Source organism: Helianthus annuus, chromosome 11, assembly GCF_002127325.2.
Source record: "Helianthus annuus cultivar XRQ/B chromosome 11, HanXRQr2.0-SUNRISE, whole genome shotgun sequence".
Lineage (NCBI taxonomy): Eukaryota > Viridiplantae > Streptophyta > Magnoliopsida > Asterales > Asteraceae > Helianthus > Helianthus annuus.
The window spans coordinates 132,180,292-132,252,380 of NC_035443.2; the positions used below are offsets into that span (position 1 = coordinate 132,180,292).

Below are 72,089 nucleotides of genomic sequence, written 5' to 3' on the forward strand. Positions count from 1 at the left end.
TGTGACGAACTTGTTAAACGGGAAATAAATAGACGACGTAAATACACTGAACCACACAGGTACGTTGCACCATGTTAACTCGCAAAATTTAGAACGAAGCGTATAACAAAACGTAAAATCGTTGAACCACACACACATTGTGCCGTGCTAACTCGCAAAATTTAGAACTAAACGTAAAACAAATAATTTTACAAAATTATAAAAAATATAGGGGATCAAAGTTGAAAGTAAAAAAGTTGTTAGGTTAAATTGAAAAAACTAAAAACTTTTGGGTTAAAACTACAAAATCAAGTAGTTTTGGATTTAAAGTGAAATATCAAAAAAGAAAAAAAAATTGAAAACCCCCCAAAACATAGGATACAACACCTCAAAGTATCAACTTGTTGCTAATTTATATTATGTAAATATATATTGCAGGAGTTTGATATTAATTCGTTGAAAAAGAATTCTAGTAGGAAGGACTAGAAACACACTTATTTAAATTTACATTTTGTTGTTTGTTTGTATTGTTCTAAATGTTGTACTTTTCTTTGAAACGATGTATTACCTTTAGTATGAAAAATGAAAAATCGTTAATTTTAAATACTTGTCATAATTAGTCGTTATGAAGTCTCTTGAATCTCGTTTTCGTCTCACTCCGATGTTTTCACCATCGGTTGGGGTGTGATAATTTAAACTGCTGTTGACTTGTATCAAACATATGTTTGGCCAAAACTGATGTTTGGTCTTCATGATCAGTGTTTGTCTTTAACAAGGCTTTGACCATCAAACATAAGTTTCTTCTTCAACAGATGTTGCATGCTTTAAACAGATCTTTGCAATCTCCAATATATGTTCTGATTAGTGTTCAAGATTCACTATCTTTGGGAGGAGTGTGTATCATCTGCTGCTTATTTCTTGACCTTCTTAGCATGTTTTGGATTTCAGAAATTATCTATTCTTTGGTAGATCCAACATATTGGGTTATGAATTTCACTATTGGTGCAACCTATCAACATTTAACTCATTATTAACCAAGGAAGCCAAACCGATATATACTCATCTTGTTGAAATTTGTTTTTTTTTAATTTCGTTTTGACCATTTTGAATTCGGTTTGGTTTCTTTTGACCCAAACAATAATCAAACCCGAAGAAACTGAACCAAAGAACACAAGAAACCGAAATCAATTCCCAAACCAATATACACCGCCACTCGTTTTTGTTAGAAGTTAAAAAATTAGGCGTATTTACAACACATACAATCACAAGATGGATGACGTCAGCGGGGAACGGTGAAATCACATGGCTGGCTAAAAGTGGCGGCGAGGTTTACTTTTTTTTTTTTTGCATAAAATAGTTATTTATAAGTCCCGTTAAATTACGATTTTATCTCTTGTTTAAAATTACGATATTACCCCAGCTCCAAATTAAATTTATACTTTGCCTCCCGGCTTAAATCTACGATTTTGCCCTCTGTTAAAAAATACGCTTTTGCTCGCCCTCGGTAAAAAAATTACGCTTTTATCCTCAGCGAAAATAACGTTTTCGCCCTAGTTCAAAATAAAATTTTGTTTTTCCACCGATTAAAAATTACGATTTTACACTAGTTTATTATTTTATACATACTTTAAAATTACGGCTTTGTCCACTGTTTAAATTTGTGTCCCCAGTTCAAAATAAATTTATGCTTTTGCCCACAGCTAAAACTTATAAACTTTCGCTCGGTTCAAAATTACGATATCACCCTCAATTCAAAATTACGTTTTTGCCCCCATTGCAAAATAAAAAATTGGTTTTCCCCAAGCTAAAAATTATGATTTTCCCCTCGGGAAAAAATTGATTTTTCCCCCAAGTAAAAATAAAAATATGACTTTGCCCCCAGCTAAAAATCGTGTTAAAAAGCTGTCTAACACTCTTTTTACTATTTCTTTCTAGCAAAACTATAGTACTGTTTTTTTAATTGGTTAAGAATTATTCGGCCATCGCCCCGCAACGCGGGCGGGGCATCACCTAGTTTGATACATAGGTGTACATCGTTTTTAGCCAAACCGGTTCAGTTATGAACCAGATCATTTTTTTCATTGTGGGCTCCAACTGGTTGGCCCAAACCAGATCAGTTTAGGAATCAATTAATGGGTTGAATATCCGAACCCACTCAAATTGGTTTCGTCTACTTTCCAAACCAGTTCACCAAAAGAAAAGGAACTAGATTACAAACTCATAGGTTGGGTTATAAACCGGTTTGACGGGTCAACTTAAGAGGATATACAAACAAACAAAGCTCTAGTAAACAAGAAGAGATCGATCAAACGAGAGATCCGATCAATCAAGAATGGCAGAAGAACTAGTATTGGACACAGCGATCAGAGACTGGGTACTAATCCCCCTATCAATCGTCATGGTTCTCATCGGAATCCTCCGTTACTTCGTTTCCAAGCTCATGCGCACCACTCAATCACCAGATGCCAAAATCATCAAAGAAGGGTCAGTAAGTCAGTTAGTTATTTGTTCTATTTTCATTAATTTCTATTCGTATATGACTGAATTTGGTTCAAATTTTGTAGGCAGGTTGTAATTAGGGCTCGAAACCTTCGAGCGGCTGCTGGATTTATTCCGCTTAAGGCGTTTCGTGCTCGGAAAGTTTATTATACCAATGAGGTAGGGTTTTTGGTTGAATTTAAGGGGTTTGTGATTTTGAAGTTGAATTTTTGTTGATGAAGAGGGTTAAGTTAGTTAGTTCTAACAGTTGATGTTTTCAAAGGCTTTTTTCCTTTTTTTTTTTTTTTATAAGTTGTATCAGTCCATGTTTGTTAAGTGGTGAAGAGAATTAATGTGATTTTAAAGAAAGATTTTACTTTACCTTCAAACTATGTAGTCGAACCTACCAATGGCGTGCGTCTTGGTCGGCCTCGTGCCGATTTTCTGTGCGCTTTTTGTAGTTTGAAGTGCAAGTCTATGCACATTAAGTCGCCTTGCGCCTAGGCGCGCTTTTTTAAACCAAGGCTTATGAACCGGTCTGAAACAACTAAAATTGGCCTGGAATTGGTTTAAAACAGCCTAAACAAATCTAAAGCAGCTAAAAATGGCTGGGAATACATGTGCTCCTTGCTTTTCTCTGGTGATTGTTTTTTAAGCGGCTTGTGTCTAGGCGACACGCTCACCCTTTGCACCTCGAGCATTTAACTACCTAGCCTTTGATACGTCATACGTCTGTCCATTGAGATCTCTCAGTTTGTTTTAGATTAGCTTCATTAGAGCATTTTATATCTTAATGCATGTGAATTTATATGATAATCAGGTGTCATTGCTCTTCGCTTTGCAGGAAAACGGTTTACTTCATGTTCCCAAGGGCCAGGCTCAGAATCCACAGGCACAAATGTTCTCTGATCCGAACATGGCTATGGATATGATGAAGAAGAATCTTTCGATGATCATACCGCAGGTATGCTGTTCCACATTGTTAACAAGTTTCTTTCAACAAAAGTACTGTTTCCCCGTATACGAGATCTGATCCTATCTTCCCTCCTTCGTGCGCAGACCCTCACTTTTGCATGGGTTAACTTCTTCTTTTCCGGATTTGTAGCAGGTATGCTTCCATTTTGCTTCTGTTGTACCTTTAACATGCAACTTTTTCGGTTTACCTTTTCCCAACATATAGTTTGATCTTTTGTTCTTTAAAGTATCTCTTCTGATATACTTGGTTTTCCCGTTTAGCTAAACGGGTTGGGTTTGTGTCAACCCGACGTGCTCGTGGGTGACCCGTTTAACCTTTTTTTTTCTTAATATGTGTTTTGTGTCACAAATTAACTTGGTTGGATATTTTATGGCAATATCTTAAATCTTAAAAAATGAATTGATAGATTTATAATTGATATATCGTTGTTTTATATACATGTATATTTTTTTTTTGTTGTAAAAATGTAAATTTAGAGTTATAATATGCAAAAAAAAAAAGGTAAAAATTCGGGTCAAACGGGTCGTGTTCGGGTCAACCTGCGAATATACATGTCATGTTCGGGTTCATATGTCTAACACAGTTTTCGGGTTGGACCTGCCAACCTGTGAACACAACCCGTTTAGCACCCGTAGTTTTAAAAGGCACGCCTGATGCGCAAACGCTGGAAGCGAGCTGGCCGCGGTGCCTTTTGCACCTTTTAGTAAAAAATTGGTCAAAGTTAGGGTCTGTAGGAGGCCGATATGTAAAAACAACGTTAGGGATGAAAAATTATGAAAGATTTTCTTGATAAAAAGGTCGTACGGATGAGATAGGCTCAGATTTTGGTAAAAACAACGTTAGGGATGAAAGATTTTCTTGATAAAAAGGTCGTACGGATGAGATAGACTCAGCTTTTGGTTGTACATAGTGCAACGCCTCACACATTTTTGAACCAAGCTGATATATTGTTATAATCGTCTGAGGATTTTTTTTAATTCATGTGTTTGTTTATCCAGCAAAGATACCGTTTCCACTGACTCAGAGGTTTAGATCCATGTTACAAAACGGGATTGATTTGAGTACCGTTGATGTCAGCTATGTCAGCAGTCGTTCTTGGTATGCCGTTATGCATGTATAAAGTTGGCCTCTTCGGTTCTTTTTCTCTTCATAATCCGGAATTCTAACTGATACGGTATATGTTTTGTATTTATCAGGTACTTCCTTAATTTGTTTGGACTGAGAGGTCTGTTTAGTCTTATTCTCGGAGAGGAAAATGGTTAGTGTGTGCCTTGAACTTCTAATTTTTAATTAGTTAATAAAGTCGTTTCAGTTATTAATTACATCTTTAACTTTAGTGAGCATCTATTGGGAGTTTACTTACGCCTATTCTTGTCGTTATTTAACAATGCAGCTACAGACGATACACAACGTATGATGCAAATGAGTGGATTTGGCTTTGATCCATCCAAGGTACACACATTCCTTGAAGGCAATAGATATTATTTTTTATATATATTTATAATTTTTAGATATAACATAATATGTATTTTTTTTATATATTTTTATCATAATATTATGCTTGTTGTTTATTACGTAAATATATGTTTAATATATTAAATAAATATTATGTAAAAAAATAAATAATAGGCTTGTTAGGCTCGTTTAGGCTCAATAAGCTCGGCTTGATTTGAGCTTTTAGTGAGCCTGTTTCGAGTGGCTCACGAGCGTCTGTACTTGTTTACACCTCTATTATATGGTTCATGAATTCAGTCATTTTGCATCATGAACAAATGAATGTTGATATTTATTATTTTTCTTTGAATTTGAATTGGCAGAGTTTGGGTGCTGAAAAAGATGGTCTGGACATAGTTCAGCATGATTGGGTCCTTCCAAAATTCGAGCAGCGGGCTCAAGCCGTGCTTAGAAAACGCCTTAGCAGCTAAATTACTATACACGTGTTGATGCTGACTAGCGGTAAGTTATGGCTTTAAATCTTTTCTTATTGAAGTTATTCGGGTTGTAATACAGTTAATTCTCCAAGACAAATGTGTTCATTTTTGTCAACAATCTTGCATCAATCAAAACCATACAAAATCCAAATCTCACCTGGAAATAGACCTATGCAAGCAAATGGGTATATGCACATTAAGCTGCACGTTTGGACCCGAACCTGTTTCTATCCGTTAAACAAACCGACCCACAGGACACCGGTTTTGCAACTCAATAGTTTGCAGCATTGGTCAGCCTGTGTGTCGGGTATAATTTATAAATCAACGTGTCTTAAAATGAGGTTTCAAGATACAATATTTATATGTATGGTGATCTAAATGGAGTCGGAAAACATGTAGCCACCGTCCACGTCCACCCACCATTATCGTCTGTACACCACTACTAGTTTATTTTAGAAATCTACATACGTTAAAAAACAAACAACCTTCTTCTTGCAGGCTGCAAAGTTTTGGTCCACCTCTTCTTCTACAGATGATTGCAGATGTGGTCCGCAGACTGCGGACATTTTACCTCTTAAAAACAAGTTGCACCTAAATAAGCTATATATTAACATTTGATGTCCATTTATGAATATTAGTAATACATGATTTATTGGTAACAATTCAAGGTTTATATGATTTCCAAAGATAATATATTCAAGACTTACAGTTTACACTCTGTTCTTCGAGTCTCATTTAATAGGGGTAGAAGAAAGAAAAGAGATGAAAATAGGAAAATTGGTTTTTAATAAACCAACCTTTGCCCCATTGGTAAATAATAATCCAACCTACAGAATTGGTATATTATAATACTACCTATCAACATGTTGGTACTCAATGAACTTCCGTTAGTTTTTTTTAACTGAAGTTAGTTTTTAAGTTTTATTTATTACACAAACAGTCCCTGTAGTTGTAATTTACTAGTTTTAACTATGAGTTAATAGCCAAAATGGTCCCTGAGGTTTGCTCTCTCTCCAAACACCCTTCTTTCTCTTCTCTCTCTCTCATCTCTGTCGAACACCACCACCACCGCACCGCCACCACCGCACCGCCACCACCACCACCGCCACAACAATTGTTACCTGCAATAGTCTGACTATAGCAGAGAATGTACAACTAAATCAAACTTTAACATGTAAAATTTGCCCTAATATTAAAATTTTGATATAGAAAATTACAGCATGAAGTTAGATATTATGTTCCTCGATTCATTACAAATTAGGTTAATAGTATCATTAAAATCAGTCTAAACCTAAAGGATTTCATGAAATAAAACACAAAAACTCGAAGATTAGGTTAACTATTTACCTGATGAGCGATGATTTGATCGATTTCAAACTGTTGTTACTGAATCTGCATCGAAATATCTTAACTGAGAAACGTACGTTCCGTTTCCGGTTACCGTTTCGCATTGTTATATGATTTAAGCACCGGATTACCAGAATTAAGAGACAAACGTTGAACCGGTGAATCAATGACAACCGTGAACTAACAATTTACAGAGAATCGCCGATTTCGGTTCCTTATTCAGTTGCTTGGAAATCGAAAATCATTTACAATGTATCGCCGATTTCTGTTCGTGAAGAAGAATCCACCGGCGCCGGCGGTGCTGCGGCGGTGGTGGCGGTGCGGTGGTGGTGGTGGTGGCGGTGCGGTGGTGGTGGTGGCGGTGCTGTGGTGGTGGTGGTGGTGGCGGTGCGGTGGTGGTGGTGGTGTTCGACAGAGATGAGAAAGAGAAGAGAAAGAAGGGTGTTTGGAGAGAGAGCAAACCTCAGGGACCATTTTGGCTATTAACTCATAGTTAAAACTAGTAAATTACAACTACAGGGACTGTTTGTGTAATAAATAAAACTTAAAAACTAACTTCAGTTAAAAAAAAACTAACGGAAGTTCATTGAGTACCAACATGTTGATAGGTAGGATTATTATATACCAATTCTGTAGGTTGGATTATTATTTACCAATAGGGCAAAAGTTGGTTTATTAAAAACCAATTTTCCATGAAAATATGAAAAAACCATGTTTCTGAGATTTTTTAAGGATAGAAGGGGAGGGGAAAGGAGGGAAAAGGGAATAAAATTTGTTAATATATTTATCCTCCCAAATCGGAGAGAAAATCTTATTAATTACTAAATACCCTCATATCTAATTAAAATATTTTTTGTTTAAAGGGTATAATGGTAAAATTGTTCATTTCTTTTATTTTCCTCCTAACTCGGGAACACATAAAATGCTTGATTTCTTCTGGGGGGGGGGGGGGGATATTCCACGGTCCTCCCAACCGCCGAGGTGATCCCACCTCGCAGACCGCCACCCAGCAAGCCTGAGTCTGGGGGTAAATCCGCTACCGTAGGGGCATTGGGAACGAGCAAGACTCGAACCCGCCACCTCCGGGTTAGAATGCGGGCTGGTGGCCATTGGGCTGACGCCCAATGGTTGCTTGATTTCTTCTATTTTCCTTTACTTTTCATTAAACTCGGGAACACGAAAAAAATCAAATCTTTCCCTTCCTTTTCTCTCTTAATTCATTTTCCTTCCCCTCCCCCTCTTAAATGAGACTCGAGAACACAGTGTAAGGGTTGAACGAATATGAGTTGGTTTGAGACCAAACTTATTACCAATATTTTGGGTTTTAGAGTTTTGTAACTGATGGTTTTGGTTATTTCTTTTTAGTAGAAAGGTGCTTCGGTTAATTTTGTCAATCGTCGATGGATGATGTATATTACGAAACGTGACAACTCGTGTTGAGTATCATTAAACATTGCCCACGTACGGCATATGGATAGGATTGTGCCGGGTCCACCCATCACCTCTTACCTTCACGTTGGTAGAGTGCATGTTTATGTGGCCACCAATAAATGAAAAAGGGATCGTCATCCAAAAACGGTTATGCCCAAGAGGCTCCCACTCTATATTCGATAGTGACAAGCAACATGGAATATATATAGGTGAAGTATAGAAAGAAAACTCACTTGAGTTGAAAAAACTTTAAAATACCCTAAGTAATATTTTTATTTTTTTTTCTAAAAAAAACAGGGAATGTAACATACATATATTTGAACATTTTTATAAAAAAATGTAAAAGGCGCCGACTAGTTTTTATTTTTTTAAATGTTCAAAATCTGTATGTTACATTTTTTTGGACATATGTATTATGTAACATGTAATTTTTAACATTTAAAAAAACAAACTATTCGGCGTTTTTTTTTTTTTTACAAAAATGTTCAAATATATGTATGGTACATTCCCTTTTTTTAGAAAAAAAATAAAAATATTACATTGTGTTTTTACAAGGGTTATATATATCTATATACACACACTCATGAACTCACACAAATCCGGTTATGCAATCTCCACATCTCTCTTACATAATAGTTTTCCAATTAAGTACGGTCACTTATTCTCAAGCTAGAGGGTGGTCACAAAAAGAATTCCTTTCTTGTGGCGAGGCTAACGACGGTCGGTTTTTACAGATTCAATAGGTCCGATCCGACCCTAAATGCTCAAAGAAATCCTCAGTTAAAGGTAGTATCCAAATTCAACCGTCTTAAGGTGCTTGCTTCTCCATTAACGTCATTCGTATGAATAACCTGTTAGAGAATGGTTAATCAGAAAACAAACGAGAACACCCACTTTTGTGGAGGACTTCCACTACGTCCTTTTTCTTTTGAGTTAAATGCCATTTTAGTCCCTGTGATTTGGGTCATTTTACCAGTTTAGTCTAAAGGTTTCATTTTTCGCATGTGGGTCCAAAAAGGTTTCACCGTTGCCATTTTAGTCCACAGGGTTAACTTCATCAGTCTTTTCTATTAACGAGAAGGGCAATTCGGTCTTCTTATATGTAATTCTGTTAACTAAAAGGGCAATTCGGCTATATAAAATGACCGAATAACCTTTCTTGTTAATAGAAAAAATGGATGAAGTTAACTCAGTTGACTAAAATGGCAATGGTGAAACCCCCTTTTGGACCCACATACGAAAAATAAAACATTTGAACTAAACTAGCAAAATGGCCAAAACCACAGAGACTAAAATGACATTTAACTCTTTTCTTTTATTAAACTTGAATAAAATTGCCTCTGTAAAATTTGACTCTATATAGACTAAAATTATTATACCAAATTCAGACTTTTAAATTAAAAACAAGAGTAAACTGCCATTTTGGTCCCTATGGTTTGGGCACTTTTGCCATTTTAGTCCAAATCTCAAACTTTTTAAATCTGGGTCCCTGTGGTTTCACTTTTATTGCCATTTTAGTCCAAAAGTGAAATTTGACCAGAATCCCCAAATTAAACCCCCTGTTTTGTCTTTTTGCTCAGGGGTATTTTTGTCATTTTAAACACTAATAAATATATAAATAAAATAGAAAATCCTACAAAACAACCCAGAGCCCCAAATTCAACTTCTCTTACAAACCCTCCCAAGAGCCCCAAATTCAACTTCTTCTCTTACAAACCCTCAATTCACACACCACAAAAACTTTCCGATCATCCTCCACACCACCATGTGCTACGGCTCCCAACGCCTACCACCGTTCCACGACGACAACAACACCAGGTCTTCGCTGCTGACCGACGTCAACACAGAGGCCGTCGAAAACCTCCGATTACGGCTAGCGGAAACGGAAGCACGGCTTCAGCGAGCTGGGGCACGAGAAGCGGAACTCAGCAAAAAGCTTGTTGAGATGAAACGGTCCGTATCGGTTATGGAGATTCTTGAAAGTTATCTTAAACGAAGGTTTGTTGATCAACAACAACAGCTTGCTCATCTTGTTGTTCAATCTTGGGTACCGAAATGATGTTTTTTTGGTTTGAATAAGATGCAGGTGTTTGTGGTTTTTAAGTTTTTGAAGGTTAGTGAATGAATTTTTCTTTAAAGAAGGTCAAAGATGCTCATACTTCAAGTCAAAGATGCTATTTTCATGGGTATGGGTATGGGTAAGCACTAATCGAAACTAAACTGAAAATCAATAAAATCATACAAGAGAAAAAGAGAAAAAAAGTGGTGGTTGTGGTGGCATATGGTGATGTGTGGGGTGAGAAAGAAAGAAGAAGAGGGGTGGTGTTGCTGGGTGAGAAAGATGCAGATGTTGGGATGGTGATGATGATGACTATATATAATTAAATTGAGTTTTGAGTATTTTCTATTTTATTTATATATATTAGTGTTTAAAATGACAAAAATACCCCTGAGTAAAAGGACAAAACAGGGGGTTTAATTTGGGGATTCTGGTCAAATTTCACTTTTGGACTAAAATGGCAATAAAAGTGAAACCACAGGGACCCAGATTTAAAAAGTTTGAGATTTGGACTAAAATGGCAAAAGGTCCCAAACCACAGGGACCAAAATGGCAGTTTACTCTAAAAACAATAAACAACAAGCAAAAAAAATTGCATGCATGCTTATCGACTGGTAACTTCTGAATGGTTAAGTGCTGAACCAGTAGGAGGTCTGAATCATTAATTGCTGAACCGGTAAGATGCATGAACCATTAAGAGTCAGTATAATGCTTAACCATTCAAAGATAAATGTCTGACCAATTCAGATTATAGGTCTTAATCATTCAGACTCAGTATAATGCTAAATGCTTAACCATTCAGAGACAAATTTCTGAACTATTCAGACATCTCTTCGCGAAACAAACAGTCTGAATCATTAAGGGTTCAACCAATAAGATGTCTAAACCATTAGGAGTCCATTTAAGAGCTAAACAAACCGCCCCTAAGTCATGCACATGTACTGATCCAACTCAACTAGGATTAATCCTTTCATAGTTTCATAACCGTGCTGTTGGTTAATTGAAGCTCATTTCAGTCGGATCCAGTAAGCTTTTGGAGAAGTTACAAAACATAAGTCTGTGAATTTAATAAGGGAGAATGACTTGTAACAAAACTTATCCAACATATATAATGTACATAAAAAAATAAAAATTATACATATTGGCTTTAATGAGGGTTCGGTATAATTATTTTTATTATCCTAACATATAAACTTTGTCATAAAAAACTTTGACCGAACCTCCAATTTTTCAAAGAGTCAGTAATTTTGGTTTGTTTTTGTAGTTATTTTGATTATGGTTCGGTATTTTAATTTTTTTTGTCACCCTAGTTTGCAGCACAAATCCGGTTATGGCTCTGTTATCAAGTGTGTAAAAGGGTATGTCAAATTTGGTAAGACGCTTACTTTAATAATGTGAAAAAAAAAAAAAAACAACTTTCATAAAATGTGAACAAGACCAATATTCATGGGTGACGTCTCAGACCGACCATGCATCCACCATATCAAATAGAACTTTGTCTTTTTTTTAGAACTTGGTTGTGTTTTTTAGTTTTTCAATTGTTTTTTAAATCCGTTTAAGGAATACTATATGAGAAAGGATCAAAAGACTAATTCTTGTGAAAGATTGAACAAACCATTTTCTTGTGTTTTATAACATATATCCTCTTTTATAAGGCCATGTGTAGTCATAAAGTTGTTTAGGGGTGTTATGCGACAACTGACGAAAATTGCAAGAAAGGGATTTTATGGGGCTTTATATCACAAGAGGGTGTAGTGATAAGGGGGCTGGTTATATAACTATTTCAATTATACATACATACATATGTGTGTGTGTGTGTGTGTGGGAGTAACATTATGCAGCATTATAATTTTCGCAAACGATGGATTTTTAATCCCCGTAACGCCGGCCGTATCGATGTTGCTGGACGCTATGGGGCGCCATAGATGGCTTCGCGTGATATGCAGCCCCGTAACGGAGTACCTAAGCTTTAAAAAGTTTCCTAGAAAAATGAACATATTAAATTTGTTTTCCAGAAAAGTGTATTTTACATGTTAACTGGATTGTCGAATTCTTCTTCGAAATGGTAAATTAATTAACTAAGAGAGAGAACATTTGATGATATAAAAAGAAGGTGAGTTTGACTAGAATAATTTAATTTTTAAGATAAATAAAAAAAATATAATATAACAGTAATGTGAAAAGATTTCAACAAGCGGGGATAGCTCAGTTGGGAGAGCGTCAGACTGAAGATCTGAAGGTCACGTGTTCGATCCACGTTCACCGCATTTCGTTTTGATTGTTTTTCATAATTTTAGTTTTACATTAAAAAAAAAAAAAGAAACCTCAGCATCATGAATTATCACTACAAATACATGATGATTACATCGTTCAATCTATGAATCTCCTTTCCACAAATCACACTAGTGAGTATACAATCTGGCCAAAAAAAAAGAATTTTCATTTATAACATCCCCGAACGAGCGGATAATGAGAGAATTCTGGCCAAAAATTGTCCTCCAAAGTCGTGGGGCGCATCATACAAATATCAACCATAATCCACATTTTCAACCCTTTTACTTATAACTAGTAAACCTGTGTTTTTAGCGAGCACTAACTGTTCAAATAAGGATAATAAAACTAAAAATCAATCTCGCTCATTTTCCAACCTCTATCCCTCACCAACAGGATATTATTATCATTACAAATTCTGTTTTGGAAGTATTTGTTCCCAATGGTTTATATAACGTAATTCGATGATTGATTGGGTGCAAAGGAGCATATGATCGGGCCATATGAAATAGTCAAGTGATGATCAAATATAGTGTTTTGAAGGTATTTAGCATAAAGAAAGGACTAGAAAGTTGTTTTTATATCAACATGAAGATGATAATGTTATATTTGAATAGAGACTGTGTTTGGATGCCAACTTAACTCATATTAAAGTTAAAAGCAGCGATAGAACCAGTGCTTCGATCGCCTGATCGCCTCGCAAGCGCTTAGGCGCTTTTTTTTTTTATATAAAAAGCCCCAAGTCCCATAGCAAATCTAAGCAACTGAATTATCAAAGTATCATCACTTAGTCAAGTTTGAGTAGGTAAATTATGTTCCCAATATTACAAGTTAAGAATCATAATTCATAAATATGGTAAACCAAAGTTGTTCAGCATTGACTTAGTGATAAAATTCAGAAGGGTTAAAGGGTGTGATGTCATTTGGGTGATCAATTTCACAAAGAATGTCTACCTTTTGTGGTTAAGAATGTCACAACATGAGGTACCATTTTCAATTATGTAACAAACCGTGAAACAACTTTGATTACATTTATTTTTGTGCTTCGATGACTTGATGATATTACTATTTACAATTTGGATTTTTATAGGTAAAAATAGGCATATCGCAACTCAATACTCAGAATTTTAAAAATAAACTAAGCACGACACAATAATATATTTGCAATTAGAACAATGAAATGGTTAAACGATATCAATTTATATAAAATAAATGTGAGGTAGCTTTAATTTCATGGACGTTTGTGTTTCAGTTACTACTCACAACTCGATTTCATAAGAAATGTATATCACAACGTAGATAAAAATACTCACGTCGCAACGGAATACTCAGAATATTATAAGACATCATGTCTTAAAAGTTACATGGAAAAAACAAAAATATGATAAAAAGTAATTAAAATAACATAATATTTGTACTAAATGCTATTAATCTTTTTTTAACAACAATTGTTACTCCTACCCTACTTTACATTGACAATTTTAAACTACCCAATTTGTCCATATTTAAATTTAGGACATCCCTTTTAAAAATACGTGTCTCTATCAAGTGAACTATCCCTACATTAACAAATGCTATCGTTCTAGAATATAACAATAGTGTTATTATTCGAATCAGACTTATAGAATCTAAAACTCGAGTTAAAACGATTCCGAATAACGAATTCGGGTTTTGAATATTCAAAACTGGACCTTATTCAAACCGAATTCCAAATTTGATCCTCGAGTTGAATTCAAATCTATAAATTCTTTGATAAAAGCCTAAAGAGTTTAGGTATATTGAAATTTCATAAAATCAACTCTACAACAAAATTTTATAACACTATAACATTCAATTTAACTCAATAGTACGTACCTAAGAATGATCAATGTGAACTCTAAATCAAAAAAGAAAAATCACTGATCATTTTTTAAATTATTATATACTATGTAGATATAAATATAAATTGCACGTGACATCATGATAGAGGAATGGAAATTTCAACTTTGTAAATTAAAAAGGTGGCCGACCAGAAGAAAATATATACCCCAAACAACATTAAACTATGATGAAGACTTCTTCGTGTTTTCTCTATTTATGTAGTATATATCTGTATATGTATTAATAATTTTGATTCTTTTTTTTATTTTATAACAATTAAGCACTTGTGTTTCATCTGCAATTTGCCTTAGAATAATATGTCGATTCTTAATAAACAAATATTGTAAAATTCAGCTGTAATACTTTTATGTATACTGCTATATTATATTCTTTAGCATCCGGCTGCGCCTACATGTTCACCTTCCATGCTTGTTTCATCTACAAACGTTACAATAATCATTAATTAATCCTTACTTTGTCGACAATAAAAAATAATGACCTTCTATAAGAAACGCGCCTCTTTAGACAACCGATAACCTGCCAGGATCACCAGTCATGCATATTGGACCCAAAACCGAGGAGGCGACAAACTTTCTTCTTGCATATAACTCTCCGTTCACACAATCGTGGGTCAATTCAGGTCTAGCTTAGGCTCGACCTGAACATATGTCTATAGTTTTTAGTGGTGAGGTGGTAACGACGTTTCTTCTACATTTAACACTCTATTCCTATAACAACTTTAAATTAAACATTTACCTTACATGTTTCAAATAGTTATCATCCAAGATTAGCAATACACACTAATATCATCATAACAATCAATTGAAACTTATTGTCACCGCAGCCACCTTTGGAGTAACGTACTTTGAATGACTAATAGGTTTTCCCTTATCCTTAGGGTGGACGATATGCTTCATGCTTGCCTCCCATGCTACACTTACCACAACTGCTCTCTCATTCACGTCAGCACCGCATCAATTTTCACCACAACTTGCTAAATCACTAAATATGTTACACGCTTTGTACGCTTCCCATGCCACAACCCAATTGTAATTGTAAATTAAATTGAAAAAAGCCATGAACAAATATGTGATTAATTAATGTTAGAAAGGGGCCTACTCTCTTTCTCTCCCACCTTCAGCAGAACCCAATTGTAATTTGTAAATTAAATTGAAAAAAGCCATGAACAAATATGTGCTTGGCATCTACTTGCCCACTATTGTCGAACGCCACTTGCCAAAAGCCACATGCCGCACTTCATGGTATGGTGTTTGCGGTGTTGCCACATGCTGCCGCTACTTGCCAAACCATGTCCCCCCCACCCAATACTGTGTACTCATGGGCGGAGGATTATAGTGGCCCGATGGTGTCCTGGCCTCCACTGATTTGGAATTTTAGAGTCTGGTCCCATTAGATGTGCCATTCACCTCAAATCACAGACCATGCACACTAAGGCCATGCTAAGTGAAAACTAGAAGTTCAAATGTAGTATAAAAGTTTATAGATCTTAAACTTTTATTAATTTTATTATAATCGCATAGTTATTTAGAATCATTCACTTCTGTGTACTAATATTAGGTTTCCCTAGTTTGACATAAAACGACTATGTAAATTACAACAAATTTGTGTCCCGGAGTTTTTTAAATTCATTTGTACATAACACACGACTATGTTGAAATTTTCATATAACCATGTACTTTCAAATACAAATTACTTTACAAAAATATACACGTATGTATAAGAATTCACATAGTTGTGTCTTAGGATTTATAAACATTCCCATAACTTTATACAACCAGGTAAATTAATACAATCACACTGTCATGTGATCTGATTAAAAATAAATATATCGACTTTCCAACAAATATGTGGCACAACTAGGCTGCAAACAAATTGAACAATGTTTGTGTTCGTTTGTTAATAAATATACGTGTTCGTGAATTGTTCATGAATTCTTACTGAACGAGATTTTATGTTCGTGTTCGTTTGTTAAGGAAATGAACTTGTTCGTTTACGTTTGTTAATTTTAGGCAACGAACGAAAACAAACGTTGTTGAACATAAATGAGCACAAACGAATGTTCATAAACACAAATGGAAACAAACGAGCACAAACAAGCATTCATGAACAAAATATACACACGGACACTTATTAAATATTAAATATTTTATTTGTCAAAATTTTGAAGTATTTAAAAAAAATATATAAACTAAAAACACTAATGAGCTACCGAACACAACGAATACATTACCGAATGTTCACGAACATAAATAAACGAATACGGACTTTGTTCATGTTCGTCTATTTAACTAAACGAACGAAATTTCTTGTTTGTGTTCGATTGTTTAATAAACGAAAGAACACAGACAAACTTCCCGCCGAACACTTTACATTGTCGAACGTTGGTTCGTTTACAGCCCTATGCACAACTATGAAAACATATAACCGTGATAAATTTTTTTAAGCAAATCTCAATTTTTAACCGACCTAAACACAACTACACTCAACTTACATAGTCATGGTTATGTAAGTTGAAGTGTTGGACTTGGTCAAAATCTTCTTTAAAAAAACTCCCATATTTTGTCATAATGATCCCCATGTTTATCTCAGCTTTAGTTTAACTTTATCACATTAGCCATTTGAACCTAATGTGTGAATTTTTACATTTTTGACCAATTTGACCATTTGGTAAAAAAGTTATGACTAATAATGCGTACGGCTCTAATCAATTACGTGAAGTCACACCAACTTTATAGAGTAATTTTAAGATAAATCTAATCGGATCATTATCAAAACTATTAAATTAGCACCCCCTAGCTATGTGCATTTCATTACATGTAGCATTCATGTTACACACGACAGATGAGATGAATCTGCTACTTTCAATCAGATTGAAAACCCGAAGTGATGGATCCAGAAATTTTTTTCAGTGGGTTCCTTTTGATATATTTTTACTATTTTTTTTTTTCAAATCATTCAAGGTTTTCACTATTTTTTTTTCCATTTTTTTCTAAATTGAGTGTGTTCATATGAACCCATAAAATAAGATTGGATCCGCCACTGAAAACCCGTACTTGCATGCCAATATTGATCAAACAATGTTTAATCAAACCACTTGATAATATTGTATATAGAGATGTGATTAGAACACCTAAATGCATTTTATGCATTTATTACTTACAACAATGCATATAATTTCACCAATAGCATTTACAACATATGACTACTTTAACATTCCAAATCTGACTCAATATTCAAACCTACCTAAACATTATTTAACTATTCATTATACACATATATATAAAATCACAATTTGATGTGTTATCTCATTAGATATTTAGATAAACACTTGGGGTTCTCACCTTAACCGTTCACTTCCAAATGTCTTGCCTTCACTTGTAGATATTTCTAGGATTAAATTATCACCATGATTGCGCACATTAACGTAAACACCAACCTTTTTTTGAACGACAAGAAACGACGTACCAACCACCGTGACACTGGGCGTTGTGGCCAAGGTCGACTACTCGACCGCCGTTAGCCCATTGGCTCTCCCAGATGCGCGGAAACCCGACCTCCAGCCGCCCGAAGGCACGACAGTGGAATAATCGGTAAATCTCGCCTTCCATCCAAGACGAGCCGACGCCACCCGTATTCGCCCTTCACCTGAATGCCGTAGAAAATAATGAGGAGAGCGAGAGTCAAACCTAGAGCACAAAGAACACCAAGTTTTTCCCCAACCACTCCACCACTACCTCATTGACAACGTAAACACCAACTACTTTGAGTTTTCAACCGGCTGGTTGGTTTCTACAAAAGTCCAGCAAAAAACTCATTGTATATCATTTTTAGCTATTTTAAGCCTTCAACACACGATTTCGCTTAACTAGAACTATAATTAGTCAAACTGACCTCCTGATTACTCAAATCATGTTTAAGTTATAAATAACTTTTTTCTATCAAGCGTCTCAATTTTCAATTTTTCTTTCCAATACAGGATTCAACCCTTCCAAACGTTTATAGTGGTGTTAGCAAACATACTATTATTAGTTGGTTTTTACACACTTTAAGTAATTTTGACTACATACGTATCCTAATCTTGTTATCTTTCTAAGATTATTAAACCCAACAAGATTTAAAAATCACTTGTAGCATTTCTAATATATAGATAGTAACGGAATGAGTCACATCAAAATAAATATATAGTCAAAATTCCAGATTCTAGTTAAAGGGTTAGGGGAGACAGTGTGGTTGGGGTACCCACTCAGCTACAACGCCCCGTGTAGCTCGGGTACCCCTTTCTAGGTAGGTGGAGCGGTTTTGGAAGCCGAATGAATGTGACTGTTGGGAGGAGAGATGACAGTTGCAGAATTTAAAAAAAGAAAATATATATTTTAACCCAATATAAACCTATTTATCTATCTATATATCTATATACTATATATAAGCATTTCTCATGTACAAATTTGTAATTTCCTACACAAATTTTAAGACGTCATATCAAAGGTCAAGCTTATTTCCCCAATTTTCATACCCTGCTCCCAAATTTGCCCTTCTTCAAAGAGGATTTAATGGTTTATTCGGTTTATTTGATCATAGAGTGTGTAACCGATGGCCTGATTGAATGTTCATTCAATTTATAGCATTGAATATAATTGAAGATGTGGATTGAAAATTGAATCCCATTTAACCCTTACAAGAAACTGAAGAGGTTAAGACGCCCCTTATATTTACTCATCACCGTTTACATCATCAGAAGCAGCAATAGTTACAATCACCAAATCCACAAGCATTTCTCTGTGTCTCCCCAAATTCCCAATTTCTCATACCTGAAGATAAAATCTGGCATGTAAGTTTTATCATTGTAACAATTTATTACGACTGGGTTTGTTGAAACTCGTAAAATTAGGGCTTGCAATTGAAATTAGGTTGTTTTTCTTGTGTTGAAATTTGGTGATTGGCTGGTTCCAATGGCTGAAGTGGCGTCTTCGTCAACCACCACCGGTACACCGATCGATTGGATAAGGAGATCAAGACAATTGGTCATCCAAAACAAGCGAAACTGGTTAATGGCATGGGAGGTTGCAGCGAAAGCATATCAAGAGCTTTTAATGGATATGTGTTGGCAGAAACTTGCCCCTAACTTGCCTTATGTGAAGTCATTGTTTTAGGTTGGTTTGAGCCGTTGAGGCTTCGCCGGAGACTCACGGAAACGAAGGCGTCTCCGTCAATTGTTGAAGAAATTGAAGCTAAGCTTCGTGTGATGCAGTTTGTCGACAGGTTGTTGTAATAATACTTGATTAATCTGAATGATTATTGGTTGATTGTCAGAATTTATTATTGTTTTTGTTTGTGATTTATTTGAAATAATTTGTTGAAATTGTAAGGTTTCGTTGATTAGATGTTAAAGTAATTTTGTTTGTTTTGTTAGTTCTTATTATTCTTAGGTAAGATTAATTTTACTAAAGAGTAGGGCTGCTTTTGTTAAAGAATTGAGGTTGGTCTACATTGGTTCACCAAGAAAAAGAGGTGTGTATTATGTTCAAACAATGAAATAAAATCTATTTAGTCGTGTGTATCCAAGATCTTAATTAATTACTCTCAAAGCAGCAACCAAGAATCAGATTTAGGGTTTCGTTCGTCTGCACCCTTAATCGAATTAGAGTGGAGATAATTGCAACATCCCAACCTGTTACTGTATTTCTCATTTGATTTGATATGTAGTATTTGGTTGTGAAAAATACAACTTGATCACTTTATCATCTTCCTGCCCAAATAATTTGTAGATAATCAACCAATTTGCTGTCAAACTTACAATTGGTTATTTATTGATGGTTTAGTACTTATTTTTATTTCCTTTGTTTCATGTGAATATCATTTATCTGCTGGTCTTGGAACTAATAAAGTTGTTGCGGAGCGCTGGGCGCTGGACATGTAGCTGGCTGAAGTATTTGGGTTGTGATCAGATCTTGTTGTGGGCTGTAACATATAGGGTTGGTCTTCTGGTGGGCTACTTCTTCATCAGCTACTTGATGAGGTAAGTGCATATAAGTTCCTGATTTACATTCGATTGTATGTGTCTTGTGTCTACATCGGTTCATTATGAACTTGTAGAAGAGTTTCTGGTCAAGTGTGTATTATTTATTTTCTTGTGTTGTATTAAAACCTTTTGAAGAGTTTTTGTTATGTTTTCATCAAGCACCTACAACAATTACCAATGGCCATGTAAAGTTGGAAAGTGGAACTACTCGGGGCAGTCTTCAAGAATATGTTTTGAACTCAAGCAGTGAGTGAAAGACTTGAGCTTATTTGGAGTGTACAATATTGCGGGGCATTCTTTAAAAATATTCATTTATTTTTATGAAATTTATTAGGAATCAATCTTAGAAGAAAAAAATAATACTAGATTTTGTGGGAGCTCATTATTTAGCTTTTAAATTTCAAATGACATACCTGTAATAAAAGTGTGTACATCATGCAGTTTCAGTTGCAGTTTCAATTGTCATGCTTCAGTTCATTATGGATAGCAACATTCTTTTTCATATATTAATACATATTTGATGTATCTTTTTGCTTTGACAGTATTTGTTTTTTATTTTCATATAAGTTGGTTCTTTAATATATACTCTTTTCTATCATTCACATGGTATATGTATTTGATCATGTAGCAGCAACCCGTTCAGTGTCCAAAGAAAGAGCCAAGATGATGTAGAATAAAAGGTCAAAGCTCAATTGAGCCTGGTCTCTCAAGTTGAGAGTCAAAATTGTTGGCCGGGGTGGCTTTGAAAAACTTGATGTCCAAATTCTGGTATGTCATTCGTCTTAAAAATATAGTAATTAGTTGTTGCTGAGCGCCCAAATTTTTACCCGATCACCCAATGTTCCTGTAGTATTATTTGCCCTTTTTATATTGTACTCATAGACGTAGAAATTTCAATTTTATTTATGAATGGGTTGATTATGGTTGTATTTTATCTCTTTGTTAAATATTTTATCTATATATACAACTTATATAAAATTTATGTTCCCACCCCGTCTTGTCGACTCCGCCACAACGCGCGGGTTTCCCACTAGTATATTTACAATCTTTCACGCTAAAAAAAACTCATATTTTACAACCTCACTTCTACAATCTCAAATATTTTTAATCTCTACAATACTTTACCAATGGAACCACAAATATTTTCTCTCTACAATATTTTGGCCTTACGATTTTTAGGTGTTTTATTTTTTATATCTTGAACGTTTATTTTTTTGTTTCCGTAACTTTTTTGTCTTTTTTTTTCTTATTTAATGTAATATTTTTTTATTTAATATAATTTTTATTTTATTTTATGAAGCTTAATATTTGGTTATTTGAATTAAATTTTTTAATAAAAAAAGATCGATGATGTGGCTAGGGTACTACCCTAAACCACACCCTCTATTTTCATGTTTTTAGGATAGTGGAAGCTTAATGTGACATGATGGATTTTAATTGGAGAGGGCTAGTGTACTACCCTAAACCACACCCCCTCTTTTAAAAACGAGAGTTGTAACTAAAAAGTCTCGAGAAAAAGAAAAAAATTGATGTTTTTGTTATAATATAATAAGAATTAAACACAAGATTAGTACTAAAACTTTAAGAACTTTAGAAATGTTATAAGAGTAAGAAATAGAGAAATGTATAACTTATAAAAGTGTATACATGAGGTGTATTTTCTCTTCTATCTTGAGTTAGTATTTATACAATGAAAAGATTAACTATTTGGTAGACAAGTTTAACTATTTGATGGACAAGTAGTATGGTACATTATATATAAGTTTGACAAAGGGTTCATTTACTTGCTTGATAGAACTAGAGGTAAATCTTGATATTCATGATAAATGTGATATAATATCTATGACATATAATATTCATAACAGTTTTGACTTGGTTCAAAATTTGAAAGAAAAGTGACTCTTCTTGAACTTTCAAGTGTTCCTTTAACATATTGTCACACCCCAACCGATAGCGAAAACATCGGAGTGAGATGAAATAGATTGCTCGGGACATCATAACACTAATAATTGTGACAAGTATTTAAATAGTAAATTTCATTTCACTTCTAAGAATCAATTACAAGAATTTGAAGTAAATACAACATCATGAATAATGAAATACAATGCAATAAGAATATAAATTAAAGTGTGTATCTAAGCATCCTACTAGATTCCATGCATCACCAACATCATCGCTAAACCTGCAACATGTTTTAAAAAGCATAGTTCAATACAAAGGTATTGGCGAGTACACTAGTTTTAGACACGTGGCATATGTATAAAAAAGTATTTTCAATCCAACATAGCATTTGGTATACAAGGTCAAACTATCATGTATAACAATATGTCAACTCTAGTGTCCACTAGTATTTAGCATCCCTCGTCACAAAAGCAACGAGCCCGTTAAAGAATAAAGACTTAACAAAACCCCGTCGGGTGGTGTGCTACTCCTATAGCGCTACAATTGTTTAAGCCGAGTTAACAAGTAGTATGTATTCTAGCATGAACCTAAGCATAACAAGGCATGTATACGGATCGAATGAATAAAAGCATGTTTGTGAATTGTGCGGTTTAACAAGTAAAACATGTTGCACCCAAAGTGTATTTAAAAGGGAAATTGGTCAAGTGTACTCACAAAATTGCATATGCTTTCCGATTATCCAATGTGACGGAGTTGTTGAGATTAGAGTGTTGAGTATGTTCGAGTTGGGATTTTAAGAGGTGGATACATTTGGTCTAAGGATGTGGAGTTTAAGGTGCATGAAAAGTAAGTATATGAAAAGTAATCATCTTGTACACATAGCACATGTTCTTAACACTATTAAAACTCAAAAGGGTTTGTAAGATTTCATGGATTAAAGGTCCATTAGAGACCTAACAAGTGTTTGGTCATAGATGATGTAACATGTTCTTGATAAATAGCTACTAAGTTATCATCAAGCTTAGTTACTTAGATATATATATGGAATACATATATAATACAACGATTACAAAGTCCTAAAGGTCAAGTATGAGGTAGGACATTAGAATCTCCATTTAAGCACCTCTTTGTGTCATAGTAGTCATGTAGGAGGTAGGAAGAACAAGTTCTTCCGTTTAGGCATCTCTAAGTGTTCACTACTACATTTGATGTAAAAACATTTAAGACGGGTCATGAACTTACAAGTAATACAAGGATACTAAACACTAATCTATAAGAAATCATCAAGCAATGTGTGGATTTTATGTAGGACAACCCAAGTTAATCCTAAATCACACCTACATCAAGTCTTGAACTTGAACATCACTTGTGGGTTAAACCCTTGAATAAAACAGAAAGTTTGTGAGGATTAGTCCTCTGATTTTGAATGTCCCAACCTTGTTTTTAATCCTAATTAACCATTGAAGTGGTTATAAGCATAAGGACATAGGTTTGAGATGAGATAAACTCAAGTTACACAAAGATTTACAAAGTTTAAGTAAAAACAGAAACTTCAGTCCACTTTGGAGCCTATTTGGGGACATTCCAGATATTGGTTTTCCATAGAAGACCTGTGGAATTGTTCCTTAGGTCAATCCAAACAAGTAGCAAGAAGAATCGACGAAAACGGACAAGAAATGAAGAAGTTATGCATGTTTGAAGAACTTGTGTTGAATCTGTCCAAGACTCCGAATTTGCAGCTGATTGAGGTGTTTGAGAGTGATTTTGAGGTGTTTGTAAAGTGTTTAGAGCTTGGATTAGCTTGGTATTTATAGGGGAAGGTTTGGGTAGCTTGTTGTTGGGGTTTAAATGTAAGAAACACAAGTTAAACCAACCAAAACTCACCAAAATCGCGACCAATCAGCGGCTATAAAGAGCTGGCTCCGGATCAGACATCCTCGAGGCCAACGTAAGGTTTTGGGGGGTCCTTCGTGGCCAGCAACACTCCTCCAGACAACTTTTGGTTTTTGACACTTTAGGCCCCTCTAGTTTGTATTTTAGGGTTTTTAAGTGTTTTAAGGGCCTTTTTCGTCATATAAGCATCGTTTAAGGGTACAATAAGTATGGAGAACATAAACCAAGTATAATTAAGCGTAGGAATGTCATATTTAAGTATCGTATACGATCAAACGATGTTTTAAGCATAAGTTTCACGTATTTGCAAGATTGGCACATAGTTTCCAAGAATTACGAATATGAATCAATTGTTTCACGAAATCAAACGTAAGAATATGTATGAAGTGTGTGTAACAAAAATTTAAAGAAATACGAGTTTCATTTATGATCCAAGTCTCGGATTTTACAATGACTACAACAAGAGAACGATTTCAAGAACACAAGGTTACCAAAAATAGAATTTCAAGCAAGAGTTTCTAAATATAGAAAGTATGAAAACGCAGGACGTTACACATATGACCCCTCAATGTGCTTCTTTTCAACTTCTACACGATTTTCCTCAAAAGTCTATTTTGTTTTTTCAAAATATATTGAAACATTCAACATTAACAATTTAACCTTTTATTAAGACCATGTGTAGTGGTAAATCAAAATAATGCCCCCACCATGGGGCATTATTCGACACGTGTCATCCCAGTCAGCATGGGGCATTATAGCATAAAGTGGTGTAGTGGGGCATTATTCCAATAACGCCCATGCAATCATTTCCCAATTATTATTTTTTTAATTTAAAACATAAAAAACTTCATTAATTTAAAATAAAAATTACACTACTTGAAATAAAAAAAACCGAAAAAAAAACAGAAAATAAAAAAACCGAAAAAATAAAGTTAAAAAAAAAGAAGATGATCTAGAGTCCATATTTTTCTCGAATTTTTTGGTGACGCATTTGCGCAAGGATCAACGCATCGCCTTGGAGGTGGTCGATAGGTTTGGACAAAAACTCAATGTCCTTTTTCCATTTGCCTCGCCTCTTGCATCTAGTTAAACTTTTTGGTTTCGGCCACTCGTTCTTTCATAATCTCATAAAGTTGGTGGCCGAGGTTGCGAATGTCTTGAAGACGACGGTTCATCTCCTCGAAATCTTCCTTTAACTCGAGATCGGAAGACGACTCGACCATTTTTTTCCCGGTTCGCTTATCCTTTCTTCTACCGGGCGGTTGGGTCAACTCTTCTTGAAGTTCCTCGTCAACGTCCACCACCTCATTTAAATCGACATTGCGGGCATCCGATGTCGGAGTTGAAGGGTCAACGGAGGATGATGTTTTTGACCTTTTAGCTCGACGTCTACTACTAGACGTCATTGGATTAACTAGCGCCCACTTTGGACTTTTTCGTAGTAGATCCCAACACTTATAGTACGTGAAAGGGCATTTCGTCCTCTCGAACTCCTCCAAAGTCCTCGTTAAAACCCCGACGTCACTTTCACCGCTCGGGCGAGTATTGTAGTTACGTTGGTAAACTTCTTGGAATGCGTGAGACTTGTTGATGTCGGTCCATTTGCTAGAAATGGAATCTTTGTCCCGATGTTCGCCTTGACCCCACGTGCTAAAAAAGAGTGCACGAACCCTATCCCAAAAAGGGGCCCGTTTGAAAGTTTGCTACAAATTAAAAAAAAAGTAAAAATATAAGTTGTATGTTAAAAATAAAAGCAAAAAATAAGTAAAAAAAAATATAAGAGTTACCAGTTTCTGTCACACCCTGGCTTTGCGGAAGCGTGGGTTTATTTGGTGTGACTTCTAAATACCATAGCTTAACCACAACAAAGCTATATGAAAATAAAACCATGATGTTCATCCATTAATTCAAGTTTTAAAAGTAAAATACGACAACATTGTTTAAAGTTGACACATGCAACGAGAATACTACACAACAAAATAAAAACATTGTTCATAAGACACAACCACAAACATAGAATAAACACCGTTTAAGACTTGTGACTCGTCCAGCCGAAAGTCACAACCCCTAAACGTGGATGACATCATTTCTCCTACGCAGCATGAAGGCATAGCATACCTCGCCAGATCCCTAATTCCCTGAAATACAAGTAAGTTGAAAAATCAACAAAAATGTTGAGCGAGTTCATGTGAAAGTGAGTATGTAAAACCTTTGTAATACATTTGTAAGTATAAAAATCCCTGGTATGTAGCAAATAAGGAAAAATAAGATCACCATTGGTTTGCAAGGCCAATGATATGTGTGAAGTGCAGTAGGAAGACTCAAACCTAGCAGATTTTTGCGTCGAGCTCAAAGTCACCCCGAGGTCCTTTCTGTTGGGCCTGGAGTTGGGCTCGCTACACCCAGATAGATCTACCGCTAATGACCCTCGGTCCTACAATGAGGATTAATGGCCTCTAGTTTCCGCCTACCCACTCACATGATCTAAGTAGTAACCCTCCTTACGCTAACCATACCATGTAAAAAGTATTCGTAATCATAGTAACATGTATTTCACCCCCGAAGTATAAAAACTGAAAACAGTTAAGAGAAAAGGGGGACATGAACTCACAGAAGTGCGCCTCGAAATAGTAAATCCCAATCAATCTGCTGCGTGACGATCTACACGTACTAATTTCTATTAGACGGACGGCCGTGCCTTGGCTTAAGGTTTAACGTTTTTGGGAAATAGTTAGACAACTATTTCGTATTTACACTTCTTAATTATTTACAAATATATTCCTTCCCAAGGATGGGGGTTTTAATACATGTGCGTTTTTATAACTTCAAAAATATATTTTTAAGTTTCACTTAATAAAATATATTTTAATTCATTTGTCTAAAATATTCTATCTCCAAAACATACATGTTTTTCCCAAAAATATTATATTTTATTCCATACAATTCCCCAAAATAATACTTTTATCAAAATACACATCTAAGGGTATTTTTCCGAAAATACATAAGTTACATTTTAAAGTTCGTGTGGTAATAACAATACGGGTGTAACTTAAATATTTATTTGTAAGGGCGTTGGTATTATTTTGGAAGTCGTAACTTCATGATATTTTTCAAGTTATATTATTTTTATTCTAAAAATAATATATATAGTTCACAAAATAATCATAAAATCACACAAGTGTTTTACTATGAAATATATATTCTAAATATATATATTTAACAAGAGTTATTTACGAAAATCCACCTCCGAATACTTGGTTATTTTATAATAAAAATCATGACGAAGTTTGTTCGGAAAAACAAGTCAAAAACATATTTATAAACACTTGTCACAAAAATATATCTAAGTGTTATTTTCTGGAAAAATTTCGCCAGAGTTTCCTCTGTAACTGGAGGTGGTCACGCTTACTAGCATATCATTTTCTTTTAAAAATTCAATCAATTAATTTACCAATCATCAACATTCAACAATTTAAGTATCGAACTTATCAAAATAAGCATAAGTCGCAAACTCATGAACTTGTAAGTTTTGTAAAAATATGTAGCAACTTCCCAACATATTTAGTAGATCTCATCATCTTTAAAAATAAAATTAGTTTCTTGAAAACTTTATTTTTAAAGAATATGTAATTTTACAACTTCTAGTCAAAAAAATTACGAAAATGTTTCTTTGTTAAATCTTTTGTTACACAAGTGTTTACATACTTGCTTTTTCACTAAAAATGCTTTTAGTTTATGAAAAGTCCGGGTTTTAAACAAGTCTTGCATCTTACACTTGGTTCTTCCGAGAAACCACTTGTAGATCTTTAGATCTACTAGTTTAGAACTCTATTTTACAAGAAAAATCACTTTTACAAGTTCATGTTTATGTGTGGAAGGGTTCATTATCTTGCAACTTTTATACTTAACATATTACTAGTTCATGTTCCATGAACATGATCTAGCATGGTTAGATGACGATCCGTTTCACTACTAGCAACTAACAACATAAATTAATCATATCTAGACAAGATTCACAAGATTTACACCACTAGTTACTCTTTAACCAACTAGTTCATCATTCTTTCAAGACTTTTAGTTTTGATCTTTTGTGTTCTTGAGTTTTAACCGTTCAATTTCTTATTAACCCCTTTAAACAAGAACAAGAGGGTGTCTAGAAGCACTTACTACTAGCTCGTGGCTAGGGAAGAATCAAAGCGTAAACAAGGTGGATAAAAGCAAAGTAGAGAGGTTCTTGAGATTCCGAAAGCACCGGGTCTCCTCGTATGATCTCTAGCACCTTAGGGTATGTATGGATGGCTTGAAAGTGAACAAGTGATGATGATGGTGGGTGTTGTTGGGTTCGGCCGATCACAAGGCAAGAGTGAGAGAGAGAGAGAGCAATTTTGGTGTTAAGTTTGAAGTGAATGATGGTTCTTATCTCACATGCTTATTTATAATCCCTTTTCACTAAGGTCCATTGTGCAAAGTGTAGGTTAGATATTAGATAAGTCTTAATATAATAATCAAAAATTTGTGGGGAGTGTCCCCACTCCACAACCGATTCGGATTAAGGGGGGGGGGTTATGGTTGGATTTCAACCAAATAGTTAAGTGTCTAGTTTGTTTAGTTAGGAATTTAAATTGGTTATTAGTGTGTTATGTAATATAAAGGGTGTTATGTAACGCCCCAAAATTATGCAAATTGATTATGTTACTTAAGATGTCTAGTCATGTATTATTTTACCTAGTTAAGTATGTATATGTTAGTAACTTGATTAGAAGGAAGGTTATATGACAAATAAAATATCTAAGTAAATAGGAGGACTAAACTTGTTAAAAAGTTGAAAGTTTAATAAATAAAAGAAAAAAAAAATAAAAAAACACACACCCTGGTGTGATGGCGTGGATCGATCAGAGCAAAGGGGGGAGAAGACAAACCCTAACTTCATGAAATTCTCAAGAATTGAAAGAGATTAGGAGCCCAAACTAATGCATGAACTCGAAACCTCAATCATCTAAGCTTGTACAACAAGCGGTAAGTCGAATTTTCTGTTTTGAATGAATTGTAGGAAGTGGGTTTACACCCAATCATGAAATTATGTGGAAATTATATGTAATAGAGGGTTAGGGTTTCATAATGGTTCGAAATCTTTGCTTGATTTCTGATTGATTGAATGATTTAAGTATATTACCCAATTGTTGTGAAGAAATCATAAACCCAATGTTTTGCATGTATGCTATGATCTTGAATAGAGAGAGAAAAATTAGTTAAGATGGTGTAGGATGGAAGAAAGCTATGAACTTGATTGATTCTTGTTAGATTAGAAGGTGAATAAGAAGAGTTATGCTATAAATACTTGTACACTATGCTTAATTAACGGTACGCCCACCAAGTGTATGATGAAATGCCTAAGTGACGATTTTAGATGAATTATGTATAATGATGGATGGGAAAAAAGTATAGAATGTAATAATGAAGAATTATAGTGAAACCCATTTGTGCTAGTTGTATGGTGGAATCTAATAATTTTATGTTAGTGAAATTTATGTGAAGTTGAAGTATGAATGTATGTTGGTTGAAGATGATTATGTGAATTGGTTGAATTCATGTATTAAGAGCTTGTACAATGTGTTTATAATGTTGTATGCACACCAAGCGTTTGATGAAATGCTTGAATCATTAGCTAATGCACACATACATTCACGCATGTGTAGTTTCAATGTGGTTCATGTTCTATGTAAGAATTTGTGAGAATTATTGTATCATATGGTCTTTAACAAGTTTATGATGCTTAGCATAAATTGTGAACATGAATTGATGATTTAAAGTCGAGATTTAGTTCATAATTCCAAAGATTTACAAAGCTGATTGGAAGTAATTATTGTTGCGCACCTGTTTTGAAAAATTCGTATAAAATCAACCGTAGCTCGGTTTAAGGCATATGATATATCGTTGAAAAGGTTGTTTCGCATATTACATTTCATATTTGGTCATAAGAGGCTGGTTATGAGATTTAGTGGGTCAAAACAGCATGAAAAGTTAGTAAATTCGTTTTGACAGCAAGCTGTTTGGAAGCATTTCAACTTCTGTGCTGATTTTGTAAAAATCATATAAAATCATAGGAATGTCCGATTGTTACGATCTTTATATGCTTAGAAAGATCTCTGAGTGTAGATCATATCATATTTGAACATGAAGAACTGAATCAGAAGATAAATGGGTTAAAATGTGCCGTGAACAGCTGCTGCGCAGAAAGTTGCTGCACAAATTTTAGTATAAACATTTAGTAAAAATAGTTGTATTGTTATGCACACTTGTATGAATCATGAACTACTGATTTTAATAAATTATTAGTAAGTTATTTGATTGTTTTAAGTGTCTAAAACACTTACCAACTAGTTTATGCATATAATTGCACCAACGGGTCGAAACGGGTTGTTGATAGAAAATAGTAGAATGGTATGAAATGTTTAACATATGAAGCAAGTTGCCTAACTTAGAAAAGGTTATCATTCTAAGTATGGAATTTTGAAAGAATAACGAACATGATGTAAATACATAATTATGCATGCTAGAAGCTCATGTATGACTGTTGTGATGATGGAATGATAAATTGTTAGATTGATTAGCATTGTAGTATTATGATACATGTTGAACTCGTTAAGCGATTGACACGTGAATAGAAGTGTGATTAGTGATGCGTATGATTATGTATACTAACTATTGAATGGATGTAATGGAATGAGATAATAGGAACGTGTCAAGGAGAGGTCAAGCATAGGAGGATAACGGGTCAAGATAAGGCAAGATGACAAATACACTTATTGGAGTACTCGAGGTAAGTGAATTTCGATTCACTTTTTAGTAGGTTTAATAGATTTTAATACTTATGTTTACGAAACATCATGAAAGAACATGTAATAATCAGAAGTACAAAGCCAATAATGCCTCATTATTGAAGAAGGTTGTATTTAAGCCGAAAGTAAATTGGTGGGTTTAAACGGGTCGAATTTTATGTGCATATGTTGCGTAATGAAATGAAATTCGTTATGGTTAAGACCTTGGGTAAGAATTTTAGTCATTATGTAAGGGGAACATTTCCCGGACCATTAGGTACAAGTTTTATATGATTCGGTTGTCGGTCAATGAATGAACGGATTGTTTCGTTTTAGTGTAGGAAATTTTATAAGTATATGTGTATAGGAATCCAAAGGCCACGTGGGTTGAATCGTAGATTGTCTATACTATGTAAAGTATTGAATGTGACATTCCGGCATAAACCTACATGTAAAAGAAGCTTGTGTATATATTCGTGATTAATTGATTGTGCGAAGGAAGGAACATTGGCATGAATGAAGGTACGCACATATATATATAAGTATATATATATATATGTATGTATGTATGTATGATAATAAGTACGTAGGTGTGAATGTATGTGTGAATGAATGTTCAATGCTTAAGACATATGCATGAACGTATCAAAGGGTTCGAGTATTTATGGATACTAATGATGTGCGTTGAGTTGGAATGTAATGTAGGTATGGGGTCGTTGGCTTCATGAAGAAATGGAGCTGGATTTGGATAAGAGTATTTAAGAAAGCGCTTGGACAATTCCACGACTACTTTATAGAATGTTCTACGAAATTTTATTATATAGTTTAATGTTGAATGGTATGTTGATAACTAATGGTTTGGTTGTACGTGGTGTCCACAGGTATCGCTTGGGTTTTCTCTACTTTTATTGAAGTGAAGCGGACTTAGTTCGAGTTGAGAGCAAGGATTGTACGGGGTAGAATGGTCACATAGTGTAACTCATATAGGTTTTGAAGTATTAATGTTATAAAACGTTATAAATCCGTTTTAATGAATATATGGCATTTCGCATTTGAACTTTCATGTGTTTGATATGTCTATTAAAGAACGAAATTTTTGGGCTCTTGTTTTCCGCTGCGTCGTATTTTAAGTTATTACGCGTTAGTCTTACAGGGAATTGTTCTTATTACGAACGGGTCATGCCCGAATTTTGTTAAATAATAGTATGATAATATTACATTTTGGAATGTGTAATTTGGGCGTAACAAGTTGGTATCAGAGCCCTGGTTTGAGAGAATTAAGTACGAGAGTATAAGTACTTGAACTCAAACCTGTGTGCTCTTGTGATAAGGAACCCGTACAATCCATGACTCGATCAAGATCTAAAGGTAGAAATGGAACGAAAATGTGTAAGTATGTATTAGATTATGTATTTGAAAGAAACTAATAGTGTGTTATGTGCAAGGTAAGCTTAAGATCTTGAAGAGGATGATCCGTGAATACAGAATGGGATGAACGCTAAGGCGGGCAAAGGTGCAAATAGGCAAATTAACCCCAGGTACACATTACTAATATGTATGAGTACCGATGTCAAAAGAAAAAGGAAGGGGTCTCCTTGGGAGGGAAATTATTAAACGAAAGACAATGATGTGGTCTTGGGGAAGTTTTAGAAATGTGCACGAAACTGAAACCCATTTCTCGGGCATAAGGCGATGATTACACGAAGGCACGAAACTAGTGTGTGAATTGCGCACCTGGCCAGTACGCAAGAAGCATATGACGTTCGTGAGACCGTGGCAATTATTGCAGGTATGTCCGGTAGAACTGGGTAGCAGGTGGGCGCTATGTTGTAGCGAATCCGAAATAGCAAATCCATTGCGGATTTGGTTATGCTAACGAAGGTTATGAAAAGTTATGCGAGTCGACCGGTTCTAGCGAACAAGTCGAATAAGAATAAGCTACCATCCGTTTTGAACGGGTGATTTTGAATGCTCTAATGAATGCTAGAAGCTTAATCCGTTATACGGATTGAAAGAAGAAGTTATGATTAAATGTGAAAAACCCAATTATTTGGGTAGTGGAAAATGTGTATGCTTAACTCTCGTTGAGAGTGTTTATGCCAAACCCAATTATTTGGGTAGTGGAATGTGTATGCTTAACTCTCGTTGAGAGTGTTTATGCCAAACCCAATTATTTGGGTAGTGGAATGTGTATGCTTAACTCTCCTTGAGAGTGTTTATGCCGAAACCCAATTATTTGGGTAGTCGAATGTGTATGCTTAACTCTCTTTGAGAGTGTTTATGCCAAACCCAATTACTTGGGTAGTCGAATGTGTAAGAAAGAAGAAAGCTCATATGTGGATGGAACTAAAATGAAGTGATTATGATTCGACAACTGAGATGACTAACTTTAAAATATTGTTGCCGAAGGTAGGTAAAACTTTAAGTTTTTGCTAGAGCACATGTAAGAAAGAAAAGGTACGAATGATATGTTTGAAGCCGATAGTGTGTAAGTTAAGATTTTTCCTTAAGGCGGATGTGGGATTTTAAGTTCATATGATAGAATGTGAATTTACAAGCGTGTAGGAAGAAACGGGAGGTTAAACGGGTAAACGGTTCAAAAGACACGCGCGTTTTAGTGCGTTCGGACGACGAAACGGATCTGCAGTAAAGGGACTTTTCTAGAGGCCGTCGCCGACGGGTTCCCACCCCGTCGCCGACGGGCTCCCAAAAGTGTGAAAGAGGCCGACGGCCTAACCGACTGGTTACGGGTTAAATTGGACGACGGGCATTTTAAGAGGCCGTCGCCGACGGGTGCCCACCCCGTCGCCGACGGGCTGTCTAGCCCACTTCTCCGTTTTGCTTAATTTTGCATTTCCAAATGATCCGTAACGCATTCCGATGATTCGTAAAGTTTCTTATGAGCATATAGGGATGTACATAAGTAGATAAGCGTGTAAGTATGTTTATATGTAACCGTATATGTACGTAGAACTTATGCAAGTAGGTATGCGCGAAAGTATGTAAGTTTATAGTGTGGGAACAAGTACTAGTTATGTATGTATAAATGTGTATGTATAGATATCGGTTTATGTAGGTACGCAAGTATTTATATAAGAGCACAAGCATCATGCGAATGAATATGAAAATGTGTACGTATGTATGCATGATGATATGTATGAGCGTATGCATGTATGCGAAAAATATAGGAAATGTGTGTACGTATGTAGATGTATAAATATATGAGTATGTAAGTACATATATGATGTATGAGTAGAATGAAATAAATCGATTTATTTCGATTAGTAAATGTATGAATGTAATATGCTTAAATAGGAAATTAGAAACAAGCCGTAGACTTAAGTTTGTATGAATAATAATTGTATACAATTGGAATAGATTCAATGAATGAAATGCAAGGGATGATATGTGCTAGAAACTAGCAATATGAAATGAAGGACACTAATAAGAGCTCTGGAGCAGAATCTAACATAAGTATAGTTATGAAAGTAACTTACTTATTATAAGGGCATAGGAACGATGTGTACGATTACGTACATACATGAATTAAACATTTGCCAAGATCCCAAATGCGTTTAGGTTGTAGTAAGTATAGTGGATGAACAACTTGAAAGAGGTAAGAGTAGAATGGTCTAGTTTGAATGAGAAAGGTTTCGGGGACGAAACCTCTTTTAAGGGGGGTAGACTTGTAACGCCCCAAAATTATGCAAATTGATTATGTTACTTAAGATGTCTAGTCATGTATTATTTTACCTAGTTAAGTATGTATATGTTAGTAACTTGATTAGAAGGAAGGTTATATGACAAATAAAATATCTAAGTAAATAGGAGGACTAAACTTGTTAAAAAGTTGAAAGTTTAATAAATAAAAGAAAAAAAAATAAAAAAACACACACCCTGGTGTGATGGCGTGGATCGATCAGAGCAAAGGGGGGAGAAGACAAACCCTAACTTCATGAAATTCTCAAGAATTGAAAGAGATTAGGAGCCCAAACTAATGCATGAACTCGAAACCTCAATCATCTAAGCTTGTACAACAAGCGGTAAGTCGAATTTTCTGTTTTGAATGAATTGTAGGAAGTGGGTTTACACCCAATCATGAAATTATGTGGAAATTATATGTAATAGAGGGTTAGGGTTTCATAATGGTTCGAAATCTTTGCTTGATTTCTGATTGATTGAATGATTTAAGTATATTACCCAATTGTTGTGAAGAAATCATAAACCCAATGTTTTGCATGTATGCTATGATCTTGAATAGAGAGAGAAAAATTAGTTAAGATGGTGTAGGATGGAAGAAAGCTATGAACTTGATTGATTCTTGTTAGATTAGAAGGTGAATAAGAAGAGTTATGCTATAAATACTTGTACACTATGCTTAATTAACGGTACGCCCACCAAGTGTATGATGAAATGCCTAAGTGACGATTTTAGATGAATTATGTATAATGATGGATGGGAAAAAAGTATAGAATGTAATAATGAAGAATTATAGTGAAACCCATTTGTGCTAGTTGTATGGTGGAATCTAATAATTTTATGTTAGTGAAATTTATGTGAAGTTGAAGTATGAATGTATGTTGGTTGAAGATGATTATGTGAATTGGTTGAATTCATGTATTAAGAGCTTGTACAATGTGTTTATAATGTTGTATGCACACCAAGCGTTTGATGAAATGCTTGAATCATTAGCTAATGCACACATACATTCACGCATGTGTAGTTTCAATGTGGTTCATGTTCTATGTAAGAATTTGTGAGAATTATTGTATCATATGGTCTTTAACAAGTTTATGATGCTTAGCATAAATTGTGAACATGAATTGATGATTTAAAGTCGAGATTTAGTTCATAATTCCAAAGATTTACAAAGCTGATTGGAAGTAATTATTGTTGCGCACCTGTTTTGAAAAATTCGTATAAAATCAACCGTAGCTCGGTTTAAGGCATATGATATATCGTTGAAAAGGTTGTTTCGCATATTACATTTCATATTTGGTCATAAGAGGCTGGTTATGAGATTTAGTGGGTCAAAACAGCATGAAAAGTTAGTAAATTCGTTTTGACAGCAAGCTGTTTGGAAGCATTTCAACTTCTGTGCTGATTTTGTAAAAATCATATAAAATCATAGGAATGTCCGATTGTTACGATCTTTATATGCTTAGAAAGATCTCTGAGTGTAGATCATATCATATTTGAACATGAAGAACTGAATCAGAAGATAAATGGGTTAAAATGTGCCGTGAACAGCTGCTGCGCAGAAAGTTGCTGCACAAATTTTAGTATAAACATTTAGTAAAAATAGTTGTATTGTTATGCACACTTGTATGAATCATGAACTACTGATTTTAATAAATTATTAGTAAGTTATTTGATTGTTTTAAGTGTCTAAAACACTTACCAACTAGTTTATGCATATAATTGCACCAACGGGTCGAAACGGGTTGTTGATAGAAAATAGTAGAATGGTATGAAATGTTTAACATATGAAGCAAGTTGCCTAACTTAGAAAAGGTTATCATTCTAAGTATGGAATTTTGAAAGAATAACGAACATGATGTAAATACATAATTATGCATGCTAGAAGCTCATGTATGACTGTTGTGATGATGGAATGATAAATTGTTAGATTGATTAGCATTGTAGTATTATGATACATGTTGAACTCGTTAAGCGATTGACACGTGAATAGAAGTGTGATTAGTGATGCGTATGATTATGTATACTAACTATTGAATGGATGTAATGGAATGAGATAATAGGAACGTGTCAAGGAGAGGTCAAGCATAGGAGGATAACGGGTCAAGATAAGGCAAGATGACAAATACACTTATTGGAGTACTCGAGGTAAGTGAATTTCGATTCACTTTTTAGTAGGTTTAATAGATTTTAATACTTATGTTTACGAAACATCATGAAAGAACATGTAATAATCAGAAGTACAAAGCCAATAATGCCTCATTATTGAAGAAGGTTGTATTTAAGCCGAAAGTAAATTGGTGGGTTTAAACGGGTCGAATTTTATGTGCATATGTTGCGTAATGAAATGAAATTCGTTATGGTTAAGACCTTGGGTAAGAATTTTAGTCATTATGTAAGGGGAACATTTCCCGGACCATTAGGTACAAGTTTTATATGATTCGGTTGTCGGTCAATGAATGAACGGATTGTTTCGTTTTAGTGTAGGAAATTTTATAAGTATATGTGTATAGGAATCCAAAGGCCACGTGGGTTGAATCGTAGATTGTCTATACTATGTAAAGTATTGAATGTGACATTCCGGCATAAACCTACATGTAAAAGAAGCTTGTGTATATATTCGTGATTAATTGATTGTGCGAAGGAAGGAACATTGGCATGAATGAAGGTACGCACATATATATATAAGTATATATATATATATATGTATGTATGTATGTATGATAATAAGTACGTAGGTGTGAATGTATGTGTGAATGAATGTTCAATGCTTAAGACATATGCATGAACGTATCAAAGGGTTCGAGTATTTATGGATACTAATGATGTGCGTTGAGTTGGAATGTAATGTAGGTATGGGGTCGTTGGCTTCATGAAGAAATGGAGCTGGATTTGGATAAGAGTATTTAAGAAAGCGCTTGGACAATTCCACGACTACTTTATAGAATGCTCTACGAAATTTTATTATATAGTTTAATGTTGAATGGTATGTTGATAACTAATGGTTTGGTTGTACGTGGTGTCCACAGGTATCGCTTGGGTTTTCTCTACTTTTATTGAAGTGAAGCGGACTTAGTTCGAGTTGAGAGCAAGGATTGTACGGGGTAGAATGGTCACATAGTGTAACTCATATAGGTTTTGAAGTATTAATGTTATAAAACGTTATAAATCCGTTTTAATGAATATATGGCATTTCGCATTTGAACTTTCATGTGTTTGATATGTCTATTAAAGAACGAAATTTTTGGGCTCTTGTTTTCCGCTGCGTCGTATTTTAAGTTATTACGCGTTAGTCTTACAGGGAATTGTTCTTATTACGAACGGGTCATGCCCGAATTTTGTTAAATAATAGTATGATAATATTACATTTTGGAATGTGTAATTTGGGCGTAACATGTTAGGGTGTTCGGGGACCCTAATTAGCTCAGAAAAGTGTAAACAATGTCATTGACAATATTTTTATGTTTCGGGTAAAGTCCGGTTGTTCGGTTGGATATTGATCCGTTAAAGTGTCAAGTAAAGCTTTAAAGTGCTTTTTATAGTGTTTTTAGTGACACAATAAATTCCCGACACTTTGGAAAGTGTCTAATATTATTTTTCCATGTTTTTGCACTTTACTAGTTAAGTTAAATGCTGAATTTTTGTATAAAGTGCAGGATTTTGTATTTATAGCATGTTTTAGGCACATCCGGTCACTGTAACTATCACCAAGTGACGCATTTCTACAATCCTCACCTCCCTACACTCTCTACTAGTGTAGTAATCTATTCCCGGCTCATACTGGCCTCAGAGACAATGTCTGTCTAGTGCTGGCTATGTCAGCATGTTTACTGGGTTATCCGTTCATTGTGCTAACTGTGCTTTTGTGCATCAAGTTTGTCACTATAGTTTTGTGTGTAATAAATGGAGTGACAGCAATAAAGTATGATGCATGAATATGTATGTATCAGAAATCAAGAAGCAGTTTAACCACATTTGTAAGCAAGCACAGTAATTATGCATTAATTAAATATTAATTAATTCGTACGGATACCTGTTTTGGTGAGGGTTGTCACAGTTTCTTCGTCAACTAGTTCTTCAACAAAATGGGTCGTCAATATGAATCTCGTCTGTGGGAATGACAACAGTTTCTTGCGTTGGACTCTTTTTTAGATTTGATACATGAAATGTATCGTGGACACCATTCAGCTCGGCAGGTAAGTCCAACTTGTATGCTACTAAACCAATTCTTTCCAGAATCTTGAATGGACCAATATATCGCGGATTCAACTTTCCACGCTTCCCGAAGCGTGCCACACCCTTCCAGGGTGATACTTTTAACAATACCATGTCTCCTACCTCAAACTCCAGAGGTTTCCTTCTTCTATCCGCGTAACACTTTTGACGATCGCGAGCCGCCTTGATGCGATCTCGGATCTGTGCCATCTTATCTGTGGTTTCCTGGACCACATCAGGACCAACCAATTGTCTATCACCTGCATCAGACCAACAAAGCGGTGATCTGCACTTGCGTCCGTATAGAGCTTCAAATGGCGCGGCTCCAATACTGGTGTGGTAGCTGTTGTTATACGAAAATTCGACCAACGGTAAATGTTTATCTCAGCTACCACCCAGATCCATAACACATGCTCTCAGCATATCTTCCAATGTCTGTATCGTCCGTTCGCTCTGTCCATCGGTCTATGGGTGAAATGCTGTACTCAGATTCAACTGAGATCCAAATGCTTCTTGGAAAGACTGCCAAATCCTTGACACAAACCTTCCGTCCCTATCAGAGATGATCGAGAGAGGCACTCCATGACGTGCAAAGATCTCTCTCATGTAAATTTCAGCTAATTTGCTCGTGTTGTCTTTCTCTATGATGGGTAAGAAGTGCGCGGATTTTGTTAACCGGTCTACTATTACCCAAATAGTGTCATGACCTCTTGGCGTTCTTGGTAACTTTGTTATGAAATCCATTGAAATTTGTTCCCATTTCCACGTGGGAATCTCAGGTTGTTGCAGAAGTCCGGAAGGCTTCTGGTATTCAGCTTTTACCTTGGCGCACGTCAAACACTTGCTAACATAAACAGCAACATCGCCTTTCATCCTAGGCCACCAATAGTAATTCTTAAGGTCTTGGTACATCTTATCCGCTCCTGGGTGGATAGAGTACCGTGATCTGTGAGCTTCATCAAAGATAACCTTTCTCAAGCCACCAAACAGAGGAACCCAAATCCTTTTCATTAAACATAGCGTTCCTTCCTCGTTTGGCACTAATTGCTTCTCCATTCCACGGAGATACTCTTCTTCAATGTTTCTTTCTTAAGAGCTTCTTTCAGCGCGGCACGAATGCGCAGGGAAAGATCTGTCTGAATAATCATCTCTAAAGCCCTAACCCTTATGGGCTTGATTCTTTCTTTTCGACTTAGGGCATCGGCGACCACATTCGCCTTCCCTGGATGATACTTGATCTCGCAGTCGTAATCGTTCAGTAATTCGACCCAACGTCTTTGTCTCATATTTAGCTCCTTCTGGTCGAATATGTGTTGTAGGCTCTTATGATCCGTGAAGATTGTACACTTTGTACCATATAAACAATGTCTCCAAATCTTCAACGCAAATACCACTGCGCCTAGCTCCAAATCATGCGTGGTATAGTTCTTTTCATGTACCTTCAATTGGCACGAAGCGTAAGCTATAACTTTTTGGCGTTGCATCAACACGCAACCTAATCCTTGACATGAAGCGTCACAATATACCACGAAATCATCTGTTCCTTCTGGTAGCGATAAGATCGGCGCATTGCAAAGCTTGTCTTTCAACAGCTGAAACGATTCTTCCTGTTTGATTCCCCAATCAAACTTCTTATCCTCCTGCGTAAGGTAAGTCAATGGTTGAGCGATTTTTGAGAAATCCTCAATAAATCTCCGATAGTAGCCAACCAAACCCAAGAATTGTCGAATCTTGGTTGGCGTCTTTGGTGTCTCCCAATTCTTGATTGCTTCGATCTTTGTGGGGTCCACATGAATCCCATCTCCATTTACCACATGTCCAAGAAATTGGACTTCGCATAGCCAAAACTCGCACTTCGAGAACTTGGCATACAACTTTTCCTTTTTCAGCAACTCCAAAATAGCTCTTAAATGTTGTTTGTGTTCATTCTTTGTCTTTGAATAAATCAAGATGTCGTCAATAAACACAATCACGAACTTGTCCAAGTATGGCTTGCAGACTCGGTTCATTAGGTCCATGAAAACAGCTGGCGCGTTTGTCAAACCAAACGGCATTACCAGAAACTCGTAATGTCCATAACGAGTTCTAAAAGCGGTCTTAGGAATACTTTCCTCTTGTATTCTCAGTTGGTGATAACCTGATCGCAAATCGATCTTCGAGTAGTAGCTTGAACCTTGCAGTTGATCGAATAAGTCATCAATCCTTGGCAGAGGATATCTATTCTTGATCGTTAACTTGTTCAACTCCCGGTAGTCAATGCACATACGAAAACTACCGTCTTTCTTCTTGACAAATAGAACTGGAGCTCCCCAAGGTGAGAAGCTTGGTCTGATAAATCCCTTGGCAATTCTTGAAGTTGTGTCGACAATTCCTGCATTTCTGACGGTGCAAGTCTATAGGGTGCCTTGGAACTAAGTCAATATGGAACTCCACTTGCCTTTGGGGTGGCAATCCTGGCAAGTCCTCTGGAAAGACTTCAGGATATTCCTTCATGACAGGGATGTCTTCGATCTTCGGCTCAGCAGCTTTCTTATCCACGATGTGTGCTAAGAAGGCAGCACATCCCTTCTGTAAACACTTTCGAGCTTTCAGGCAGCTGATGATTATTAGAGGTGTATCACGCTTTTCTCCATGAACTACGATAGTTTCTCCATCTTCTGTTGGGATGCGAATGACCTTTCGTGGCAAACAATCTCAGCCTTGTTGCTTGACAATCAATCCATCCCTACTACCATGTCGAAGCTTCCCAACTTGACCGGTAGTAGATCCAAAGTGAACTCGCGCTCTCCCAACTCGATTACACAACCTCTGACAACTTCATTTGCTTCAACTAGCTTTCCATTAGCCAGTTCAATTGAGTACGGGATATCTAATTTACTAGCAGTTAACCCAAGCATACTCTTAAATTCTAATGACACGAAGCTATAATCGGCACCAGTATCAAACAAAACGGATGCAAAGCGTTGATTTATAGGGAACGTACCAGTGACAACATTGGGATCCTGGCGTGCTTCCCTCGCCTCGATGTTAAAGACTCTTCCGCGGGCTTGATTCAGCTGCGGGCATTCCTTCTTGAAATGTCCAATGTCACCACAGTTAAAAAACCCAATCTTTGCCCATTACCACCTCTGTTCCTAGCTTCAGCGTTGTTTTGATTTCGGTTCACATTACCAGCTTGATTTGCATTGTTCCCTCGGTTTCCATTGCCTCCATTATTCCCTTGTGAACGATTTCCATTACCACCACGGTTATTGTTCCTATTACCAAAACCTCCTTGGCCTCCCCGGCCAGCACTAGCCCAGCAATTATCCTTCAAGTGGCCAACTTTCCCACAAGCTTCACATATTTTTGGCCTACACCGGCCAGAATGATGACGCTGGCAGGTGTTACACTTGGGCTGTGTACCCATATAACCTTTCCCTTTCTTCTCAACACTGGTTGCAGCTTGGCCCGGTGTGCTTGCTTCTCCTTTCTTGCCAACATTGCTTGTACCCTGTTTGAAATTCGAGAACTTCCTTTTGTTCTCGCCAGATGACTCTACGTGAGTTTCCTTCTTCTTCTGCTCAACATTCGAAAACTTGTTCAAGCGGATAGCTTCCTCAGTAAGAGCCACGCTCAGATCGATGGCCTCTGTGATTGTCGCAGGCTTGGAAGTAGTGACCATGCTCATGATCTGAGGTGCTAGACCCCAAATAAAGCGCTCGATTCGTTTGAATTCCAGTGTAACCATATAAGGTACCACATGTGACAGATCGTGGAATCTCTGAACATACTCCGAGATTTTGGGACCTTCCATTTTCAAGTGCCAGAATTCCGTTTCCAGCTTCTGAATCTCCGCACGTGAGCAGTACTTTCTTCGCATGAGCTCCTTCAGCTCATTCCATGTCATCGCATAAGCGGCGGCTTCACCAAGAGTTTGCACTTGTAAGTTCCACCAAGATAGGGCTCCATCCAAAAATAGCCCAGAAATGTAGGTCACTTGCTGTTCTGGAGCGCACTTGCTCATTCGAAGAACAGACTCAGTCTTTTCAGCCCATCTTACAAAAGCAACAGCACCTCCGGTGCCGTCGAAGTTCACGGGCTTGCAGTCGAGGAACTGCTTGTAAGTGCACCCTGCACATACGTTAGAATATACAAATGGTATTAGCAAACGTGCTATAAATACCCAAATGTATGGTAGTATGTCTCAACGACTTAACATTACCATGAGGTGGAATGTTATTGCCGTTGTTGTTCGAATTGCTTCCGCTGGTTCCTCCTTGTGAGGCTGCATACTGTGCAATGGCGGCAGCAATGATTTGTTGGAGTTCTGCCTCGTTGGTAGGCATGCGTGGACCACGTCTCGGCGTCATCTTCTAAAAGATGTTTCACGTTGGTCAAGTCATAATAAGTAAAAGAATCATACGTATACCATTTACCAAACACATAACATCTCATGTTACAATAAACCAAACACATAACATCTCATGTTATAAAATATAAACAATCAATCCAACATCACGTATAATGAGAATACTGCGATTGTGCTATCATAAATTAAGACCACAATGTAAGGTTTACAAGTTCATAACTGTATCGTACATCATCAGTGACTAAGGGCCACATCGCCCTAGTCCAAACTATCTAATCAATGATAACAAAATACAAATCATCAAAAGTCATAATCATCAAAATGTGGTCTCCAAAAGCTGTGTAATCTGCACAATCGCGGTCCTCTCATCAAAAGTCTACCTGCGTCGAACAAAAAGGCCTATGCTGATGGCGGTGGAGGAGGGGGAAAACGGGAAAAGAGTAAACGTCGCATATGAAGCCAGTCCTCCTCCATAGCACGATGAGAGCGCAATAAGTATGCTATCTGCTGCTCAGGAGTCCAAAAGCGAGCGGCAGAATCGAGTGAAAGTGGACGCGGAGGGTGTGATACTGTAGGTGGAGTCTGGCACTGGCGCGGGGGTCGCTGAGCTCTCTCCAGCTCCTGCACGCGACGGGTCAGCGCCTCCTGTTGTATCATGAAAGATGTGAGGATATCCTCCGTAGAATACCCCACGTGGTATGGATGATATGGATCAGATGGTGGCATAATGGGGGGCGTAGTCCAGAGGAATGGCTCACTAGATGGAGCGAAGGATGGTACTGCAAATGGTGCAACAGTGGGAACAACAGTAGAATGAGGAATCTGAGGTACAAACTGATCTCCTCCTGACATGAAAGGTGTATGACCAAAAGGCTGTCGAGATGAACCCTCTCCAGGACGTGGTGGAGGTATGTCTTGAAGAAACGTGATAGGTAAGTCTGTGCGGTGAGCATCTGGAGTGTGTGTGGGAAGCAAGGGAACATCGATGGGAGCTGAAACGGGGGCTACAGGTGGTGTAACTGGTACCACGAAAGGCGGGTAATCATCATCATCATCTATCCACCCATTGCGGGTGTGCGCGTACCGTGGATCAATATGGGTCGCAAAAGGTGCACGGTCGAACAGCACCGGCACTGGATCAGGAAGAGGTGCAACAACAGGATCCTCTAACAAATGTGGAGCATCAACAGCATGATCATCCACCAATGGCGGAGCAACAACAGGATGATCATCAACAGGTATATCATCAACAAAAGGAGCAACAGCAGGTGCATCGGCATGAACAGGTCATGCTCTAATGCAGGGTCAGGAGCAATGATTGGCTCAGGGGCCACAGCAGGCTCCGGATCAACAAACTCCATGTCAAAATCAGCTGGATCAGCAAACAAGGGATCGACAGCGGCTACAGGATCCTCCAGGGGCTGGTCTAAATGAATGAACTCAATATCATGGTCTGGATCAAAACCAGGTGGAAAAACAGGATCTGAATCATCATCAACATCATGATCAAACTCAAAGCTATGGGTGGGAACCGGTGCAGCTGATGACGCCATGTCCGGGTCGGCGTCATGTGAGTGGTGCTGCACTCCCTGTGTATGCAAAGATGCGGATGCCATAGACTTAAAGGAGTCTGGAACAGGTGAATGAACGAGAGCCTCCTCTGCAGGAGCATCAGCAATGAGTAGGATATCATCAGCAACAATAGGGATCTCACCCTCAAGGTCATCCTCCAATGGGTCCTCCTCAAACAAATCGACGTCGTCGTCGGAAACAATATCGATGGGCATATCGACAATAGGATAAGCAGCAAGGGGCACCGGAGCAGGGATCACCGCGAGTGGTAAATCCCCAGCGAGATGGCCATCAGCAGGCTCGGCTACGACATCAGGCAGCGCAAAGGGCTGGAAGTCGTCATCGTCTGTGCTGGTAGTATCGGAAGTGTAAACCTCATGCTCCGATGAAACTATGTCATCTGATACTATAACCATGGGATCTGTAGTGTCTGACTCTCCAGCATCTGATGAAGGCATGATGTCTGTAACACAAACACACATATGCACAAACAATCAATCATATAATCAAGTAAATATGTTAGTCACCAATAAGCGATCAAATAGTTCTCCTAGTCCCACTAGACTAACCTCCCAGCCTCTCAGACTGAACCTCCTAGCCTCTCAGACTAATTCCCTCCCAGCCTCTCAGACTGAACCTCCTAGTCTCTCAGACTAATCCCCTGGTCTCCCCGGCCAAAACCTCCCCAATCTTAAAGATTGGCCCCTCAGTCTCCCTGACTGAATCCCTGGTCTCCTCGACCAACCTCCCAGTCAACAAGATTGAATCCCTGGTCTCCCCGACCAACCTCCCAGTCGATAAGACTGAATCCCTGGTCTCCCCGACCAACCTCCCAGTCGATAAGACTGAACCATAATTTTTGAAAAAGTGCTCATACTTTTTGTTTGTAAAAATGTTTTGTATACAGGATCTGGACGTAATGTATGCAATGTAAAAATGTTTTCGTGAGAGCCCTAGTGATCATAGTCTAGACTCGAGAAGGAATCCTAGTTCGCTATGATCAAAGCTCTGATACCAAGCTGTCACACCCTGGCTTTGTGGAAGCGTGGGTTTATTTGGTGTGACTTCTAAATACCATAGCTTAACCACAACAAAGCTATATGAAAATAAAACCATGATGTTCATCCATTGATTCAAGTTTTAAAAGTAAAATACGACAACATTGTTTAAAGTTGACACATGCAACGAGAATACTACACAACAAAATAAAAACATTGTTCATAAGACAAAACCACAAACAAAGAATAAACACCATTTAAGACTTGTGACTCGTCCAGGCAAAAGTCACAACCCCTAAACGTGGATGACATCACTTCTCCTACGCAGCATGAAGGCATAACATACCTCGCCAGATCCCTAATTCCCTGAAAATGTAAGTTGAAAAATCAACAAAAATGTTGAGCGAGTTCATGTGAAAGTGAGTATGTAAAACCTTTGTAATACATTTGTAAGTATAAAAATCCCTGGTATGTAGCAACTAAGGAAAAATGAGATCACCATTGGTTTGCAAGGCCAATGATATGTGTGAAGTGCAGTAGGAAGACTCAAACCTAGCAGATTTTTGCGTCGGGCTCAAAGTTACCCCGAGGTCCGTTCTGTTGGGCCTGGAGTTGGGCTCGCTACACCCAGATAGATCTACCGCTAATGACCCTCGGTCCTACAATGAGGATTAATGGCCTCTAGTTTCCGCCTACCCACTCACATGATCTAAGTAGTAACCCTCCTTACGCTAACCATACCATGTAAAAAGTATTCGTAATCATAGTAACATGTATTTCACCCCCGAAGTATAAAAACTGAAAATAGTTAAGAGAAAAGGGGGACATGAACTCACAGAAGTGCGTCTCGAAATAGTAAATCCCAATCAACCTGCTGCGTGACGACCTACACGTACTAATTTCTATTAGACGGACGGCCGTGCCTTGGCTTAAGGTTTAACGTTTTTGGGAAATAGTTAGACAACTATTTCGTATTTACACTTCTTAATTATTTACAAATATATTCCTTCCCAAGGATGGGGGTTTTAATACATGTGCGTTTTTATAACTTCAAAAATATATTTTTAAGTCTCACTTAATAAAATATATTTTAATTCATTTGTCTAAAATTTTCTATCTCCAAAACATACATGTTTTTCCCAAAAATATTATATTTTATTCCATACAATTCCCCAAAATAATACTTTTATCAAAATACACATCTAAGGGTATTTTTCCGAAAATACATAAGTTACATTTTAAAGTTCGTGTGGTAATAACAATACGGGTATAACTTAAATATTTATTTGTAAGGGCGTTGGTATTATTTTGGAAGTCGTAACTTCATGATATTTTTCAAGTTATATTATTTTTACTCTAAAAATAATATATATAGTTCACAAAATAATCATAAAATCACACAAGTGTTTTACTATGAAATATATATTCTAAATATATATATTTAACAAGAGTTATTTACGAAAATCCACCTCCGAATACTTGGTTATTTTATAATAAAAATCATATTTATAAACACTTGTCACAAAAATATTTCTAAGTGTTATTTTCTGGAAAAATTTCGCCAAAGTTTCCTCTATAACTGGAGGTGGTCACGCTTACTAGCGTATCATTTTCTTTTAAAAATTCAATCAATCAATTTACCAATCATCAACATTCAACAATTTAAGTATCAAACTTATCAAAATAAGCATAAGTCGCAAACTCATGAACTTGTAAGTTTTGTAAAAATATGTAGCAACTTCCCAACATATTTAGTAGATCTTGTCATCTTTAAAAATAAAATTAGTTTTTTGAAAACTTTATTTTTAAAGAATATGTAATTTTACAACTTCTAGTAAAAAAAAATTACGAAAATGTTTCTTTGTTAAATCTTTTGTTACACAAGTGTTTACATACTTGCTTTTTCACTAAAAATGCTTTTAGTTTATGAAAAGTCCGGGTTTTAAACAAGTCTTGCATCTTACACTTGGTTCTTCCGAGAAAACACTTGTAGATCTTTAGATCTACTAGTTTAGAACTCTATTTTACAAGAAAAATCAGTTTTACACAAGTTCATGTTTATGTGTGGAAGGGTTCATCATCTTCCAACTTTTATATTAACATATTACTAGTTCATGTTCTATATTAACATATTACTAGTTCATGTTCCATGAACATGATCTAGCATGGTTAGATGACGATCCGTTCCACTACTAGCAACTAACAACATAAATTAATCATATCTAGACAAGATTCACAAGATTTACACCACTAGTTACTCTTTAACCAACTAGTTCATCATTCTTTCAAGACTTTTAGTTTTGATCTTTTGTGTTCTTGAGTTTTAACCGTTAAATTTCTTATTAACCCCTTTAAACAAGAACAAGAGGGTGTCTAGAAGCACTTACTACTAGCTCGTGGCTAGGGAAGAATCAAAGCGTAAACAAGGTGGATAAAAGCAATGTAGAGAGGTTCTTGAGATTCCGAAAGCACCGGGTCTCCTCGTATGATCTCTAGCACCTTAGGGTATGTATGGATGGCTTGAAAGTGAACAAGTGATGATGATGGTGGGTGTTGTTGGGTTCGGCCGATCACAAGGCAAGAGGGAGAGAGAGAGAGAGCAATTTTGGTGTTAAGTTTGAAGTGAATGATGGTTCTTATCTCACATGCTTATTTATAATCCCTTTTCACTAAGGTCCATTTTGCAAAGTGTAGGTTAGATATTAGACAAGTCTTAATATAATAATCAAAAATTTGTGGGGAGTGTCCCCACTCCACAACCGATTCAGATTAGGGGGGGTTATGGTTGGATTTCAACCAAATAGTTAAGTGTCTAGTTTGTTTAGTTAGGAATTTAAATTGGTTATTAGTGTGTTATGTAATATAAAGGGTGTTAGGGTGTTCGGGGACCCTAATTAGCTCAGAAAAGTGTAAACAATGTCATGGACAATATTTTTATGTTCCGGGTAAAGTCCGGTTGTTCGGTTGGATATTGATCCGTTAAAGTGTCAAGTAAAGCTTTAATGTGCTTTTTATAGTGTTTTTAGTGACACAATAAATTCCCGACACTTTGGAAAGTGTCTAATATTATTTTTCCATGTTTTTGCACTTTACTAGTTAAGTTAAATGCTGAATTTTTGTATAAAGTGCAGGATTTTGTATTTATAGCATGTTTTAGGCACATCCGGTCACTGTAACTATCACCTAGTGACGCAGTTCTACAATCCTCACCTCCCTACACTCTCTACTAGTGTAGTAATCTATTCATGGCTCATACTGGCCTTAGAGACAATGTCTGTCTAGTGCTGGCTATGTCAGCATGTTTACTGGGTTATCCGTTCATTGTGCTAACTGTGCTTTTGTGCATCAAGTCTGTCACTATGGTTTTGTGTGTAATAAATGGAGTGACAGCAATAAAGTATGATGCATGAATATGTATGTATCAGAAATCAAGAAGCAGTTTAACCACATTTGTAAGCAAGCACAGTAATTATGCATTAATTAAATATTAATTAATTCGTACGGATACCTGTTTTGGTGAGGGTTGTCACAGTTTCTTCGTCCTCCGAAATGTCGAGCCACGCCCGAGTCAACGTGAATTCCTCGTCCTTCGTCCATTTAATGGTAGTTTTTGTACGTCGAGGTTCGTCCTTTTCCTTCTTCTTATGCGACCTTCTGCCGCGTTTCGATTTCTCTTGCACCGGTTCGGGTTGCGTCTCCGGCACGACATCGACATCAGGTTCGGATTCGGCTTGTTGTTGTGACGGTTGCGACCCGCCGGCTTGACCATAGCCGAAGGTGGGAGGCACAAACGGAGTGGCGCCACTCAAGTAAGCCGCATACGTTAAAAAGCTCGGGTCCATGTCTTGAAGGTTATACGGGTGTTGCGGTTGGGTTGTGTTCGGGTTCGTGGGTCTTACGGGGACACCAAAAGTGGGTCTGAATGGATGCATGATTGTATAAAATATAGGAGAAAGTGGGTTTTTTTTTATAAAAAATAGTAGAAAGTAGGAGAGAAAGTAAGAGTTTTCTTATAAAAAATAGGAGAAACTGGGTTGATATATATATAGTGGGTAAATTTTTGAATTAAAAAAAAATAAACACATTTGACCGTTGGCAACGGTCCATTCTCGCCCCCCTATACAATTTCAGCGTTTTAATTAAAACGCCAAACTCAATTTTTTTCGAAAATAACGCCCGGAAACGCCGGGTGTAGGGGGGGCGTTATCCGGCGTTTATTTTGATTTTTTTTTAAAAACCACGCCCCACTACGGGTGGTCTAAGTATATAATATAAGTTTCATGATATAATAGGAAGTTTTTTTGGCAAGAAAGACTAGAAAGTAATCTTGACCATTAATTTGATTAATCAATGGCTTGGATTAAATGGGTATAATTGATAAAAAAGAAGAAGACACGTGAGTTTGAGTAGGGGTATTCTAGTCAATCCAAAACAATAGTTTCTCTCACCTCAAATTCCCCCCGTTTTTTAAACGTTAATAACTCTTTTATACGGTATTATTTTTTTTATTAAAATTGCACAAAAAAACGAGCGTTTTTTTATCTTTAAAACGAGTATACTATTGCTATATTTTTGAATTTTATTTCGAAAACCCAAATGTGTAAAACGCAATGGACAAAAAACATACAAAAATATTTTTTTCTAAACGCACCTGACAAAAAACACAAAGAAATGCCTTGTTTCTAAAAAGCAATAGACAAAAAACACAAAAGGAATGTGTTATTTCTAAAACGCAATGACTGAAAAACACAAACAAATGTTTTGTAACGCCCTGCGTTTTCATAATTTCCCTATTTAGAAACCACTGCTTGGATTTCTATTTTTGGAAACTTTGTATTCTTGTAATCGTTCCTTTCTTTGTAATCATTATCAAACCGAGACTTGGATCATTAATGAAGCTTGTATTTTGTTATATTTATACACACTCTATGAATGCTCGTATGTTCGACTTCGTGAATCAATCAATGTCTAATTGTTATTCTTGGAAACTATGTGCGAAACTTGTAATTAATCTAAACTTATGCATTGAACGTCTTTTGAACGAGAACGATACTTGGTTATGGCATGTATACGCTTAAACATACTTTGGTTATGATCATCATGCTTAACTACACCTTATACTATGCTTTTATATCAAAACAAGTCCCTAATCTATCAAAAATGCACCTAATAGACTCAAGCATAAACTTCAGGGGGGTGAAATGCAAAATTTTGGAACTTGCCGGCACTAGGGCGCCGCGTGACGCGAGGGTCCTAGACGTCATGCGAGCCCCTTGTTTCGGCAGAATGTGTGTTTCCTTTCAATTTTTGCAAGAAATCCCAATAATCCAACCCACCCAATCACCTTTAATCCACCTCTAATCACCTCCAATCACCTTCTAACTCATTCATTATAAATACCCACCTTCTCCAACCCATTTGACACTTTCACAACTCTCTACTCTTCACAAAATCACTCTCAATCTGCAGTAAATCTGAGTTTTTGGACAGATTCTTGTACCTTCACTAAAGTGAGTATAACTTGCTCATTTCCTAACCAAATCACTTGGTTCTTCTTCCTATTGCTTTGTTATGTCCTTGGGTTTGAATCCTTGGTTTTTCCTTGGAAGAATCATGCTTGGATTTGCCCTAAAATGGACTAAAACTTTCTGTTTTGTTATTTATTAATCAACAACTTGTTATTTCTTATCCAACTTGTGTCTAACACATCTCACACCAATGTCCTAATGCTTACAACCTCTCCTATGGTTGGGTAAGCTTAAAAACATGGTTGAGACATTCAATATCAGAGGATTAAACCTCATAAACATTGTGTTTTGTCTAGGGTTTCAACCCACAAATCATGTCAAACATAGTTTTTGATTTATGAGTGATTATGGAACAACTTGGGTTGTTCCAAACATAAAATCCTCACATGGTTTGATGATTTCTAATAGATAGTTTACTTTACTTACTTGTAATGACCTTAGTTCATGACCCTCCTTGGTTGTTTTTACATCAAGTGTAGTGGTGAACATCTAAGGGGTCCCTAAACGGAAGCATGTTCTTCCTACCCCATACATGACATTCATGAATGACTCGAGGTGCCTAAACGAAGATCTTAATCTTCTACCTCCTGCTTGAATTATTGGACTTAATAATATGTAATACTTAAATATATATACACACCCATTCGAACCTTTAATATTAAACTTGTGTTTATATGTTAAAGTAGTAGAATGACATCTAAGACTTAACACTCCAAGTATGATTCTAATGGGCTTACTACCCATGAAATACAATATAACCCTAGTGGTTACGTAGTGTCATATAAGAGTATAAGTCAAAGATGATTATTTTGATACCCTACTTTGTGCTATTTTGAACTCCAATTTATAATCTTCCGTAAACGCCAAACTCACACACCTACGTTTCCTCGTGTAGAAGGACTAGGTGCTCCAAGCTAGATCATCCACCAAACTTACTCTCGGAACTTCCAAGTCAAGACTTGTAAACCGTGAGTATACTCGTACTTTCCCCCTTTTTACTTTTACCACTTTTGGGGTGTAACATGTTTACCTATTGAAACTTACACATGAACTTTTGTCTAAACACATGAACATTCCTATAACATGCGTGTATATGTGATGGCTTGATACTTTAAATTTGGGTGATTCTTATGTGTTGAACTTATCATTAACTTCGTACGAGCCAAACCTTGACATATGTAGCGCTATAGGATTAACGACCCGCCTCTACTGAAACTTTGGTTATGTCATGAGCAAGTTGCGTTTTCTTGGTTTGATATGTTAGACACATGCCATATTTAATGTTTATCTTGAATCGCATGCTTGCTATGAGGAATTGTTCACACTTTTATCTTATGCTATGTATGTACCAAACTTGTATACTCGCCTTTGCTTTTGCATTGAATTGTATTTTTAAACATGTTACAGGTTGATGATGATGAAATGAAAACGGATAGCAAAGATGCCTAGATACTCACTTAGACGTTTAGGTTTAAAGTGTTGTATCAATTTTGTTTATGTTATGTTGAACAATGTTGTTATTTGCTTTTCTTGTAATGTTTTGACAATTTATTTTGGAAATGAAATTTGGATTATTAAATTATTGTCACAAATAGCGTTATGATGTCTCGAACAATCTTCACACTTCGTCTCATCCCGATGTTTCCACCATTGGTTGGGGTGTGACAGATTGGTATCAGAGCCATAACTATAGGGAATTAGGAAAAATTGCCATGCTTTTGCCCTAGTCTATAGTTTTAGGAACTTGTCTCTTATTTGTTGTTTAAAACTTTTGTACTCTACCATGCATGCTTCCTAGCTACACTTCTTGTTATTAAACTTATGCGCCTTTCCTAAGGCTAACACGAATACACTTATGCTATTTTATACTCTTGTAACATTAACGAGACAACTTTACCAAAATAGGCGTGAAACCCACAATTTGGTAAACGACTCTCACTCTACCTTTAATCTATTTTTGCACGAAATTTCACCATTAAGCTAGGAGTGACATCCACAACTTAATGGTAATTTCCATTTCAACTCTAGTGGACCCTTGTCAAAGTGTCAAAATTTTATTTTGGCCGACAAGTACCAACCACATTTAGGGTACGAAATCGTCAAGTTAGGGGTGAAACCCGCATCTTGTCGATTAAGTCCCATTCCTTGATTTTTATTCTCGCCAAAGTCCCGAATGTTCCAATCATTTAGAGATGTGTAGTAACCGGAAGGGTAAGATACCGTTAATCGCTTCTCGACGAGAGTATCTTACTTATAGGCCAAAGCACAATACCTCTAAATCGAAAAGACTTTCGACCCACTTTGGAATTGTCGACGTTTCTCTACCCGGAACAATCCTATGTTTTATTGAGCCTCTCTTTTATGTAACTCAATTTATATGTGATTTTATACTTGAACGTTCTTTCATTTCGAAATGCCGTATTAATCATTTCGCACGTTATCGCAATCACAAACAATAATAATCCCTCGTGAACAAACTAAATTTACAATGCTTTCATTTATTCATGTTATGTGGAATTCATGATTATGCTATATGAGACATTTAAACTTTTATACTATACAAATCAACTTGAATCTTTACGTTATGTGACCCTTTATGCTATGTGATCAATTTCATTTTCTTAAACAAACATTATGACCAAGTCTCATCTACTCCCTCTTTTCGAATTCGAATTATTATTTTTTTTAAATTTCATTTTCTACGCATATATCGTACAAATACTTTATTGTACATTTATACATTATTTACATGCATGATTTCACATAATCTTATTTATACCCTTGTGACAATAAATGAAGACATATCATCAAGGTGGGAGTGATTTCCTTACCTTGATGACTAACTCCGTTTCGTTTCTTTTCTCATCTTACAACGGCCTCGCCAACGTATTAGGGGTGATTCCCTTACTTAGGTGATCGTTACCAATATTTTCCTTAATAGACTATATTACGTAAACATGATCACGTTTATATCTAAGTCGTTTATCATTAGGAAAATCTCTATTTATTTCAGCATGCATTGTTTATATGAACGAATTCCTTATCCTACGATATATATATATATATTTTTTATATAGCTCACACACACGAAATCCTTAACCTTTACCATAAACGCTTATTTCTCGATTTTCAAAATTTACAACCTAGTTGGTTTAATAAACCATTGCCCACGAAATTTTGTATTCAACGTAACTATTGAAAAAGGCTCATCTTATATCCTTAAACTAGAGATCTTCTATTTTCAATTAGGAAGCAAACCAACTTTTTCCCGCACACCTATAAAATACTACCACTGTTATTCAATCATTTACTAAAATTTCTTTCAAAATCAGTAAAATGTTTTATTAAAAACGCTTTTTCAACAATCACTAAGATCATATACCAAAATCCTTTTCTTACATATCAACGTTGTCACAAAAAATGTCTAAAATTCGAATTTCTTCTTTAATGCAAGATCATTTAAAACGATGCAAACTTATTTACTTCTAGAACCTTTTCAAGCATTATTCAATACGTCAATTTAATTTAAAATGTGTGGGCAAGGAAACTTCATAAGAACCAACCAACCTCAACGTATGTAAATTTTCTTTTTTTAAAACAAGAGTAGCATTTCCTTTCTTTCACAAAGTATAACACACATAACCAATAGATATTTTATACTCTCTTTACATTTATGAACTAGATTCTATATTTCATGTCAACTCAATCTATTTTAATTTTAATTAAATTTCACGCTTGCTCAAACAACTATAATTGTATATCATTTTACGTGCTTTAGTTTATATCTCACAACAATTTCACCTATACACTCATTTTACCTTCATACTCAAAACTTCTTGGCCTTTCTTTTCATGTTTAAATTCGTATATTACGATTCATATCATAAACAAAATCATTACGTATTACACTCATATCCATATTCGTATTTCTACACCTTATGTCTACACCTATATTTATATTTACACATTTATGTTAATTTTCATAATCATATCTATATCCATACGTTTTATATTATACTCGTGTTCCCAAATTATACATTTACACTACACTTATATCTAAGTTTATATTCATGTAATACAATTATACTTACACTCACAATTACGTCTACACTAATATTCATATTCGTGTTTATACTCATATATCCTACTTGTACCTGTACCTATACAACTATGCTTAAACTTATATTCACACCCATATATTTTCCTCATACCAATACAATTATGTTTATACGTAAATTCATAGTTATACTCGCATTTATACTATTTATGATAGACTCATACTTATACATATACTCTCATTTATACGGTTTACGTTTATGCTCACGCCCATTCGTTTATGCTCAAAATTGTACTCACATATATATATACTCATATTCCTGGCATGCGTTTTGTGTTTATACTCTCGTGCGTGTTCGTATTTAAACTTATCCTAGACTCATGCTTTTTACGCAAAATTTATACTTTCGCACTATACGCGGGCGAAACCCGAGAGATTCGCTTACGTTGTTATACTATTTGGAACACAAGCATGCTTATATGCTATGCCTCTATGCACGCAGTCTTATTTTTAGAATTTATTTATACCTTAATTCATACGCAACTAGTACAAGTTATGCGGATCATGTGACGATCAATGTAATCGCGGGTGCACACGGGATTATAGTGATAGTCGTATGAGAACCATAGAGTGTACTATTGTGTATGGTAAGACACAGAACGTAACATGACACCGAATACGAAACGGACGTCACATGGTCAAAACATGGTGGATACGCCGCTGGTACTTCCTATATATAAGTGTTTTCATCATGTTACCAAACTCTCGTAAAACGTGCCATGAGAAATTCAGTGTTTTGAAGACCTTTTTGGACCTTATTGCCAATTTTTTTTTTTCAAGCCTACATCTTCCTAAATTTCGGGACGAAATTTCCTAAAGGAGTGGAGACTGTAACGCCCTGCGTTTTCATAATTTCCCTATTTAGAAACCACTGCTTGGATTTCTATTTTTGGAAACTTTGTATTCTTGTAATCGTTCCTTTCTTTGTAATCATTATCAAACCGAGACTTGGATCATTAATGAAGCTTGTATTTTGTTATATTTATACACACTCTATGAATGCTCGTATGTTCGACTTCGTGAATCAATCAATGTCTAATTGTTATTCTTGGAAACTATGTACGAAACTTGTAATTAATCTAAACTTATGCATTGAACGTCTTTTGAACGAGAACGATACTTGGTTATGGCATGTATACGCTTAAACATACTTTGGTTATGATCATCATGCTTAACTACACCTTATACTATGCTTTTATATCAAAAAAAGTCCCTAATCTATCAAAAATGCACCTAATAGACTCAAGCATAAACTTCAGGGGGGTGAAATGCAAAATTTTGGAACTTGCCAGCACTAGGGCGCCGCGTGACGCGAGGGTCTAGACGTCACGTGAGCCCCTTGTTTCGGCAGAATGTGTGTTTCCTTTCAATTTTTGCACGAAATCCCAATAATCCAACCCACCCAATCACCTTTAATCCACCTCTAATCACCTCCAATCACCTTCTAACTCATCCATTATAAATACCCACCTTCTCCAACCCATTTGACACTTTCACAACTCTCTACTCTTCACAAAATCACTCTTAATCTGCAGTAAATCTGAGTTTTTGGACAGATTCTTGTACCTTCACTAAAGTGAGTATAACTTGCTCATTTCCTAACCAAATCACTTGGTTCTTCTTCCTATTGCTTTGTTATGTCCTTGGGTTTGAATCCTTGGTTTTTCCTTGGAAGAATCATGCTTGGATTTGCCCTAAAATGGACTAAAACTTTCTGTTTTGTTATTTATTAATCAACAACTTGTTATTTCTTATCCAACTTGTGTCTAACACATCTCACACCAATGTCCTAATGCTTACAACCTCTCCTATGGTTGGGTAAGCTTAAAAACATGGTTGAGACATTCAATATCAGAGGATTAAACCTCATAAACATTGTGTTTTGTCTAGGGTTTCAACCCACAAATCATGTCAAACATAGTTTTTGATTTATGAGTGATTATGGAACAACTTGGGTTGTTCCAAACATAAAATCCTCACATGGTTTGATGATTTCTAATAGATAGTTTACTTTACTTACTTGTAATGACCTTAGTTCATGACCCTCCTTGGTTGTTTTTACATCAAGTGTAGTGGTGAACATCTAAGGGGTCCCTAAACGGAAGCATGTTCTTCCTACCCCATACATGACATTCATGAATGACTCGAGGTGCCTAAACGAAGATCTTAATCTTCTACCTCCTACTTGAATTATTGGACTTAATAATATGTAATACTTAAATATATATACACACCCATTCGAACCTTTAATATTAAACTTGTGTTTATATGTTAAAGTAGTAGAATGACATCTAAGACTTAACACTCCAAGTATGATTCTAATGGGCTTACTACCCATGAAATACAATATAACCCTAGTGGTTACGTAGTGTCATATAAGAGTATAAGTCAAAGATGATTATTTTGATACCCTACTTTGTGCTATTTTGAACTCCAATTTATAATCTTCCGTAAACGCCAAACTCACACACCTACGTTTCCTCGTGTAGAAGGACTAGGTGCTCCAAGCTAGATCATCCACCAAACTTACTCTCGGAACTTCCAAGTCAAGACTTGTAAACCGTGAGTATACTCGTACTTTCCCCCTTTTTACTTTTACCACTTTTGGGGTGTAACATGTTTACCTATTGAAACTTACACATGAACTTTTGTCTAAACACATGAACATTCCTATAACATGCTTGTATATGTGATGGCTTGATACTTTAAATTTGGGTGATTCTTATGTGTTGAACTTATCATTAACTTCGTACGAGCCAAACCTTGACATATGTAGCGCTATAGGATTAACGACCCGCCTCTACTGAAACTTTGGTTATGTCATGAGCAAGTTGTGTTTTCTTGGTTTGATATGTTAGACACATGCCATATTTAATGTTTATCTTGAATCGCATGCTTGCTATGAGGAATTGTTCACACTTTTATCTTATGCTATGTATGTACCAAACTTGTATACTCGCCTTTGCTTTTGCATTGAATTGTATTTTTAAACATGTTACAGGTTGATGATGATGAAATGAAAACGGATAGCAAAGATGCCTAGATACTCACTTAGACGTTTAGGTTTAAAGTGTTGTATCAATTTTGTTTATGTTATGTTGAACAATGTTGTTATTTGCTTTTCTTGTAATGTTTTGACAATTTATTTTGGAAATGAAATTTGGATTATTAAATTATTGTCACAAATAGCGTTATGATGTCTCGAACAATCTTCACACTTCGTCTCATCCCGATGTTTCCGCCATTGGTTGGGGTGTGACAGATTGGTATCAGAGCCATAACTATAGGGAATTAGGAAAAATTGCCATGCTTTTGCCCTAGTCTATAGTTTTAGGAACTTGTCTCTTATTTGTTGTTTAAAACTTTTGTACTCTACCATGCATGCTTCCTAGCTACACTTCTTGTTATTAAACTTATGCGCCTTTCCTAAGGCTAACACGAATACACTTATGCTATTTTATACTCTTGTAACATTAACGAGACAACTTTACCAAAATAGGCGTGAAACCCACAATTTGGTAAACGACTCTCACTCTACCTTTAATCTATTTTTGCACGAAATTTCACCATTAAGCTAGGAGTGACATCCACAACTTAATGGTAATTTCCATTTCAACTCTAGTGGACCCTTGTCAAAGTGTCAAAATTTTATTTTGGCCGACAAGTACCAACCACATTTAGGGTACGAAATCGTCAAGTTAGGGGTGAAACCCGCATCTTGTCGATTAAGTCCCATTCCTTGATTTTTATTCTCGCCAAAGTCCCGAATGTTCCAATCATTTAGAGATGTGTAGTAACCGGAAGGGTAAGATACCGTTAATCGCTTCTCGACGAGAGTATCTTACTTATAGGCCAAAGCACAATACCTCTAAATCGAAAAGACTTTCGACCCACTTTGGAATTGTCGACGTTTCTCTACCCGGAACAATCCTATGTTTTATTGAGCCTCTCTTTTATGTAACTCAATTTATATGTGATTTTATACTTGAACGTTCTTTCATTTCGAAATGCCGTATTAATCATTTCGCACGTTATCGCAATCACAAACAATAATAATCCCTCGTGAACAAACTAAATTTACAATGCTTTCATTTATTCATGTTATGTGGAATTCATGATTATGCTATATGAGACATTTAAACTTTTATACTATACAAATCAACTTGAATCTTTACGTTATGTGACCCTTTATGCTATGTGATCAATTTCATTTTCTTAAACAAACATTATGACCAAGTCTCATCTACTCCCTCTTTTCGAATTCGAATTATTTTTTTTTTTAAATTTCATTTTCTACGCATATATCGTACAAATACTTTATTGTACATTTATACATTATTTACATGCATGATTTCACATAATCTTATTTATACCCTTGTGACAATAAATGAAGACATATCATCAAGGTGGGAGTGATTTCCTTACCTTGATGACTAACTCCGTTTCGTTTCTTTTCTCATCTTACAACGGCCTCGCCAACGTATTAGGGGTGATTCCCTTACTTAGGTGATCGTTACCAATATTTTCCTTAATAGACTATATTACGTAAACATGATCACGTTTATATCTAAGTCGTTTATCATTAGGCAAATCTCTATTTATTTCAGCATGCATTGTTTATATGAACGAATTCCTTATCCTACGATATATATATATTTTTTTTATATAGCTCACACACACGAAATCCTTACCTTTACCATAAACGCTTATTTCTCGATTTTCAAAATTTACAACCTAGTTGGTTTAATAAACCATTGCCCACGAAATTTTGTATTCAACGTAACTATTGAAAAAGGCTCATCTTATATCCTTAAACTAGAGATCTTCTATTTTCAATTAGGAAGCAAACCAACTTTTTCCCGCACACCTATAAAATACTACCACTGTTATTCAATCATTTACTAAAATTTCTTTCAAAATCAGTAAAATGTTTTATTAAAAACGCTTTTTCAACAATCACTAAGATCATATACCAAAATCCTTTTCTTACATATCAACGTTGTCACAAAAAATGTCTAAAATTCGAATTTCTTCTTTAATGCAAGATCATTTAAAACGATGCAAACTTATTTACTTCTAGAACCTTTTCAACCATTATTCAATACGTCAATTTAATTTAAAATGTGTGGGCAAGGAAACTTCATAAGAACCAACCAACCTCAACGTATGTAAATTTTCTTTTTTTAAAACAAGAGTAGCATTTCCTTTCTTTCACAAAGTATAACACACATAACCAATAGATATTTTATACTCTCTTTACATTTATGAACTAGATTCTATATTTCATGTCAACTCAATCTATTTTAATTTTAATTAAATTTCACGCTTGCTCAAACAACTATAATTGTATATCATTTTACGTGCTTTAGTTTATATCTCACAACAATTTCACCTATACACTCATTTTACCTTCATACTCAAAACTTCTTGGCCTTTCTTTTCATGTTTAAATTCGTATATTACGATTCATATCATAAACAAAATCATTACGTATTACACTCATATCCATATTCGTATTTCTACACCTTATGTCTACACCTATATTTATATTTACACATTTATGTTAATTTTCATAATCATATCTATATCCATACGTTTTATATTATACTCGTGTTCCCAAATTATACATTTACACTACACTTATATCTAAGTTTATATTCATGTAATACAATTATACTTACACTCACAATTACGTCTACACTAATATTCATATTCGTGTTTATACTCATATATCCTACTTGTACCTGTACCTATACAACTATGCTTAAACTTATATTCACACCCATATATTTTCCTCATACCAATACAATTATGTTTATACGTAAATTCATAGTTATACTCGCATTTATACTATTTATGATAGACCCATACTTATACATATACTCTCATTTATACGATTTACGTTTATGCTCACGCCCATTCGTTTATGCTCAAAATTGTACTCACATATATATATACTCATATTCCTGGCATGCGTTTTGTGTTTATACTCTCGTGCGTGTTCGTATTTAAACTTATCCTAGACTCATGCTTTTTACGCAAAATTTATACTTTCGCACTATACGCGGGCGAAACCCGAGAGATTCGCTTACGTTGTTATACTATTTGGAACACAAGCATGCTTATATGTTATGCCTCTATGCACGCAGTCTTATTTTTAGAATTTATTTATACCTTAATTCATACGCAACTAGTACAAGTTATGCGGATCATGTGACGATCAATGTAATCGCGGGTGCACACGGGATTATAGTGATAGTCGTATGAGAACCATAGAGTGTACTATTGTGTATGGTAAGACACGGAACGTAACATGACACCGAATACGAAACGGACGTCACATGGTCAAAACATCGTGGATACGCCGCTGGTACTTCCTATATATAAGTGTTTTCATCATGTTACCAAACTCTCGTAAAACGTGCCATGAGAAATTCAGTGTTTTGAAGACCTTTTTGGACCTTATTGCCAATTTTTTTTTTTTCAAGCCTACATCTTCCTAAATTTCGGGACGAAATTTCCTAAAGGAGGGGAGACTGTAACGCCCTGCGTTTTCATAATTTCCCTATTTAGAAACCACTGCTTGGATTTCTATTTTTGGAAACTTTGTATTCTTGTAATCGTTCCTTTCTTTGTAATCATTATCAAACCGAGACTTGGATCATTAATGAAGCTTGTATTTTGTTATATTTATACACACTCTATGAATGCTCGTATGTTCGACTTCGTGAATCAATCAATGTCTAATTGTTATTCTTGGAAACTATGTACGAAACTTGTAATTAATCTAAACTTATGCATTGAACGTCTTTTGAACGAGAACGATACTTGGTTATGGCATGTATACGCTTAAACATACTTTGGTTATGATCATCATGCTTAACTACACCTTATACTATGCTTTTATATCAAAACAAGTCCCTAATCTATCAAAAATGCACCTAATAGACTCAAGCATAAACTTCAGGGGGGTGAAATGCAAAATTTTGGAACTTGCCGGCACTAGGGCGCCGCGTGACGCGAGGGTCTAGACGTCACGCGAGCCCCTTGTTTCGGCAGAATGTGTGTTTCCTTTCAATTTTTGCACGAAATCCCAATAATCCAACCCACCCAATCACCTTTAATCCACCTCTAATCACCTCCAATCACCTTCTAACTCATCCATTATAAATACCCACCTTCTCCAACCCATTTGACACTTTCACAACTCTCTACTCTTCACAAAATCACTCTCAATCTGCAGTAAATCTGAGTTTTTGGACAGATTCTTGTACCTTCACTAAAGTGAGTATAACTTGCTCATTTCCTAACCAAATCACTTGGTTCTTCTTCCTATTGCTTTGTTATGTCCTTGGGTTTGAATCCTTGGTTTTTCCTTGGAAGAATCATGCTTGGATTTGCCCTAAAATGGACTAAAACTTTCTGTTTTGTTATTTATTAATCAACAACTTGTTATTTCTTATCCAACTTGTGTCTAACACATCTCACACCAATGTCCTAATGCTTACAACCTCTCCTATGGTTGGGTAAGCTTAAAAACATGGTTGAGACATTCAATATCAGAGGATTAAACCTCATAAACATTGTGTTTTGTCTAGGGTTTCAACCCACAAATCATGTCAAACATAGTTTTTGATTTATGAGTGATTATGGAACAACTTGGGTTGTTCCAAACATAAAATCCTCACATGGTTTGATGATTTCTAATAGATAGTTTACTTTACTTACTTGTAATGACCTTAGTTCATGACCCTCCTTGGTTGTTTTTACATCAAGTGTAGTGGTGAACATCTAAGGGGTCCCTAAACGGAAGCATGTTCTTCCTACCCCATACATGACATTCATGAATGACTCGAGGTGCCTAAACGAAGATCTTAATCTTCTACCTCCTACTTGAATTATTGGACTTAATAATATGTAATACTTAAATATATATACACACCCATTCGAACCTTTAATATTAAACTTGTGTTTATATGTTAAAGTAGTAGAATGACATCTAAGACTTAACACTCCAAGTATGATTCTAATGGGCTTACTACCCATGAAATACAATATAACCCTAGTGGTTACGTAGTGTCATATAAGAGTATAAGTCAAAGATGATTATTTTGATACCCTACTTTGTGCTATTTTGAACTCCAATTTATAATCTTCCGTAAACGCCAAACTCACACACCTACGTTTCCTCGTGTAGAAGGACTAGGTGCTCCAAGCTAGATCATCCACCAAACTTACTCTCGGAACTTCCAAGTCAAGACTTGTAAATCGTGAGTATACTCGTACTTTCCCCCTTTTTACTTTTACCACTTTTGGGGTGTAACATGTTTACCTATTGAAACTTACACATGAACTTTTGTCTAAACACATGAACATTCCTATAACATGCTTGTATATGTGATGGCTTGATACTTTAAATTTGGGTGATTCTTATGTGTTGAACTTATCATTAACTTCGTACGAGCCAAACCTTGACATATGTAGCGCTATAGGATTAACGACCCGCCTCTACTGAAACTTTGGTTATGTCATGAGCAAGTTGCGTTTTCTTGGTTTGATATGTTAGACACATGCCATATTTAATGTTTATCTTGAATCGCATGCTTGCTATGAGGAATTGTTCACACTTTTATCTTATGCTATGTATGTACCAAACTTGTATACTCGCCTTTGCTTTTGCATTGAATTGTATTTTTAAACATGTTACAGGTTGATGATGATGAAATGAAAACGGATAGCAAAGATGCCTAGATACTCAGTTAGACGTTTAGGTTTAAAGTGTTGTATCAATTTTGTTTATGTTATGTTGAACAATGTTGTTATTTGCTTTTCTTGTAATGTTTTGACAATTTATTTTGGAAATGAAATTTGGATTATTAAATTATTGTCACAAATAGCGTTATGATGTCTCGAACAATCTTCACACTTCGTCTCATCCCGATGTTTCCGCCATTGGTTGGGGTGTGACATGTTTTTTTTTGTAAAGTGCAATGACCTAAAAACACAAAGAAAAGTCTTATTTCTAAAATGCAATGGGCATAAAACACAAAGAAATGTCTTTTACCTAAAACACAATTGACTAAAAACACATAAAATGTGTTTTTACCTAAAACGCAATGGACAAAAAACACAATAAAATGTGTTGTTTCTAAAACGCAATGGCTAAAAAAACACAAAGAAATGTCTTTTACCTAAAACGCAATGGACTAAAAACACAATAAAATATGTTTTACCTAAAACGCGATAGACTAAAAACACAATAAAACATGTTGTTTCTAAAACGCAATGGCTGAAAAACACAAAAAAAATTGTCTTTTTTTTTTAAACGCAATGGCCTAAAAACACAAAGAAATGTCTTATTTCTAAAACGCAATGGCTAGAAAACACAAAGAAACGTCCTTTTCTAAAATGCAATGGCCAGAAAACAGAAAAAAAAATGTGTTTTTTACCTAAAACGCAATGGAATAAAAACACAATAAAATGTGTTGTTTCTAAAATCCATTGGACTGAAAATACAAAAAAAAAACTGTTTTTTCATTACTTTGTAAAACCCAATGACTCGATTCAAAAACTCAGATCGTAAAAATTGCAATTCAAAATTTTTTCTTACATAGATCAAAGCCGATTTCTTCAGATTTCTTCAACGATTGACGAAATTTGAATGCTAGAAACACTTATCAGCGATCGAATCGAACGAATCGAGTGATTTGCTTAATCACAGGAAAACATGAGTTATTGTATGAAATTGAATTGGGTTTCTTCAAAAAAAGTTGAAGAACACGTTGATTGTGTGTTTGAGTCATTGATTGGTGACGAAAATCGCACTATAATGTAGTGATTATTGAGTTAGAAAGTGAAGAAAAGGTTGAAGATTGTGGGTTTTGAAAATGGCGGGTTTTGAAGTTACTGAGAGAGAAGGAAGAAGATTGGATAAAATTGACTAAAATACCCTTCCGTTTATTTTTAAATTTTACCACATGTTATGATCCTATTGCTTCTAGCCTTCCTACCCAAATTAAACTTCCTATTTGATTCTCTATAATTATACAAAATATTTATCATTTATCTTACATCATTTTATTTCTAATATAATACTTATCTATATATATCTATATATATATATATATATATATAAGTTGGATTTGGGCTATGTGGCCTTTGTATTTGGCCATCTAGGCTGATGTGGCAATTTGGTTTAGGAGGGAAATCCCATTTTGCTTTCTACAATCACGATTCCAAGAAAAAAGAGGCGGGATCCGAATTGAGTTGGGTCGGGTTTTTCTAATTCGGGTCATAGTATATATTTCCTTTTTTTTTCTCATTCTTCTTGCACACACTTTACAAACACTAAAAAACTAAGTTGCATCCTCTCTCCTATCACCACCACCAAGATCCTCAATTCTAAACCATAGCCAAACCTAACATCATCTTCTTCATACAAATCAATCCTATTAACCAATCAAAGGTATGTTTCTATGTTTTTGATTTTATTGTTTCTGATTTCTTTGTTTTACGATTGTAATCTACACAATCGATCCTAAATCTGCTTTATTTATGTTATTCAATTTTATAGAAACTTGATTTTATAAAGATTGTGTCGAATGCTATTAACTTCTTCTTTGTCCTAAACTTTGTAGATCTGATCATAAAAATTGAAGGTATGTTGTTTTAGTTTGTTGTTTATCTATTGTGTATCTTTAATCAAGCGATTGAACATTTATCTTTTTTTTTGCAAACAAAATCAAGATCAAGGGTTTTATTATCATCATCTACATTTATCAAAGTTACTGATTTTTGTTGATTTTGTTTTTCATGTGGAACCCTAAATCTTGGATAAAATCGGACTCCGATCATTCGTGAAACAACAGAGGTTAGTTAAATGTTATAGTTGTTTTCTTTTTTTAAGTTTATGTAGGTTTGATTTTATCCTTTCTGTTCGGTATTTTTTTTTTCAAAAATTAATAACATATGTTCTGAATGTTTATGGTTTGTTTTTCTCATGGTAAACCCTCAATCTTTTGTGACAGTTGGACTCGAATTGTTCGTCGACCAAAACAGGTTAGTTCAGTTTTGTTGGTGTTGTTTGTTTTTTGATATGTATAGTCTTTCTTTTTTATTTTTTGTCTTTAGGCATTAATTTGAAATTTTATGTGATTATCTTTTGAAGTTCTTATGGTTTGTTTTGTGAGTTATAATTTTTTGTATTTAGTTATAATTTTTGTATTTAATTAGTTTTTAATTCTTTAAATATGTCTTTAATTTCTTTTTAAATCTGCTTTTCTTTCTATAAATAGATTAGTGTTGTTAAAGATGATTTTTGTATTCGAAATTATGATTCGGTTTCTGTAAATAGACTTTGTTTATATAAATAAAGGTTTAGGATCCTGTACAAAGTGCTTAATTTGTAAGAAGTGTAAGAAATATTCCTGGAATGACAAGTGTCCATCCTCTTAATTAATTCAAAAGGGTAGTTTTGTAATTGTACATTTTTGTCATTTAATTCAAATTCAACATAACTGGTCCAAAAATAACCGTCCATGAGATTGTTTAGGGATTTGAACGAATTTTGTAATTTCCTGCAAGATACAATACGATTGTGTTATACGTATCTTTCAATCATCATTAATTATAAATACATAAAGGATTATCAAATCGATATCCCCATTCCAGTTGTTTAACGTCTGCGCCTTTTTTCGATTCTGGTGTTTTATATCAATTTCAATGGAGTCCAGCGATGCAGGTTAATGTGTATCATAGTGTTTTATTCTGGTGTTCTATTAAGTTGTATGGTGTTATATTCATAGAAGGTTGCTGGGGATTCCAGATAAAACACCATGACTTGAATCATGGCGTGGTGTTTTATCTGGTGACATTGTTCATGGCATAGTGTTTTAAACATCTGGAGACAAAACACCACGCCATGAACAATGTCTCCAGATAAAACACCACGGCATGAATAATGTCTCCAGATAAAACACCACACCATGAACAATGTCTCCAGATAAAACACCACGCTATGAACAATGTCTCCAGATAAAACACCACGCCATGAATAATGTCTCCTGATAAAACACCATGACTTGAATCATAGATGTTTAAAACACCACACTATGAACAAGGTCTCCAGATAAAACACCATGACTTGAATCCTAGTCTTGGTGTTTTAAAATCTGGGAATGTTTTGTATTTATAAAACACTACGCCATGAACAATGTCTCCAGATAAAACACCACGCCATCAACAATGTCTCTAGATAAAACACCATGACTTGAATCTGCGATTACGTTTTAAAAATCTGGGAATGTTTTAAAGTATGAAGAAATTCGCTGATTTTTTTTGGAGATTGATGGCGGTTACATATAATTCGCTGATCTTTAGGAGTTTGATGGGTGGTTTTGAAACGGTTACCATATTTGAAATGTTGGAAAAGTCACTATTGCCCTTCAATTTTTACATAAGGTCCTTCTAATTAAAACACAATTTACATTTTATACCCTATTGATCTCAACCATTAGATCAAATATCCAATGGTTTAAAACACTTCTTACCCTTCTTACATTTTAGACACTTTTTACCATATCCCTACCCTATAAATAGATTACCGTTATATTTTTTTAAACAATGGTTACTTCCATTGCAGTTATGGATCATAAAAACAACGCTCCTTCGTTGTTAAAGTTGATTGAGGACTATGATCCTATATTTTTCGAATTGTTCGTCGACCAAAAACAGGTTAGTTCAGTTTTGTTTTGTTGTTGTTGTTTGTTTTTTGATATGTATAGTCTTTCTTTTTTATTTTTTTCTTTAGGTGTTAATTTGAAATTTTATGTGATTATCTTTTGAAGTTCTTATGGTTTGTTTTGTGAGTTATAATTTTTTGTATTTAGTTATAATTTTTGTATTTAGTTAATTGTTAATTCTTTAAAGATGTCTTTAATTTCTTTTTAAAGTTGTTTTTGTTTCTATAAATAGATTAGTGTTGTTAAAGATGATTTTTGTATTCAAAATTATGATTCGGTTTATGTAAATAGACTTTGTTTCTATAAATAGATTACCGTTATATATATTTTTTTAAACAGTGGTTACTTCCATTGCAGTTATGGATCATGAAAACAACGCTCCTTCGTTGTTAAAGTTGATTGGGGACTATGATCCTATATTTTTGGTATGTTTCTTAAGTTTTCAGTTTTGTGCACACAATAAGTTATTGCAACTTATATGTTTTTTTTTTGTTTCGATTGATAGGAAATACTGTATGATTTTGCAACCTTATTGTGGGGAGAACAACTTCCATATGTCAATGTCTTAAAATTATTGATGATGATTTATCGTGAGTCATTTAGTTATAATTTTTGTATTTAGTTAGTTGTTAATTCTTTAAAGATGCCTTTAATTTCATTTTTAAAGTTGTTTTTTTTCTATAAACAGATTACTGTTGTTAAAGATGATTTTTGTATTCGGAGTTATGATTCGGTTTCTTTAAATAGACTTTGTTTCTATAAATATATTACCATTATATATTTTTTAAAACAGTGGTACTTCCTTTCCAGTTATGGATTCTAAAAACAACTCTCATTCGTTGTTAAAGTTGATTGAGGAATATGATCCTAAATTTTTGGTATGTTTCCTGATTTGATTTTTAAATTTTAAATTTTGAAATCAATCATTATTTTAAATTTAAAATTTGAAGTAAACCATTATTTTGTTTGATTTTAAATTTACAATTACGAAGTCAATTATTATTTTAAATCTAAATTTGAAAGTTTTCCATTAATGTGTTTGATTTTAAATTTCGAATCTGTAAATTGAATTTAAATTTGAAAGGTTAGACTTTCCTAATAAGTTTGCTTGATTTACGGGATTGGATATTAGTGATTTGATTTTCAGATTTTAAATTTTAAATTTTGAAGTCAATCATTATTTTAAATTTAAATTTTGAAGTAAATAGACTTTGTTTCTATAAATAGACTTTGTTTCATAAATTAACCGTGAATGTGTACTTAGAGTTATTATTATATGTAGATCCCAACAAGGTTTACTAAAATAATTTATGATTTATTTAAATTCCAAACTTTTAATTATAGATGTAATGGATTTAAGTATAATAATTCATATTTAAATTAGTTAACATAATCAACTTTTATTATATAGAGTTTCTAAAATTGTTTCTAAACATATATGTTAATCAATTATAGGAACCACTACATACTATTGTTAACTTTTTTTAACGTTTTCATGTGAATAAATAATAAAAAACAAACACAATTTGTTTTTAAATTTAATACTTTAAAATCCTTTAATTTGTCAATTAATTTTTTTTATATTTTTAATTTTCTAATTCGCAATAAACTTTAATATTATATTCATTTTTTATAAATTAGTCATGTATTAAGAGATACAGTATGTAGAACAGGAAATCATCTCATGTACATGATTTGTTATTTAATTATTTGTTTATTTATATAAATAGTCTGCCTTATGCCTTAATCTTATTAAATTTAACCTTATAATTTGATTTTTAAGTTATCAGAGTAATGTTTTTAACCTAATTATATAAAAATGTTTCCTTAGTGATTTGATTTTTAAATTTTAAATTTTAAATTTTGAAGGTGATTGAGGAATATGATCCTATATTTTTCGTATGTTTCCTTAGTGATTTGATTTTTAAATTTTAAATTTTGAAGTCAATCATTATTTTAAATTTAAATTTTGAAGTAAACCATTATTGTATTTGATTTTAGATTTTCAATTTCGAAGTCAATTATTATTTTAAATTTAAATTTGAAAGTTTTTTATTAATGTGTTTCATTTTAAATTTCGAATCTGTAAATTGAATTTAAATTTGAAAGGTTATACTTTCCTAATAAGTTTGCTTGATTTACGGGATTGGATATTAGTAATTTGATTTTCAGATTTTAAATTTTACATTTTCAAGTCAATCATTATTTTAAATTTAAATTTTGAAGTAAACCATTATTGTGTTTGAATTTAATTTTGAATGCTTTGAAATGTTGATGATTTTTATGAGATGCTTTGACTATATTATTTGTAATTTTAGGGATGCTTCGAGTCTTCGACTATTATTTTTGTACTCGAGTTGCATATCTAATTCAAATTGTGTTTTGTATTTTTAGGTGAAGAGCTTCTTTCAGACTCCTTCCCCTACAAGGAACTCTTGAATGAGATCCTATGAGAAGTTGAAGGAAAGGTATATCTTGCACCGTTCTTTATCTATATCTATATATCTTAAATGGGATCCTATGGGAAATTGATCTCTATTCGATTCACTGATGTATATTTTTCTCCTCACCATTTTGTTCCGTTAATCAACTCATGTGTGCTCTTATGTTTGATACCCGATCTTAATCCAGTGATTAATATCCGCTTGGGTAACCCAATCTGAGTGTGATTTTTTTCGTTAACGATTCAGGTAAACTTTACCGATTTGGGTTTTCTGCAAGGCTAATCATCTAAATTAATTTGTTATTTTTATGGTTTACCATTGCAAAAGTTAGTATAATTTGTGACACCCCAGGAAAACCAGGAAAACCATGCAACTTGACTAGCTTCCTCAGTGAGTGCCATCAAATTTCGGGACGAAATTTCCTTCAACTTGGGGATGATGTGACAACTCGAAATCTAGAACCTTTCGTTGTGTCTTGATGAAACTTGTTTGTACATTATGTGACTAGTTAACTGATTAAACTTAATGATAAACGTGAACTTTTATGTGCTTTGTTATGTGTGCATTCGTATGTATCTATGTATGTATGCGAGCCGAGAACCCAACACGAAACAACAAGGACCCGACTCGAGACCATGTGGTCTCGAGTGAACCGTAACCATTAGGCCGGTTTGGGCCTTTGGCCGGTTGGGCCATTTGGGCCGAAAACCCTTAGCCGAAACCCATGAAGGGTGCACCACTTGGAACTTGACTATATATATAAACCACCCTTAGTCATTTTTACCATTTGTTGAACAAGGACACACACACACTCTCCTACTTCTCTCTCACTAAAAACTCTAGAACACAAACACACCACCAAGTTTTCGGATCCAATCGGTTGGCACAAGAACTCTCGGATTTAGAACTTTGGATCGGCACACACCCACACTTCACCAACCGGTTAGTATTTCTTGATATGTTAGTAGTTCATGTTGTGTTTTGGTGCTTGGATTGATGATTATGACAATATGATTTATGCATGAATGTTCTTATTAATTGTTGTCAAAAAGAATGATATCACATGAATGATGTTTAATGTGTGTTAAAAAGGTTTTAATGATTGAATGTGTTGCTAAAGAACTCATGATACCTTGTGTTTAATGAAGTTCAAACTACTAGTTATTGATAATACATGAAATCGGGTTGCACTTGTCATGAAATCGGACCTATATGAAAACCGAGTTGTGTGTTATGCTAAGAGTTTTGATGTTTGTTCATAGTTTTGGTTGAATAAGTGCTAAATATGATATGAACTTGATGAATATGGGTTTGAATATATGAAGAACACTTTGAATAATAGTTGAAGATATGAAAACCCTTGTGATTTTTGATCCATTTTGACTAATAGCCTGATTAGGAAAACTGTTAGTGGAATTCTATTGGTTGTTTCCTGATTTGG

The 72,089-nt window shown here is 35.1% G+C and overlaps 1 protein-coding gene, 2 long non-coding RNA genes and 1 other non-coding gene across 10 annotated transcripts; all 4 read left to right on the forward strand.

Moving 5' to 3' along the window:
- The first annotated feature begins 2,217 nt into the window (after positions 1 to 2,217).
- Positions 2,218 to 6,077, forward strand: LOC110884307 (ER membrane protein complex subunit 3). Of its 2 annotated transcripts, XM_022132015.2 has the most exons (9): positions 2,274 to 2,463; positions 2,544 to 2,637; positions 3,302 to 3,421; positions 3,517 to 3,565; positions 4,432 to 4,531; positions 4,630 to 4,691; positions 4,827 to 4,885; positions 5,251 to 5,389; positions 5,863 to 6,077. In XM_022132015.2, exons 1-8 carry the CDS (start codon positions 2,312 to 2,314, stop codon positions 5,356 to 5,358), a joined length of 744 nt encoding a protein of 247 aa, XP_021987707.1. In that variant the 5' UTR covers positions 2,274 to 2,311; the 3' UTR covers positions 5,359 to 5,389; positions 5,863 to 6,077. The 2 variants fall into 2 exon arrangements, with proteins under 2 accessions (XP_021987706.1, XP_021987707.1); XM_022132014.2 differs by lacking the exon at positions 5,863 to 6,077 and having other exon boundaries at positions 2,218 to 2,463; positions 5,251 to 5,520.
- Positions 6,078 to 12,395: 6,318 nt separating this feature from the next.
- TRNAF-GAA lies at positions 12,396 to 12,468 on the forward strand. Its single transcript has one exon. It is a non-coding gene; the product is annotated as a tRNA-Phe (tRNA).
- A 6,351-nt stretch (positions 12,469 to 18,819) lies between these two features.
- LOC110884306 lies at positions 18,820 to 21,306 on the forward strand. Of its 6 annotated transcripts, none has more exons than XR_002561045.2 (3): positions 18,820 to 20,369; positions 20,532 to 20,618; positions 21,001 to 21,306. It is a non-coding gene; the product is annotated as an uncharacterized LOC110884306 (long non-coding RNA). The 6 variants fall into 6 exon arrangements; XR_004873181.1 differs by having other exon boundaries at positions 21,004 to 21,306; XR_004873182.1 differs by lacking the exon at positions 20,532 to 20,618.
- A 7,704-nt stretch (positions 21,307 to 29,010) lies between these two features.
- Positions 29,011 to 37,893, forward strand: LOC110884305. The gene is made up of 3 exons (XR_002561041.2): positions 29,011 to 29,183; positions 30,903 to 32,523; positions 36,748 to 37,893. It is a non-coding gene; the product is annotated as an uncharacterized LOC110884305 (long non-coding RNA).
- Positions 37,894 to 72,089: the final 34,196 nt, after the last annotated feature.

What these genes read in the sequence shown, in the direction of transcription:
- LOC110884307 (XM_022132014.2), top strand. Translation starts at nt 2,312, where the DNA reads ATGGCAGAAGAACTAGTATTGGACACAGCGATCAGAGACTGGGTACTA. An exon ending in TTTCGATGATCATACCGCAG is followed by an intron (nt 3,422 to 3,516) that starts GTATGCTGTTCC and finishes CTTCGTGCGCAG; the next exon opens with ACCCTCACTTTTGCATGGGT. An exon ending in CTTTTCCGGATTTGTAGCAG is followed by an intron (nt 3,566 to 4,431) that starts GTATGCTTCCAT and finishes TTGTTTATCCAG; the next exon opens with CAAAGATACCGTTTCCACTG.